This window comes from Trematomus bernacchii, unplaced genomic scaffold, assembly GCF_902827165.1.
Source record: "Trematomus bernacchii unplaced genomic scaffold, fTreBer1.1, whole genome shotgun sequence".
Taxonomy (NCBI): Eukaryota; Metazoa; Chordata; class Actinopteri; order Perciformes; family Nototheniidae; genus Trematomus; species Trematomus bernacchii.
The window spans coordinates 294,485-363,293 of record NW_022987636.1 but is presented as its reverse complement, the minus strand read 5'-3'; the positions used below and the strand labels follow the sequence as shown (position 1 = coordinate 363,293).

The window sequence follows — 68,809 nt, the reverse complement described above, 5'->3', positions numbered from 1 at the left end:
ATTTCATGGCTTCTGAGTTTCCACGTGGGGTTTTCCACCATCTTCTCTGACTTTTATTTTTGTCTTAAAAAAAGCTTTAAATTAAACATTGCATATGAACATATAGATAACACTCTGGATGATGCTGGGTCAGCAAAACTACCCCAACAAAGCACTTACTGCAATGTAAACAAAGTTAGTGTTTGTGTAAAGGTTATCATAATGACCAATCTGAACTCTGAAGACTGAAATTATATTGTGTGTGATGGAATCAGATACAAATAGATGCAACAAATTGTGAGCATTTGAGAAACAATATTTCTGTTGAATTCCTCACAACCAAGACAACCCCAAAGAGAAGCACTTATGAAGAAAAAAAAACATTAGTGTTTGCTTTAGGGTAATCTGAATGTGATTTCAATGACATGTTTAGTTATAGTCTGTAGCATTTGTCTCTTCAACCGCCCCAACAGGAAGCACTTGCTGAATTCATTTGCAAATCAATGCTCAAGTTGGGCCAATATCAAAGACTTTCAATTTCCTACAGTAAAGGCATCTTCCATCATGATTTTACCGTTTTCCAAGGGTTCCTTTCCAACATCTCCTTTGCTGTGCCTCAGTGGAAGTGTTGTTTCTTGCAAAGATGTACCCTTCTTAAGTACTGAATGCAGACATTTCCGGCCAACCCCGCCTCAGTTTTGATTGCTTTCAACAACCATTGTAAGTAAACACCCGCACTCTCAACCATCACCTGATATGAACGGACTGCTATCACCTAACAAGTGGTCAATCAGAGTTGTTGATGTTTCTCGTTGCAACTCTGGCAGCAGCAGCAATACTTAAACAATGCTAAGAAGCTCAGGCAATGACTATCCACTTCAGAAGGCACATTCAGCGTAAGCCTCCAAATCAAATCTTGAGATAATGTGTATCACTGCATGTCAATACTATGCAATCTACAGGTAACTTCTGTAGTAATATAGAACAGAATAATGACTCATTTTGAAGTTGGGAGGTGACTGCATTCTGTCCATACTCAAAGACAGACTATAGTTGAAATGTGCATATATTACTAAAGTTGAATACTAATGTACAACCAACACACTGGGAGAAATAAAGGTCAACAAAACTACCCCAACAAGGAGCACTTACTGCATTACACTCAAGTCAGTGCCTGGTTTGGGTAATTTGGGTGACAAATACATGCAATAAATGGTGAGCATTGAGAAACAATATTTCTGTTGAATTCCTCACAACCAAGACAACCCCAAAGAGAAGCACTTATGAAGACCAAAATCATTAGTGTCTTGCTTAGGGTAATCTGAATGTGATTTCAATGACATATAATTCTTCCTTTACAGTCTGTAGCATTTGTCATGTTCAACCGCCCCAAAGAGAAGCACTTATTGAATTCAGACTCAGCCCAATGCTCAAGTTGGTTCAATATCAAAGACTTGCAACTCTTCATGGCTTATGAGTTTCAAGTGGGGTTTTCCACCATCTTCTCTGACTTTAATTTTTGTCTTCTAATATATGACGTAAAATAAAGTGTGCATATGAACATATAGATAACACATTGGATGATGCTGGGTCAGCAAAACTACCCCACAAAAGCACTTACTGCAATGTAACAAAGTTAGTGTTTTTGTAAAGGTAATAATAAGGACCAAATCTGAACTCTTATGACATAAATTATATTGTATGTGATGGAATCAGATACAAATAGATTGAACAAATTGTGAGCATTTGAGAAACAATATTTCTGTTGAATTCCTCACAACCAAGACAACCCCAAAGAGAAGCACTTATGAAGATCAAAATCATTAGTGTCTTGCTTTAGGGTAATCTGAATGAGATTTCAATGACATATAATTCTTCCTTTACAGTCTGTAGCATTTGTCATGTTCAACCGCCCAACGAGAAGCACTTATTGAATTCAGACTCAATATCAAAGACTTGCAACTCTTCATGGCTTCTGAGTTTCCACGTGGGGTTTTCCACCATCTTCTCTGACTTTTCTTGTTGTCTTAAAAAAAAACTTAAAATTAAACATTGCATATGAACATATAGATAACATGCTGGATGATGCTGGGTCAGCAAAACTACCCCAACAAAAGCACTTACTGCAATGTAAACAAAGTTAGTGTTTTTGTAAAGGTTATCATAATGACCAAATCTGAACTCTGAAGACTGAAATTATATTGTGTGTGATGGAATCAGATACAAATAGATGCAACAAATTGTGAGCATTTGAGAAACAATATTTCTGTTGAATTCCTCACAACCAAGACAACCCCAAAGAGAAGCACTTATGAAGAAAACAATACATTAGTGTTTTGCTTTAGGGTAATCTGAATGTGATTTCAATGACATGTTTAGTTATAGTCTGTAGCATTTGTCTTCTTCAACCGCCCCAACAGGAAGCACTTGCTGAAGTCATTTGCAAATCAATGCTCAAGTTGGGCCAACATCAAAGACTTTCAATTTCCTACAGTCAAGGCATCTTCCATCATGATTTTACCGTTTTCCAAGGGGTTCCTTTCCAACATCTCCTTTGCTGTGCCTCAGGGAAGTGTTGTTTCTTGCAAAGATGTACCCTTCTTAAGTACTGAATGCAGACATTTCCGGCCAACCCCGCCTCAGTTTTGATTGCTTTCAACGACCATTGTAAGTAAACACCCGCACTCTCAACCATCACCTGATATGAACGGACTGCTATCACCTAACAAGTGTCAATCAGAGTTGTTGATGTTTCTCGTTGCAACTCTGCAGCAGACGCAATACTTAAACAATGCTAAGAAGCTCAGGCAATGACTATCCACTTCAGAAGGCACATTCAGCTTAAGTCTCCAAATCAAATCTTGAGATAATGTGTATCACTGCATGTCAATACTATGCAATCTACAGGTAACTTCTGTAGTAATATAGAACAGAATAATGACTCATTTTGAAGTTGGGAGGTGACTGCATTCTGTCCATACTCAAGACAGACTATAGTTGAAATGTGCATATATTACTAAAGTTGAATACTAATGTACAACCAACACACTGGGAGAAATAAAGGTCAACAAAACTACCCCAACAGAGTAGCACTTACTGCATTACACTCAAGTCAGTGCCTGTGTTTGGGTAATTTGGGTGACAAATACATGCAATAAATGGTGAGCATTTGAGAAACAATATTTCTGTTGAATTCCTCACAACCAAGACAACCCCAAAGAGAAGCACTTATGAAGACGAAAATCATTAGTGTCTTGCTTTAGGGTAATCTGAATGAGATTTCAATGACATATAATTCTTCCTTTACAGTCTGTAGCATTTGTCATGTTCAACCGCCCCAAAGAGAAGCACTTATTGAATTCAGACTCAGCCCAATGCTCAAGTTGGTTCAATATCAAAGACTTGCAACTTCATGGCTTATGAGTTTTCAAGTGGGGTTTTCCACCATCTTCTCTGACTTTAATTTTTGTCTTCTAATATATGACGTAAAAATAAAGTGTGCATATGAACATATAGATAACACATTGGATGATGCTGGGTCAGCAAAACTACCCCAACAAAAGCACTTACTGCAATGTAAACAAAGTTAGTGTTTTTTTGTAAAGGTAATAATAAGGACCAAATCTGAACTCTTATGACATAAATTATATTGTATGTGATGGAATCAGATACAAATAGATTGAACAAATTGTGAGCATTTGAGAAACAATTTCTGTTGAATTCCTCACAACCAAGACAACCCCAAAGAGAAGCACTTATGAAGATCAAAATCATTAGTGTCTTGCTTTAGGGTAATCTGAATGTGATTCAATGACATATAATTCTTCCTTTACAGTCTGTAGCATTTGTCATGTTCAACCGCCCCAACGAGAAGCACTTATTGAATTCAGACTCAATATCAAAGACTTGCAACTCTTCATGGCTTCTGAGTTTCCACGTGGGGTTTTTCCACCATCTTCTCTGACTTTTATTTTTGTCTTAAAAAAAACTTTAAATTAAACATTGCATATGAACATATAGATAACACACTGGATGATGCTGGATCAGCAAAACTACCCAGCAAAAGCACTTACTGCAATGTAAACAAAGTTAGTGTTTTTGTAAAGGTTATCATAATGACCAAATCTGAACTCTGAAGACTGAAATTATATTGTGTGTGATGGAATCAGATACAAATAGATGCAACAAATTGTGAGCATTTGAGAAACAATATTTCTGTTGAATTCCTCACAACCAAGACAACCCCAAAGAGAAGCACTTATGAAGAAAAAAAAATCATTAGTGTTTTGCTTTAGGGTAATCTGAATGTGATTTCAATGACATGTTTAGTATAGTCTGTAGCATTTGTCTTCTTCAACCGCCCCAACAGGAAGCACTTGCTGAATTCAAATGCTCAAAGTTGGGCCCAATATCAAAGACTTTCAATTTCCTACAGTCAAGGCATCTTCCATCATGATTTTACCGTTTTCCAAGGAGTTCCTTTCCAACATCTCCTTTGCTGTGCCTCAGTGGAAGTGTTGTTTCTTGCAAAGATGTACCCTTCTTAAGTACTGAATGCAGACATTTCCGGCCAATCCCGCCTCAGTTTTGATTGCTTTCAACGACCATTGTAAGTAAACACCCGCACTCTCAACCATCACCTGATATGAACGGACTGCTATCACCTAACAAGTGATCAATTAGAGTTGTTGATGTTTCTCGTTGCAACTGGCAGCAGCAGCAATACTTAAACAATGCTAAGAAGCTCAGGCAATGAATATCCACTTCAGAAGGTACATTCAGCTTAAGTGTCCAAATCAAATCTTGAGATAATGTGTATCACTGCATTTCAATACTATGCAATCTACAGGTAACTTCTGTAGTAATATAGTACAGAATAATGACTCATTTTGAAGTTGGGAGGTGACTGCATTCTGTCCATACTCAAAGACAGACTATAGTTGAAATGTGCATATCTTACTAAAGTTGAATACTAATGTACAACCAACACACTGGGAGAAATACAGGTCACAAAACTACCCCAACAAGTAGCACTTACTGCATTACACTCAAGTCAGTGCCTGTGTTTGGGTAATTTGGGTGACAAATACATGCAATAATGGTGAGCATTTGAGAAACAATATTTCTGTTGAATTCCTCACAACCAAGACACAACCCAAAGAGAAGCACTTATGAAGACGAAAATCATTAGTGTCTTGCTTTAGGGTAATCTGAATGTGATTTTCAATGACATATAATTCTTCCTTTACAGTCTGTAGCATTTGTCATGTTCAACCGCCCCAAAGAGAAGCACTTATTGAATTTAGACTCAGCCCAATGCTGAAGTTGGTTCAATATCAAAGACTTGCAAATCTTCATGGCTTCTGAGTTTCCACGTGGGGTTTTCCACCATCTTCTCTGACTTTTCTTTTTGTCTTCTAATATATGACGTAAAAATAAAGTGTGCATATGAACATATAGATAACACATTGGATGATGCAGGGTCAGCAAAACTACCCCAACAAAAGCACTTACTGCAATGTAAACAAAGTTAGTGTTTTTGTAAAGGTAATAATAAGGACCAAATCTGAACTCTGATGACATAAATTATATTGTATGTGATGGAATCAGATACAAATAGATTGAACAAATGGTGAGCATTTGAGAAACAATATTTCTGTTGAATTCCTCACAACCAAGACAACCCCAAAGAGAAGCACTTATGAAGACCAAAATCATTAGTGTCTTGCTTTAGGGTAATCTGAATGTGATTTCAATGACATATAATTCTTCCTTTACAGTCTGTAGCATTTGTCATGTTCAACCGCCCCAACGAGAAGCACTTATTGAATTCAGACTCAGACCAATGCTCACGTTGGTTCAATATCAAAGACTTGCATTTTTCTGGCTTCTGAGTTTCCACGTGGAGTTTTCCACCATCTTTCTCTGACTTTTCTTTTTGTCTTAAAAAAAACTTTAAATTAAACATTGCATATGAACATATAGATAACACTCTGGATCAGGGGTGGGCATTTTACGGCCCGCGGGCCACATCCGGCCCGTTGGCCGGCCCGTGTGAGGTTGATCATAAATTATAACATAATGAAAAAAAACAGCAACCTTTTCAAAATAAAAGCAACACAGCTGTATTGCTTGCATGGCGTAAATACTTTTCTAACTGTGTTGCTTTTATTTTGAAAAGGGCGCTGCTGTTTTTTTTATTTATTTACGTAAACGCGCATGCCGTGAACAGCTACGAGTGATGCTGGCCGGCTAGTCCACGAAATGTCCGCTAAGGGCAAAAAAAAGAAAGATCGATACTGAATGCCCGCGTTTTCAACAAGACATGGACCGCTAAGTATTTATTTACAGAAGTGAAAGGTAAAGCTGTGTGTTTAGTTTGTGGTGCGCAGGTCGCTGTGTTCAAGGAGTACAATTTGAGTCGCCACTATGCTACCAAACACGCAGATAAATACAAGAACCTGTCTGAGGAAGAGCGGGCAAAGGGGTCGGATGCTTTGCTAGCTAAGCTGCAAAGCCAACAACACATTTTCACAAAACATTCCACATCCAGAGATGCAGCTGTCAAGACTAGTTATGTCTTAAAAGTAAACCGTTTTCGGACGGAGAGTTCATTAAGGAGTGTTTTGTTGGACTCTGCCGCACTAATATGCCCGGAGAAAAAGGAGGCATTTGAGAAAGTGCCGCTCTCGCGACGCACTGTTACGAGGAGAATTGAGGACATCGCGGGAAATCTGGAGCTTCAGCTGCAGAACAGAGCGGTCAACTTTGACTTTTTTTCCTTGGCTTTGGATGAGAGCTGCGATGTACGTGACACTGCCCAGCTACTCATCTTCCTACGTGGGATAACTACAGACTTCAAAATCACGGAGGAGCTGGCAGCCATGCAGTCAATGAAAGGGACAACAACAGGGAGTGATTTGTTCACGGAGGTAAATGCATGTGGAAAAGTTGGGACTGAAATGGGACAAGCTGGCAGGCGTGACAACGGATGGTTGTCCAAATCTGACAGGGAAAAGATGTTGGACTATTGAAGAGAATGCAGGATAAAGTGACAGAAATGAACCCTGAGCAGAAATTGGTATTTTTGCATTGTATTATACATCAGGAAGTGTTGTGTAAGTCAGTGTTAAAAATTACCATGTTGTTGATGTTGTAACTAAAATAGTTAACTTCATCAGGGCAAGAGCATTGAATCACAGACAGTTTGTTGCACTTTTGGAGGAAAGTGAGACTGAACATCGTGACATACCCTACCATGCAGCTGTCAGGTGGCTCAGCCTCGGCAAAGTGCTGAAAAGAGTATGGGACCTGAGAGAAGAGATTCAAGACTTCTGTGTGAAGAAAGGAAACGACATCCCACAGCTTTCAGATGCAGACTGGATGGCAGACCTTGGTTTTGCTGTAGATGTGACTGCACTAATGAGTGAACTAAATGTCAAACTGCAAGGCAAGGGCCTTTTTGTGCATGACATGTACAGTGCAGTGAAGGCTTTCATGAGAAAGCTGCAGCTTCTCTCAAGCCAAATGGAGGACAACATTCTCACGCACTTGCCAACACTGAAGGAAGCCACACCATCAGCTGATCACCTCCAGAGGTACTCATCCATGTTAGAAGCACTGCATGGTGAGTTTTCAAGGCGATTTAAAGACTTCAAAACAGTTGAGAATAAAATGAACATGATCTTTTCCCCATTTACATGCCATGTGGATGATGCACCCAGTGATGTTCAGCTTGAACTCATTGACCTGCAGTCTGACACACTTCTGTCAGAGCACTTTAGGTCAGTCCTCACTGCCTGAGTTTTACGCTTCCCTGAAAGAGGAGAACTTTCCACACATCAGGAGACGTGCTCAGAAGATGATGGTCCTCTTTGGATCTACCTACATATGTGAACAGACATTCTCAGTGATGAAGTTCAAACAAATACAGATACAGATCCTCTATCACTGATGATCACCTCTCAGCTGTCCTTCGCAAATCCACCTCAGACATTGAAACCAGATTTCCGTGCACTTGTTCAAGCCCAAGACAGACTGGACTTTTCTCACTGAACAAGTAAAATGAACTGAAAAACAAAAATCAAAAGCACTCATTTCTTTTGTATAAAGGCTGATTCATTTCTTATCTTTAACATACTGGTAAAACACCTTTTCAGTATTGGTATATGAGCAGAAATTAAAGTTCACCTTATTTTTGATTCGGCCCCCCAACACAGCTCGAGTTTCTGAAGTGGCCCCTTGTAAAAAATAATTGCCCACCCCTGCTCTGGATGATGCTGGACATGTTTAGTTATAGTCTGTAGCATTTGTCCTCTTCAACAACCGCCCCAACAGGAAGCACTTGCTGAATTCATTTGCAAATCAATGCTCAGTTGGGCCAATATCAAAGACTTTCAATTTCCTACAGTAAAGGCATCTTCCCTCATGATTTTACCGTTTTCCAAGGGGGTTCCTTTCCAACATCTCCTTTGCTGTGCCTCAGTGGAAGTGTTGTTTCTTGCAAAGATGTACCCTTCTTAAGTACTGAATGCAGACATTTCCGGCAAAACCCCGCCTCAGTTTTGAATTGCTTTCAACGACCATTGTAAGTAAACACCCGCACTCCTCAACCATCACCTGATATGAACGGACTGCTATCACCTAACAAGTGGTCAATCAGAGTTGTTGATGTTTCTCGTTGCAACTCTGGCAGCAGCAGCATACTTAAACAATGCTAAGAAGCTCAGGCAATGAATATCCACTTCAGAAGGCACATTCAGCGTAAGCCTCCAAATCAAATCTTGAGATAATGTGTATCACTGCATGTCAATACTATGCAATCTACAGGTAACTTCTGTAGTAATATAGTACAGAATAATGACTCATTTTGAAGTTGGGAGGTGACTGCATTCTGTCCATACTCAAAGACATAGACTATAGTTGAAATGTGCATATCTTACTAAAGTTGAATACTAATGTACAACTAACACACTGGGAGAAATAAAGGTCAACAAAACTACCCCAACAAGTAGCACTTACTGCATTACCACAAGTCAGTGCCTGTGTTTGGGTAATTTGGGTGACAAATACATGCAATAAATGGTGAGCATTTGAGAAACAATATTTATGTTGAATTCCTCACAACCAAGACAACCCCAAAGAGAAGCACTTATGAAGACCAAAATCATTAGTGTCTTGCTTTAGGGTTAATCTGAATGTGATTTCAATGACATATAATTCTTCCTTTACAGTCTGTAGCATTTGTCATGGTCAACCGCCCCAACGAGAAGCACTTATTGAATTCAGACTCAGACCAATGCTCACGTTGGTTCAATATCAAAGACTTGCAACTTTTCATGGCTTCTGAGTTTCCACGTGGGGTTTTCCACCATCTTCTCTGACTTTTATTTTTGTCTTAAAAAAACTTTAAATTAAACATTGCATATGAAACATATAGATAACACGCTGGATGATGCTGGGTCAGCAAAACTACCCCAACAAAAGCACTTACTGCAATGTAAACAAAGTTAGTGTTTTGTAAAGGTTATCATAATGACCAAATCTGAACTCTTGAAGACTGAAATTATATTGTGTGTGATGGAATCAGATACAAATAGATGCAACAAATTGTGAGCATTTGAGAAACAATATTTCTGTTGAATTCCTCACAACCAAGACAACCCCAAAGAGAAGCACTTATGAAGAAAAAAAAAATCATTAGTGTTTTGCTTTAGGGTAATCTGAATGTGATTTCAATGACATGTTTAGTTATAGTCTGTAGCATTTGTCTTCTTCAAAACCGCCCCAACAGGAAGCACTTGCTGAATTCATTTGCAAATCAATGCTCAAGTTGGGCCAACATCAAAGACTTTCAATTTCCTACAGTAAAGGCATCTTCCATCATGATTTTACCGTTTCCAAGGAGTTCCTTTCCAACATCTCCTTTGCTGTGCCTCAGTGGAAGTGTTGTTTCTTGCAAAGATGTACCCTTCTTAAGTACTGAATGCCGACATTTCCGGCAAACCCCGCCTCAGTTTTGATTGCTTTCAACGACCATTGTAAGTAAACACCCGCACTCTCAACCATCACCTGATATGAACGGACTGCTATCACCTAACAAGTGGTCAATCAGAGTTGTTGATGTTTCTCGTTGCAACTCTGGCAGCAGCAGCAATACTTAAAACAATGCTAAGAAGCTCAGGCAATGAATATCCACTTCAGAAAGGCACATTCAGCTTAAGGGCCCCCGCTCACACGGGACCGTTTGCGTTTATGCACAGTATGCGTATTCAAAAAAGTCTTCCGTTCACATGCATTTGTTTCATTTAACGTGTCTGTTCAAACGAGGGCCGCTGGAAACGCTGTAGTACATATGCTGGGACTGTAAGTGGCGCTGTAACTTCCGCCAAAATACACCAAAAGCCGCGAAGAAGAGCAACTGAGCAGCCCCGCTGCAATGTTGCCATGGCTACCCTTCTGTTTAAGCCCCGAAAACTGAACTGAAACTGAAAGAAACTGAGAAGAAACCAATCTGTGGATATTGCATCCCGACCAAGAAACACGAAAGAAAACAACTCCGTGAGAGGACGGCTCAGAAAGAGAGATATTCTCTACAAAACACCGGGTGAGATCCTCCTTTGTCAATATAATGGATCAATGCATGAAATCTGACTCTGTTTATTTTGTTTAAGGAGTATATTGGGCGTTAACAATTCTGGTTTGTCTTTTATAATATTATTTCATTCAAGAACCCCTTGTGCGTTTAATTAACACAGCTATTTTTGATAGTTGATACAGCAGTGAGCAGGAGAGGTGGGGAGAGTCGGGGCTATCGTTATTTTTTCAGGAAATATTCGTATCGAGGTGATTACACGGACTCGGTTGACCCCCAGAGCGTTTCGTTTGCAAATCTATCCACCTTGGGACCCGTTTATTGTTTGTGGGGTCAGTTTCTATCGGCCTCGTGTATATAATAGGGCTATACGCACGCAAAACTATGCAGATACAAGCAGTTTTCCTCCTCGTGTAACGGCGCCTAAGTCTCCAAATCAAATCTTGAGATAATGTGTATCACTGCATGTCAATACTATGCAATCTACAGGTAACTTCTGTAGTAATATAGTACAGAATAATGACTCATTTGAAGTTGGGAGGTGACTGCATTCTGTCCATACTCAAAGACATAGACTATAGTTGAAATATGCATATCTTACTAAAGTTGAATACTAATGTACAACTATCACCTGGAGAAATAAGGTCAACAAAACTACCCCAACAAGTAGCACTTACTGCATTACACTCAAGTCAGTGCCTGTGTTTGGGTAATTTGGGTGACAAATACATGCAATAAATGGTGAGCATTTGAGAACAATAGTTTCTGTTGAATTCCTCACAACCAAGACAACCCCAAAGAGAAGCACTTATGAAGACCAAAATCATTAGTGTTTTGCTTTAGGGTAATCTGAATGTGATTTCAATGACATATAATTCTTCCTTTACAGTCTGTAGCATTTGTCATGTTCAACCGCCCCAACGAGAAGCACTTATTGAATTCAGACTCAGACCAATGCTCACGTTGGTTCAATATCAAAGACTTGCAACTTTTCATGGCTTCTGAGTTTCCACGTGGGGTTTTCCACCATCTTCTCTGACTTTTCTTTTTGTCTTAAAAAAAGCTTTAAATTAAACATTGCATATGAACATATAGATAACACTCTGGATGATGCTGGGTCAGCAAAACTACCCCAACAAAAGCACTTACTGCAATGTAAACAAAGTTAGTGTTTTTGTAAAGGTTATCATAATGACCAAATCTGAACTCTTGAAGACTGAAATTATATTGTGTGTGATGGAATCAGATACAAATAGATGCAACAAATTGTGAGCATTTGAGAAACAATATTTCTGTTGAATTCCTCACAACCAAGACAACCCCAAAGAGAAGCACTTATGAAGAAAAAAAAATCATTAGTGTTTTGCTTTAGGGTAATCTGAATGTGATTTCAATGACATGTTTAGTTATAGTCTGTAGCATTTGTCTTCTTCAACCGCCCCAACAGGAAAGCACTTGCTGAATTCATTTGCAAATCAATGCTCAAGTTGGGCCAACATCAAAGACTTTCAATTTCCTACAGTAAAGGCATCTTCCATCATGATTTTACCGTTTCCAAGGAGTTCCTTTCCAACATCTCCTTTGCTGTGCCTCAGTGGAAGTGTTGTTTCTTGCAAAGATGTACCCTTCTTAAGTACTGAATGCCGACATTTCCGGCAAAACCCCGCCTCAGTTTTGATTGCATTCAACGACCATTGTAAGTAAACACCCGCACTCTCAACCATCACCTGATATGAACGGACTGCTATCACCTAACAAGTGGTCAATCAGAGTTGTTGATGTTTCTCGTTGCAACTCTGGCAGCAGCAGCAATACTTAAACAATGCTAAGAAGCTCAGGCAATGTAATATCCACTTCAGAAGGCACATTCAGCTTAAGGCCCCCGCTCACTACGGGACCGTTTGCGTTTATGCACAGTATGCGTATTCAAAAAAGTCTTCCGTTCACATGCATTTGTTTCATTTAACGTGTCTGTTCAAACGAGGCCGCTGGAAACGCTGTAGTACATATGCTGGGACTGTAAGTGGCGCTGTAACTTCCGCCAAAATACACCAAAAGCCGCGAAGAAGAGCAACTGAGCAGCCCCGCTGCAATGTTGCCATGGCTACCCTTCTGTTTAAGCCCCGAAACTGAAACTGAAACTGAAAGAAACTGAAAGAAACCAATCTGTGGATATTGCATCCCGACCAAGAAACACGAAAGAAAACAACTCCGTGAGAGGACGGCTCAGAAAGAGAGATATTCTCTACAAACACCGGGTGAGGATCCTCCTTTGTCAATATAATGGATCAATGCATGAAATCTGACTCTGTTTATTTTGTTTAAGGAGTATATTGGGCGTTAACAATTCTGGTTTGTCTTTTATAATATTATTTCATTCAAGAACCCCTTGTGCGTTTAATTAACACAGCTATTTTTGATAGTTGCTACAGCAGTGAGCAGGAGAGGTGGGGAGAGGCGGGGCTATCGTTATTTTTTCAGGAAATATTCGTATCGAGGTGATTACACGGACTCGGTTGACCCCCCAGAGCGTTTCGTTTGCAAATCTATCCACCTTGGGACCCGTTATTGTTTGTGGGGTCAGTTTCTATCGGCCTCGTGTATATAATAGGGCTATACGCACGCAAACTATGCAGATACAAGCAGTTTTCTCCTCGTGTAAACGGCGCCTAAGTCTCCAAATCAAATCTTGAGATAATGTGTATCACTGCATGTCAATACTATGCAATCTACAGGTAACTTCTGTAGTAATATAGTACAGAATAATGACTCATTTTGAAGTTGGGAGGTGACTGCATTCTGTCCATACTCAAAGACATAGACTATAGTTGAAATATGCATATCTTACTAAAGTTGAATACTAATGTACAACTAACACACTGGGAGAAATAAAGGTCAACAAAACTACCCCAACAAGTAGCACTTACTGCATTACACTCAAGTCAGTGCCTGTGTTTGGGTAATTTGGGTGACAAATACATGCAATAAATGGTGAGCATTTGAGAAACAATATTTCTGTTGAATTCCTCACAACCAAGACAACCCCAAAGAGAAGCACTTATGAAGACCAAAATCATTAGTGTCTTGCTTTAGGGTAATCTGAATGTGATTTCAATGACATATAATTCTTCCTTTACAGTCTGTAGCATTTGTCATGTTCAACCGCCCCAACGAGAAGCACTTATTGAATTCAGACTCAATATCAAAGACTTGCAACTCTTCATGGCTTCTGAGTTTCCACGTGGGGTTTTCCACCATCTTCTCTGACTTTTATTGTTGTCTTAAAAAAAACTTAAAATTAAACATTGCATATGAACATATAGATAACACTCTGGATGATGCTGGGTCAGCAAAACTACCCCAACAAAAGCACTTACTGCAATGTAAACAAAGTTAGTGTTTTTGTAAAGGTTATCATAATGACCAAATCTGAACTCTGAAGACTGAAATTATATTGTGTGTGATGGAATCAGATACAAATAGATGCAACAAATTGTGAGCATTTGAGAAACAATATTTCTGTTGAATTCCTCACAACCAAGACAACCCCAAAGAGAAGCACTTATGAAGAAAAAAAAACATTAGTGTTTTGCTTTAGGGTAATCTGAATGTGAGTTCAATGACATGTTAGTTATAGTCTGTAGCATGTGTCCTCTTCAACCGCCCCAACAGGAAGCACTTGCTGAATTCATTTGCAAATCAATGCTCAAGTTGGGCCAATATCAAAGACTTTCAATTTCCTACAGTAAAGGCATCTTCCATCATGATTTACCGTTTTCCAAGGGGTTCCTTTCCAACATCTCCTTTGCTGTGTCTCAGTGGAAGTGTTGTTTCTTGCAAAGATGTACCCTTCTTAAGTACTGAATGCAGACATTTCCGGCCAACCCCGCCTCAGTTTTGATTGCTTTTCAACGACCATTGTAAGTAAAACACCCGCACTCTCAACCATCACCTGATATGAACGGACTGCTATCACCTAACAAGTGGTCAATCAGAGTTGTTGATGTTTCTCGTTGCAACTCTGGCAGCAGCAGCAATACTTAAACAATGCTAAGAAGCTCAGGCAATGACTATCCACTTCAGAAGGCACATTCAGCTTAAGCCTCCAAATCAAATGTTGAGATAATGTGTATCACTGCATGTCAATACTATGCAATCTACAGGTAACTTCTGTAGTAATATAGAACAGAATAATGACTCATTTTGAAGTTGGGAGGTGACTGCATTCTGTCCATACTCAAAGACAGACTATAGTTGAAATGTGCATATCTTACTAAAGTTGAATACTAATGTACAACCAACACACTGGGAGAAATAAAGGTCAACAAAACTACCCCAACAAGGAGCACTTACTGCATTACACTCAAGTCAGTGCCTGTGTTTGGGTAATTTGGGTGACAAATACATGCAATAAATGGTGAGCATTTGAGAAACAATATTTATGTTGAATTCCTCACAACCAAGACAACCCCAAAGAGAAGCACTTATGAAGACCAAAATCATTAGTGTCTTGCTTTAGGGTAATCTGAATGAGATTTCAATGACATATAATTCTTCCTTTACAGTCTGTAGCATTTGTCATGTTCAACCGCCCCAACGAGAAGCACTTATTGAATTCAGACTCAGCCCAATGCTCAAGTTGGTTCAATATCAAAGACTTGCAACTTTTCATGGCTTCTGAGTTTCCACGTGGGGTTTTCCACCATCTTCTCTGACTTTTCTTGTTGTCTTAAAAAAAAACTTAAATTAAACATTGCATATGAACATATAGATAACACGCTGGATGATGCTGGGTCAGCAAAACTACCCCAACAAAAGCACTTACTGCAATGTAAACAAAGTTAGTGTTTTTGTAAAGGTTATCATAATGACCAAATCTGAACTCTGAAGACTGAAATTATATTGTGTGTGATGGAATCAGATACAAATAGATGCAACAAATTGTGAGCATTTGAGAAACAATATTTCTGTTGAATTCCTCACAACCAAGACAACCCCAAAGAGAAGCACTTATGAAGAAAACAATACATTAGTGTTTTGCTTTAGGGTAATCTGAATGTGATTTCAATGACATGTTTAGTTATAGTCTGTAGCATTTGTCCTCTTCAACCGCCCCAACAGGAAGCACTTGCTGAATTCATTTGCAAATCAATGCTCAAGTTGGGCCAATATCAAAGACTTTCAATTTCCTACAGTAAAGGCATCTTCCATCATGATTTTACCGTTTTCCAAGGGGTTCCTTTCCAACATCTCCTTTGCTGTGCCTCAGTGGAAGTGTTGTTTCTTGCAAAGATGTACCCTTCTTAAGTACTGAATGCAGACATTTCCGGCCAACCCCGCCTCAGTTTTGATTGCTTTCAACGACCATTGTAAGTAAACACCCGCACTCTCAACCATCACCTGATATGAACGGACTGCTATCACCTAACAAGTGGTCAATCAGAGTTGTTGATGTTTCTCGTTGCAACTCTAGCAGCAGCAGCAATACTTAAACAATGCTAAGAAGCTCAGGCAATGAATATCCACTTCAGAAGGCACATTCAGCTTAAGTCTCCAAATCAAATCTTGAGGTAATGTGTATCACTGCATGTCAATACTATGCAATCTACAGGTAACTTCTGTAGTAATATAGTACAGAATAATGACTCATTTTGAAGTTGGGAGGTGACTGCATTCTGTCCATACTCAAAGACATAGACTATAGTTGAAATGTTACTTAAGTTGAATACTAATGTGCAACTAACACACTGGGAGAAATAAAGGTCAACAAAACTACCCCAACAAGTAGCACTTACTGCATTACACTCAAGTCAGTGCCTGTGTTTGGGTAATTTGGGTGACAAATACATGCAATAAATGGTGAGCATTTGAGAAACAATATTTCTGTTGAATTCCTCACAACCAAGACAACCCCAAAGAGAAGCACTTATGAAGACCAAAATCATTTGTGTCTTGCTTTAGGGTAATCTGAATGAGATTTCAAAGACATATCAATGTTGTATCCACGCGCAAACGTGTACTTAGCTTTTCAGCAGTTTCTGTCGTGTAGTGGTCATCACGTTCGCCTCACACGCGAAAGGTCCCCGGCTCAAAACCGGGCAGAAACACTCTTCTTTGATCCTGATCAACTTCAAATAACTCAACCAGGGTCAGTAGACGAGTGAATGTTGAAGCTTTGCAAGACAACTGTTGTTTGATGATTACTTTCCGCATCAATACACAGGCTGAACAATTTAAGCTTGTATGCACACCCTCCATAGCTCAGTTGGAAGATTGGAGGACTGTAGGTTGATCATCGCAGCAACGTTTGCATCGGCTACACTTTAGCACTTGAGATAACGGATGCATCGTCTTATGTAAATATGGCCTTGTGAACAGGGTTAAAATGGACTGAGAGAATCTGCTGATCCAAAGCATTTACAATTAGCAGAGGATGGTTTCGATCCATCGACCTCTGGGTTATGGGCCCAGCACGCTTCCGCTGCGCCACTCTGCTTGATGTTTAGAACTCCAAGGCTGGCAAAAATGTACTGTACTCATTGTCGGCCGTTTCAATTGACAAAGGCAGCGCATACCAGATCCAATCGTTCTTCTTTACCTTTGGCAATAGAGGCCCTTAAAAAATACAATTGCAGGAGTTTTGCCTTTTATGTTCATTGTGTCTGAGGCACTGATGATTGTCTGTTGAGTAAGCACGTACCTACTCAAAGTACGGTTGCACCGAGATTTGAACTCGGATCGCTGGATTCAGATTCCAAAGTGCTAACCATTACACCATGGAACCACACGGTATGTGGGCACAATGTCCGCACAATGTATAGTTTTATGTGGGAGTTGTTTTTAATGAAACGGCCGTGATATTCAGTAAGTAAAGAGTGTTCCCTGACCGGGAATCGAACCCGGGCCGTGGCGGTGAGAGCGCCGAATCCTAGCCACTAGACCACCAGGGAATGCTGTATTGTATGTGAAGCTTGTGAAAAGCAATGCATGGAATGTATGACAGCTGGCAGCTGGAGAGTAGTGAAAACAGCTCCAGTAGGGTTCAATATCTACCTCTTAACAGTAATGTAATGTAGTGTGGAGGTAAAGTGCAGAGTGAGCAAGTTACCACTCATCCCCTTGTTTCTTCACAAAGTTTCCGTGAGAGCCTGGCTTGTTTTAGTTTCTCGAGGAAGTAGAGTCTTTGCTGGGCCTTTTTAACCCGGTGTGATGTGTTGGAGGTCCTTGTAAGATGTTTTGACGATTGACTGCAGGAACTTGAAGTTTTCCACACATATGGTGGACTTCCTTCTTTGTTCTCCTGCAGTCAATTGTCAACTCCTTGGTTTTAGAGGTGTTAAGGACCAGGTTGTTGTCCTAACTCCACTCAGATTATTCCCTTGACTTCACTAGATAGACTTATTCTCAAGTCAGTCTTCATCTTCCACATTGCAACCACTATCCTGCTACAACTGAGATGTAGAAGCTGGCTTTTTTCAGGGTACTCAGCGAAAGGTTCCACCGAGATTTGAACTCGGATCGCTGGATTCAGAGTCCAGAGTGCTAACCATTACACCATGGAACCACATAAAATGTCCACACAGTATACAAAGAGATGGTATCTTTACACAGAGACTCAGACACGTAACTAACTCATCTTTCTACCGCTTCACCTTCAACTGCAAACTGCACCAGTATGCGCCAAGGTCATAGTTGGTTGAAACAAACAGAACAATATCCTTTGAAATGAGCAGAGAGGCAATGTTGTGCTCAACAGACCACACCTCTTCTATACCTGGCTGCGGCCCAAGATGTGTTGTTTTGGCTCCTCGAGTTACTCAAAGGGCTCTTCCCAAATCTTGACAATTTCCCCAGCCAGGGTCAGTAGACGAGTGAATGTTGAAGCTTTGCAAGACAACTGTTGTTTGATGATTACTTTCCGCATCAATACACAGGCTGAACAATTTAAGCTTGTATGCACACCTCCATAGCTCAGTTGGAAGATTGGAGGACTGTAGGTTTATCATCGCAGCAACGTTTGCATCGGCTACACTTTAGCACTTGAGATAACGGATGCATCGTCTTATGTAAATATGGCCTTGTGAACAGGGTTAAAATGGACTGAGAGAATCTGCTGATCCAAAGCATTTACAATTAGCAGAGGATGGTTTCGATCCATCGACCTCTGGGTTATGGGCCCAGCACGCTTCCGCTGCGCCACTCTGCTCGATGTTTAGAACTCCAAGGCTGGCAAAAATGTACTGTACTCATTGTCGGCCGATTTCAATTTCAACTTGACAAAGGCAGCGCATACCAGATCCAATCGTTCTTCTTTACCTTTGGCAATAGAGGCCCTTAAAAAATACAATTGCAGGAGTTTTGGCCTTTTATGTTCAATGTGTCTGAGGCACTGATGATTGTCTGTTGAGTAAGCACGTATCTACTCAAAGTACGGTTGCACCGAGATTTGAACTTGGATCGCTGGATTCAGATTCCAAAGTGCTAACCATTACACCATGGAACCACACGGTATGTGGGCACAATGTCCGCACAATGTCCGCACAATGTATAGTTTTATGTGGGAGTTGTTTTTAATGAAACGGCCGTGATATTCAGTAAGTAAAGAGTGTTCCCTGACCGGGAATCGAACCCGGGCCGCAGCGGTGAGAGCGCCGAATCCTAGCCACTAGACCACCAGGGAATGCTGTATCTGTATGTGAAGCTTGTGAAAAGCAATGCATGGAATGTATGACAGCTGGCAGCTGGAGAGTAGTGAAAACAGCTCCAGTAGGGTTCAATATCTACCTCTTAACAGTAATGTAATGTAGTGTGGAGGTAAAGGGCAGAGTGAGCAAGTTACCACTCATCCCCTTGTTTCTTCACAAAGTTTCCGTGGGAGCCTGGCTTGTTTTAGTTACTCGAGGAAGTAGAGTCTTTGCTGGTCCTTTTTACCCGGTGTGATGTGTTGGAGGTCCTTGTAAGATGTTTTGACATATTGACTTCAGGAAACTTGAAGTTTTCCACACATATGGTGGACTTCCTTCTTTGTTCTCCTGCAGTCAATCGTCAACTCCTTGGTTTTAGAGGTGTTAAGGACCAGGTTGTTGTCCTAACACCACTCAGATTATTCCCTTGACTTCACTAGATAGACTTATTCTCAAGTCAGTCGTCATCTTCCACATTGCAACCACTATCCTGCTACAACTGAGATGTAGAAGCTGGCTTTTTTCAGGGTACTCAGCGAAAGGTTCCACCGAGATTTGAACTCGGATTGCTGGATTCAGAGTCCAGAGTGCTAACCATTACACCATGGAACCACACAAAATGTCCACACAGTATACAAAGAGATGGTATCTTTACACAGAGACTCAGACACGTAACTAACTCATCTCTCTACCGCTTCACCTTCAACTGCAAACTGCACCAGTATGCGCCAAGGTCATAGTTGGTTGAAACAAACAGAACAATATCCTTTGAAATGAGCAGAGAGGCAATGTTGTGCTCAACAGACCACACCTCTCCTATATCTGGCTGCGGCCCAAGATGTGTTGTTTTGGCTCCTCGAGTTACTCAAAGGGCTCTTCCCAAATCTTGACCATTTCCCCAGCCAGGGTCAGTAGACGAGTGAATGTTGAAGCTTTGCAAGACAACTGTTGTTTGATGATTACTTTCCGCATCAATACACAGGCTGAACAATTTAAGCTTGTATGCACACCTCCATAGCTCAGTTGGAAGATTGGAGGACTGTAGGTTGATACACTTTAGCACTTGAGATAACGGATGCATCGTCTTATGTAAATATGTCCTTGTGAACAGGGTTAAAATGGACGGAGAGAATCTGCTGATCCAAAGCATTTACAATTAGCAGAGGATGGTTTTGATCCATCGACCTCTGGGTTATGGGCCCAGCACGCTTCCGCTGCGCCACTCTGCTTGATGTTTAGAACTCCAAGGCTGGCAAAAATGTACTGTACTCATTGTCGGCCGTTTCAATTGACAAAGGCAGCGCATACCAGATCCAATCGTTCTTCTTTACCTTTGGCAATAGAGGCCCTTAAAAAATACAATTGCAGGAGTTTTGCCTTTTATGTTCATTGTGTCTGAGGCACTGATGATTGTCTGTTGAGTAAGCACGTACCTACTCAAAGTACGGTTGCACCGAGATTTGAACTCGGATCGCTGGATTCAGATTCCAAAGTGCTAACCATTACACCATGGAACCACACGGTATGTGGGCACAATGTCCGCACAATGTCCGCACAATGTATAGTTTTATGTGGGAGTTGTTTTTAATGAAACGGCCGTGATATTCAGTAAGTAAAGAGTGTTCCCTGACAGGGAATCAAACCCGGGCCGCGGCGGTGAGAGCGCCGAATCCTAGCCACTAGACCACCAGGGAATGCTGTATCTGTATGTGAAGCTTGTGAAAAGGAATGCATGGAATGTATGACAGCTGGCAGCTGGAGAGTAGTGAAAACAGCTCCAGTAGGGTTCAATATCTACCTCTTAACAGGAATGTAATGTAGTGTGGAGGTAAAGGGCAGAGTGAGCAAGTTACAACTCATCCCCTTGTTTCTTCACAAAGTTTCCGTGGCCGGCTTGTTTTAGTTTCTCGAGGAAGTAGAGTCTTTGCTGGGCCTTTTTAACCCGGTGTGATGTGTTGGAGGTCCTTGTAAGATGTTTTGACATATTGACTTCAGGAAACTTGAAGTTTTCCACACATATGGTGGACTTCCTTCTTTGTTCTCCTGCAGTCAATCGTCAACTCCTTGGTTTTAGAGGTGTTAAGGACCAGGTTGTTGTCCTAACGCCACTCAGATTATTCCCTTGACTTCACTAGATAGACTTATTCTCAAGTCAGTCTTCATCTTCCACATTGCAACCACTATCCTGCTACAACTGAGATGTAGAAGCTGGCTTTTTTCAGGGTACTCAGCGAAAGGTTCCACCGAGATTTGAACTCCGATCGCTGGATTCAGAGTCCAGAGTGCTAACCATTACACCATGGAACCACACAAATGTCCACACAGTATACAAAGAGATGGTATCTTTACACAGAGACTCAGACACGTAACTAACTCATCTCTCTACCGCTTCACCTTCAACTGCAAACTGCACCAGTATGCGCCAAGGTCATAGTTGGTTGAAACAAACAGAACAATATCCTTTGAAATGAGCAGAGAGGCAATGTTGTGCTCAACAGACCACACCTCTCCTATACCTGGCTGCGGCCCAAGATGTGTTGTTTTGGCTCCTCGAGTTACTCAAAGGGCTCTTCCCAAATCTTGACAATTTCCCCAGCCAGGGTAAGTAGACGAGTGAATGTTGAAGCTTTGCAAGACAACTGTTGTTTGATGATTACTTTCCGCATCAATACACAGGCTGAACAATTTAAGCTTGAATGCACACCTCCATAGCTCAGTTGGAAGATTGGAGGACTGTAGGTTGATTATCGCAGCAACGTTTGCATCGGCTACACTTTAGCACTTGAGATAACGGATGCATCGTCTTATGTAAATATGGCCTTGTGAACAGGGTTAAAATGGACGGAGAGAATCTGCTGATCCAAAGCATTTACAATTAGCAGAGGATGGTTTTGATCCATCGACCTCTGGGTAAGCGAATTGTGCCCCCTATGTACAAGGTTAACATTGAAAGTGATGATGATATGTCCCAATGCGTCTCAATTTACATGTTACTCCAGCTGCCTATGAATTTACTCCACTCAAATGGCGCAAAACTCGCGTTCCATGGACAGACGTGTAATACACTCAAATTACAATAGATGGAGCTCTAGACTAATTTATAAAATTTGTAAAAATGTTGTTAACACTCTGGGTGTGTGAGACGAGTGAACCAACACGTAAAACCTCAGGAATTAAAACAGTTTAATCGAGTTTGAGCACTAATATACCCATGTTTTGAACACTTTAGCGGGGTAAACATGTTATCTTTTCACTCTGGGTGTGTGGGACAAGTGAAACCACACTTAAAACCTCCGGAATTAAAACATTATAATCGAGTTTGAGCACTAATGTACCCATGATTCAGACACTTATTCCTGGGTAAATGTGTTATCTTTTCACCCTGGTCCTGAATTAAAACAGTTCCCCCGACTTTAAACACTAATGTACACATGTTTTGCACACTTATTCCTGGGTAAATCTGTTATATTTTCCCCCTGGGTGTGTGTGAGACAAGTGAAACCACACTTATAACCTCCTGAATTAAAACATTTCCCACGACTTTAAACACTAATGTACCCATCTTTTGCACACTTATTCCTGGGTAAATCTGTTATCTTTTCACCCTGATCCTGAATTAAAACAGTTCCCCCGACTTTAAACACTAATGTACACATGTTTTGCACACTTATTCCTGGGTAAATCTGTTATCTTTTCCCCCCTGGGTGTGTGTATGTCTGCCTGTGAGTGTGATATCCTGCTTAAAGCAGTGATTCTGCTGTTTTTAGCTTCTTGTACATTTAACAAAATAAATATGATTAATATGTACATTTTCCCGTCTATACTGACACGTTTATGTCCATAACTCTGTATGTTTATTGCGTCCAATGTACACTGTCTAAAAACGATTATTATGACTGAATTAAAACAGTTTGACAGTATTTTAACACTCATGTAGCCATGTTTGCAGCCCTGTTCACTGGTTAAGAAGTGAATTACCCTCTCCTGTTGAATTAAAACATTTCCCACGACTCTGACCACTAATGTACCCATGATTCAGACACTTATTCCTGGGTAAATGTGTTATCTTTTCTCCCTGGTCCTGAATTAAAACAGTTCCCCCGACTTTAAACACTAATGTACACATGTTTTGCACACTTATTCCTGGGTAAATCTGTTATCTTTTCCCCCCTGGGTGTGTGCTACAAGTGAAACCACACTTAAAACCTCCTGAATTAAAAAATGTCCCACGACTCTGACCACTAATGTACCCATGATTCAGACACTTATTCCTGGGTAAATGTGTTATCTTTTCACCCTGGTCCTGAATTAAAACAGTTCCCCCGACTTTAAACACTAATGTCCACATGTTTTGCACACTTATTCCTGGGTAAATCTGTTTTCTTTTCACCCTGGTCCTGAATTAAAACAGTTCCCCCGACTTTAAACACTAATGTACACATGTTTTGCACACTTATTCCTGCGTAAATCTGTTATCTTTTCACCCTGGTCCTGAATTAAAACAGTTCCCCCGACTTTAAACACTAATGTACCCATATTTTGCACACTTATTCCTGGATTAATATTTTATCTTTTCCCCCTGGGTGTGTGTGGCACCATCTGGTGGAACATTAGTTAATTACACTAAAATCCAAAACTTTAATGTTTTTTATCTTAGCGAAATAATGGTTTAATGACCCCATTGTAATGATCATTTATGATTCTGCAGACGTTGTCTACACGTGTATCACAACGGCTTATTTTTAGAGTGATTTGGAAAACTCGGTTAGTACGATTTTTTTTGTCAATATGAGATGCACTGTTTTCATGTCCCATGTACATGTCTGTACATATGGCCTCACACACTACTAAGGTAGGGGTAGGATCCCTGGGGACAGGAGTGGTTCTGGCCTTGCTTGAGGGTAATCATAGCTGCCCTGGTGGGATCTTAGTGGGGCATGGTGTGGAAGAAGATGAGGATGATCTTGTCTCCATGGGTGTTGTCTGGGTGGTGGTCCAGTGGGGTGCCTTTCCGGTCTAAGGGGGTTTTGAGCCGGGCTGCTCCTTCTGCGGGGTGTGGATTGGTCTCTGTTGAGAGCGACGTCTTTCAGTGTCCGGGCGAAGATGGGGACTGTGTTTTTATACAGATGGACGTGGTCGTATAGACAGTTGATATCCAGGGTGGGGTGGTGGGCCAGGTGGACGTTGGGCCTCAGGATACAGTCTCTGGACATGTTGCTGTTGATCCTGTGGATGGTGTCGGGGTGGAGGTCTTTCCTTGGTAGCAGGGTTGACATGACCACTCTGCTGTTGGGGAAGGTGGTGGAGGCTTTCTCTATCACTTCTCTGAGCCGTGTATACCCATAGAAGACTTTCTATTGGCCAGAAGCCTTTTCAAAAGAACGACGGTTCGAAACCCACCTGACCCAAACAAAATTTCCCACATTCAGTTTCAAAATGTTGCTCATTATACACAAACACTACATTTATCTTTTCAAACGTTTAAAGTTAGAGTTGAAACTGATATTTGGAGTTAGAAATGAATTATTCTTTCCTTGCTGCTTCTTATAATAGTTATTTTAACCTTAATATATAGCAATCATAACAATAATACCACAAATAATGATATCTTAATATTAGTAATACTAATGTTTTATATCATATCTTTGTATTTTTACTTATAATTAATATTTTAAATATGTTGATTGTACAGATGTTTACATTGAGCATATGAGTGTGCTTCATTGTTTCATTTCTATCACTATTACTTCCTCTATCAAGTAAAGACAGCCACAGTGATGCATTCAAGATCATTTATTCAAAAACAGAAATATTAAAAATAGAACAACAAATATATAAAAAACACTGAAAACACAATACAGAGAGAACAATCATATCCTGAAAAAAGGATTGAACTATATTATATTCTTTGTACTATTTTGACTATATGATAGGTTATATTGCACCTTTATATTTATTATAATATTATAATTTAGTCTAAGATAGTGTATTGTTTTGTTATAGATGTAGATATAGATCCATTTATTTATTCTAGTATAGTATATAATATTCTAGTGCAACATTTAAATACATTACATGTTTAAGGCCCCAGCACAGACAAGGTTGGAGTGGAGGACCTACTGTATCGAAATCCCTGAAATGATTATTATTCTTTATTATGAATTGAGTTTTTTGAGGGCATTAACCAAAACTGTTTTGTTATCGGCAGGATTGTCAGGACTGGTGAAAAGGCTGATAGTTTAGGGGTCTCGCTTTTCTTGCAGGCAAAACGTCTTAGTTTGTATGTTAAGTTAGTATGCAACTTAGTAGACCCAGGAAGTGGCGTGCCTGTGTGTATGTGAGGGGAGGTTAGGGCTTCCTTTTGTCTGCAATCCATCTGTCCCTTTCAACATCATAGAAGTCCGACTGCTGGAACTCCCGCCATGTCATCTCCTTCTCCATGCCCTGTGCATTATATAAGGAGAAGACTCTGGAGGGGCAGTAGATGTACTTCCCTGGAACCCCTGGGAAGGATGCATGGGTATGAGGGCTGTTGGGACTCTGCTTCAGTGGTTGGTGACAAAACCTGCAGAGACGGCCTGTTGGCAGCTGCACAGCTGCCTTCCTCTTCCCTCTCTCCTCTGCAACCTTTCTCCACTCTGCCCCCCTCTGTCTGGCAGCCTCCAGCTCTCGCTCAAAAAACTGAGTTGCAGCAAAGTTCTCAAAAGACATCCTGGTGTCTTTGAGGCCTTCCTTCGCATAGGTCTTAAAGACCTTGGTGGAGCAGTAAAAGTATTTTACCGTTTTTGACTGGTAAAAAAAATGCACTGAAGAGCCATCCCCAAGATATCGGGATTTAGGCTGACCGCAGGCTAAACAGTTTCTCATCAGCGTCTTTTTCTGAGGCTGTTGTTGCTGCTGCGGCTGCTGTTGATTTGCCAGGACGTCTGCCACAATCTTCTCCACTGAAGCCCTGCTCAGTGAGTCCTCCTGTCTGGGAGCCACAGCTGGAGGGTTGAATATGGCAGGTGGCAGAGTTATGACAGGCACACTGATAGTTTGGCTGCCTGAGGTCAAACTATGCCACAGCTGCTGTGTCTCTAAGACCTTTTCTGGGGATGTGTTGAGGGAAGAGCTGGTATTTTTTAATTTTGCCAGATGTTTAACATATCGTGAGATATGTTGGACTGTGGTCGGGTGAAGGAGGCTGTTCCGGTCTGTGCATCCCCTCTGGACCATGGCAGCGTAGTCCGCATCCACCCGCTTCAGGACATCTTTGGCACCACGGTGGTTTACCAGAAGCTCGTCGATGGCAGCTTTCATGGGTTCTGTCCACCGACCATGGTCCAAGACTTGAATGAGGCCACCAGTTTTAATTGGTCCAGTGCGGGTGGCTCGAGGAGAGGAGGACTGAGGCAGCGGTGCTACCCCTGTCAAGTCTAAAAAAGAAATATATGTTAATTATATTGTTTTATGCCAGTGTGTTGCAAATCAATTAGCTCTTTTAGTCATTTCACTTCACAGCTAATGTAACTTTTGTGGGACAAATAAATGATTATCTTATATTCCTACCTCTTGTTCTATTATGCTTTTCAATGGCTTTTACATTTTGCATACACTTGCTTAATGATTGTTGTTAATAAACAATATTTCAACATGATGATATTACATATATTATGTGCACGCCTGTTTTTAACAGTGAGGTAGGTAGGTAATTAGAATGACCTGTATCTATCAAAGGCTCTGGTTTTTGTGTGGCAGAGGCTTGTGTGAAAGGCGGCAGGGACTTGGTCACAACATCAGAGGACTGCCGGGAACTGGAAGACAGAATTGGCACTGCCCCAACTGGATCAGCAGAGGATTCCTGAAATAGCACAAATATAGTGAATTAGTTAGTCAGCCAGTCTGTCAGTACTTGACAGTAAGTAGATATAAATATGAACTGGATTACCTGAGATTCTGTGCCCACTACAACAGTAGGGGCAGGGCAATGATGCTCTGTCTCCATGGCTACTGCCGCTGGGTTGTTTGGCTGTGCCCTGTTCTTGTCCCAGTTCAAAACAACAGGACGACAGCCTGGCTCCACGTACTGCAGTCCAAATCTCTCCCCCGTGTCCCTGTTGGAGAGCTGCAGTGCTGGGTATTTGGACCTTCCTGTGACTTTTACAGAGATGGTGTTAAGCTCTGAAATCAACCGGGGGTCAAACACGGCTGGCAGCTCCACATCTGGCTGTTTCAGGTCCACCAGCCTCTGGTAGTTCCAGCGCACAACTCCAGTCATAGCTTGGGCCTGGAATAGTTCACAGGACACCCGGTTGCCTGTCACCCATTGGGCTTGGTGTCCGTGGAAACCCTCCTGCTGAGAGGTGCCTCTCATAGGGATCCACACAGGCACGGCAGCTCCCTCGCCCTTGTTGTAATTCAGCTGCAGGGTGCCACCATACCTGTAGAGGATTCCCTCTCCCACTTCAGGGTCGCTCAGGCAGCCTCGGAGGATGTGGATGCGCTGGATCCTCCACACCTTTAACATTGAGTCTTTAAAAAGGAGCAAATCATTGGCATCCTTTGCCATGTAATAGTGATGGAGGACGTCTTCCACTCTTTGCAGCAGTTCCATTGGCTGTGGCACCTTTGTCCTGCAGTGCTCTCTTATGTGCTGCTTGGTGGGGTTAGCAGGAGAAATTCTGCAGAACGTGTACGCCTCCTTCCGCTTCTGGAGATCGCTGTGGTCCACCACAACGAATGCTGCAGAGAGGAACTGGCAGAAGGAGCTGTACAAAGAATGATGCTCGGAGACACACTCCCTGGTAAACCGCCGCATACAATGAAACAAGTCCAACTTGACAATAATGTCTTTGTTAAACTTGTTCCTTGATGCGCAAATGTTCTTGAGATTTCCAGAGGTGGCCTCTGCCAGGATAGCATCTGTGGTCCTCCAGCTGAGCCCCAGGTTGAAGGACCTTGAAGGCAGCGCAGCAGTCCCTAAAGCATTAAAAAGAAATGTCATTACAGCTATAAACCTTGTACAATATCTTCGTACAAAATTAGTGTAATAATTAACTGTAACTATTCATGTGTATTATATTTATGAAGAGTCAGATTACAGAATAAAATGCACAATTAAAAAACAACTAAAAAAAAAGAATCAACTGTTTTCAATTGAAACTTGTTGTTTATACCTGTCCACCCACTGGTAGCGTGCCTTCTCCACTCCAGCCACAGTGTAGCGTTGAGACAGACACTCATACAACGGGTTAAGGGACCTATCACACTCTGACTGCAGCATCACCCAGCTCAGGATCATCCAGTTCTCATTCATGATGGCATAGGAAGACATGGTGCCGGACGACAGCACAACCTTCCTAGCCACTCTCCGAGTGTGATCTGACCTCAGTGCCTGACCAAAGGTCCCCTGAAGCAGCAGAGTAAGGAGCTCCTCCTGCCGCTGATACTCACGGACCAGGCACTCCACCAGGTAGTGGGAAGAGACAGAAACTCCACACCAGCCATCACCATCCGAGTATCCACCAAATGGAGCCGGAGTATCTTCCTGTCTGAGGAACCCAGTGATGGTCCTTTGGCCGTAGACTCCTGCCTCAGCATCCCTGACATTCTGCACACACAGCAGGTAGGCCAGATGAGCTCTCTCATATTTCAGATTGAGCGCCTCCGTCAGCTGCTTGGACATGTCCTCTGGTGATCTGCCGCTGCGCCTCATCTCATCCAGGACAGATTTGCAGACTGCCTTTTTGTGAGTCAGGAAGGCCGGCACGATGTTGCTGAAACGCTGGGGTAGCTTCTCCAGCCACTGGGGCTTGTCAGCATGCCAGTACTTTTTGCAGACCTTGCAGGTGAGTCGCAAAGCCAAAATATAGTACTGGCCGCTTGTCCCAAGGATGACTCTTGGCCTTCCAATGCCAGAAGAAACGACCTGAGGGTTCGGACAACCATAGAGACAGGGCAAAACAAAGTTGTTTCTCACCCTCTCCATGATCGCGTACTCTGGCTTCCAAATGAAATATGGATGAAGCTGATAAAAATTGGGTGAAGGCAGGTCAGATATCGAGTCTATGAGCTCAGGCTGAGGCGGATAACGCCACAGGGACAACATGTTCATTAGATGTCTCACTGGACGTGAACCTGGCCACAGACCCAATGTTTCCAACTCAGTCTTCATCCAAATCTTCTGCTGGTGCGAGCAGTTCCAGTTGGCAACATCCTCATTATAGCCCGGGACAGAGGCTGCAGGCTGGTGTGGTGCTGCTAAGGGGACAGGAGGCACTGGGCAAGTCAGAGCTGTAAGACACAGTAAAACACCACAGTTACATCAGATAAAATTGAATAAAGCTCTATATAGATGACTGCTATAATACAGTGTCACAGATATCCATACCTTCATCAAGGACAGTGTCTCCCTGCGCTTCCACAGGGGCCATATTATGTGGTGATGAATCTGGGATGATGAGATACAAGCAGGCAAGTGACGTATACACATTATACATCGAAATTAAGAAGCAGCATTTAAGAAGTTGTGAATAAATGAAAACAGAGACGATGATATCATTACTTAACTTTACCTAAAACGTGAGCACTATACTGTATGACACCGTGACAATGTGATTTGTCAGAATGAAATTGAAGATTTTGTGAGATACACTGGTAGTATAAGAAGAACACATACTTTGTCTCAACACATTTGGCGCCTGCTCTTCTATCCCGAGCTTTGGGGCAATGGCGAGCAGCTGAGGAGGGACCGGCAGCGGTGCCTTCACTGTGGCTGAAGGATGAAAGGCAAACATGAGGGTATATATACATAATATGTATGAAAAAGATTCAAGATGGATCCAAGTGAGGAGTATAAAAACCCAATAACCTTTCAGAGGAGCAGGTCCATCGGGTCTGGACACAGTGGCAGTGGCAGTTGGATAAGTCCTGTGGGCTGTAGAAACAATCCTGTGTCATGTTCCTCAAGTGTTAAGTTGTTTCAAGCTTCACAATCTGTCTTTACCCGTTGTCTCTTTAACAGAATGAAAATACCCCGTTGTATTAACTTGTGAATCCCAAGTATTTGAAATAGAAAAACATAATGTCTCTATGTGTTTGGAAACAGGTAAAGCAGAGAAACAGCATACATATATAGCAAGCACATCTTTCATTCAAAGGTGTGGCATGATATCTTAGAGGGTAAGAAGCTAGGTTTCCTAAGCCAATATTTAAAATGCCAAATCCTTGTATGACAGTCTAAAAAAAGTATGCAAAAAAGGAAAAACACTTACCATCATTGCTGACATGTTAGTTGGAGAACAGAATAACACAAGCATCAGAACAGACCGGAACACGGCCAAAATAACAAACTAGTTGAGAATAGTAATGGCAGGGAAAATCTGTTGAACACAGAGTTATCCCTCCACACTGCTGGAGAGAAACCTGTTGGTGTAGACACAGCCGGGGCTCTGGAGACTGCTGCTGGTGGCCCTATAAAGCACAGGTGACAATGAACAAAGTTTTAACATGTACAGTAAGTTTGTATAATCACTGTATATCTAACTGGATCCACCTACTTCGTTCAGTGTAGAGTTTTGAAGGAGACAGATTCAACATCGCCCTCTCCAGTTCCTCGTCCTCCTCCATCACTAGGAGATTAAACAATAACATGAATTATGTCAATGTCATGTTCACCTTAAAGCAGTATTTGCATATTACTGTGAGCTGACCTGGAGTGCTGGATGTCAGAGTGGAGGTAGCTGATGCAATGCAGCCTTCAGCAGGTGGTGGACAGGGCTCAGCCCTCTGCTGCTTGAGGATGTACTGCTGAAGGTTGTACATCTTGCTGTTGGTGATGCACTTCACTCCTAAAACGAAGGCAGCATAACCATCAGCCCTGCTATCCCAGATCTGCTTCCAGGTGTCTCTGGCCCTGGCTCCAAAGCCGACAGTATGTTCCCCCTCTGACGCCACTGGTGGGGCAGGCTTCCTGGAGCACAGGTACTTCCTCAGATCCTTAATTTCCTGGAAGCTCCTGGCGTAGTCCAGAAACGACAGCAGGCTGTCCTTGCTAGGCCCTTGGGGGTTGAAGGTCCCACCTCTCTCCTCCTCGTCCACCTTGTCCATCAGGTAGAGGGTGTAGCCGACGTCATTCTCTAGGAGCCACCTGTACAGTTTCCCCTTATACTTTCCGAACTGTAGCACGTACTCCCCCATCACCTCGAGTCGGTCGGATACATCCCCTCCCCTCTGAAAGACCTCAGTGAGAGCATTTGTCCTCACATGCTCATGCTTCTGAGCGGCAGACTTGTCCTGAAGGGAAGGATTTTTTTTTAATTCTCATACCCTCCTCTGATGGACCCTTCCTGAAAGACACTCTCATCTTTCCTGGGAAGAATATGGTTTTCTTCATTATCTCCTGCACACAACAAAACACAATGCAAAGTCTATATATTAAGAAGTGCAAAAATCATCATACTGTTATATTAGCAGTTATTCATTTCATTCATTCACGTTAACCAGGATTTGTATAGGTAACACATTTATATTACATGATCAGACAGGCAGACAAACAAACAAACAGAGGGGCAGGTGGGCAGGAAGATGTGTTATGTATTGCCCTGTCAATGTGAGTGAACTCACTTTATTTCATGTTTACATTAATTGGGATTTGTAATGACTAGGTAGCAACTTCTCTATTACACGAACAGACAGACTGAAAAGCAGATGGGTAACATCGTTAGCCATAAAATAATAACAAAAGTACAATAGAAGACAGCAAAAAAAAAGTTTTAAGACTGAATACTGTAGTATTTACCCGATTAAGAACTGCAGCAATAATAATGCAGTATTTTGGATCAGTGTTAACAAGATACACCTGTAAAACACATTTGACAGCTCTTTTGCCATGTGTAATGAGTAATAAATCAGCTGCTGTTAACGCTGACATTTACTGTAAATACATGACGTTAGTCAGTGGCGGCCGGTCCATAGGGGCGCTAGGGGCGCCGCCCCACCTCTTCCCATATTAAAAAATAAAAATAAAAATAAAAAATATATTTTAAAAAATATATATATTTTTATTTTTATTTTTAATGAACAAGGTAAATATTATATAATTGGTATCAGTAAAATGTATAATCTACAATAAAATCTCGTTTAAAATTGTGTTACGATGTCTAAAGTTACTGATAAGTCACATGTTTCCTGCCTGGCCTTGCCCGTGTACCTTCTCTCGTCTGGGGCGCTAAGAGAGGAGCCCTCAACCAGTGCAGCAGCAGCCACTAGCAGCTGACTGTTGCTATCTGTAACGTGTAAACTATGCAGCGAAAACATAATTTCAGCCAATCAGCGTCGTCAAATATGACGGTCACGGGGCGCCAATGTCAGCGCCCCGTGCAGTCTGTGAGTAGTTTGGACAGTGACTCGTATCCGGTTGACGCAGTAGTTGATGAGGATGGCTTCGTGTGCAGGTGGAGTCTCCGGACCTCGGTCCCCGCCTAATTCTGTTCAAGAGCTAATCTCCAATCCTTTCGAAAGGAGAAGTTTGGCAGATAAATTGTTGCTTAAAGACCTTGGACCGGACCAACCCGATTTGAATATATCGCAGCAATCTCGTGAAAAAGACAAAACTTATACACGAGGCTTCGCAAGTAGCTGGTTCACAAAAAAGGCTTGGCTAGCTGGATGCAAACAGGTAAATGCTGTCTTTTGTTTCCCATGCTTGGATATCACTTTATATGTAGAGAGGAGGTTTCCCATGGTTGTTAGAAGTTTATTAATAAGTGGGCATTTATCACAGAAGTGATTGTTCTGTCTCCACGTTTGTTGCATTGTCTGTGATGTATTTTCCAACGGTTATAGCTCCTGTCCTGTCCCAGCAACACTACACGGTTTGCAGCTCCACCACATTTTTGGTTTATCTTCGGTGTCGCTTAAAATCTGCTTCCCATCGGACTAAAACCTCCACGTAATCTGAAGACAGATACTTGAAGTTATTTAAACCTTTTGCAAACTTTATGTTCTTTCTTGCTCTAGCCTTGCCAGTTACATTGTACATAACACATATATTATCATTATGCTAACTGGTTGTTCGTGTTAGACGATGTAGCTTTTTCATTTCTGAGTTATTGCTATATGTAAATAAGCCTGTTTGTAAATAATCCTCAGAGAAACAAAGAAAAAACACAATTTATGACATTTTGTGCTGTGGTTATTTTTTTTAAATTGCATTTATTCACAGTTCAGTTTGAAATGCTGTAGTGACTTGTATTGAACCACTTAAATATTTATAATTAATGCTACTGAAAAGATGCTATTAATTTTATATCCCACATGCAGTTCACTGTAAAGCTACTTGGTGGAGGTGTTGGTTCATAAAACATGAACAGTTTTAAGAAAGAAAAAAACAGACCAGTTCTGAGAACACAAATTCCTGGTAAAGTAGTAGATGTTCAGGTTGATAAATAATATTTTCCACACTGAAGATTATGGAGGTATTGATCAGTCTTCTCATATTTTTAAGCCTCGATTTCTCCTTTCCCCCCCCCCCTCTAACATCACCAGAAGTCATCATTTAAGGGGTCATTTCTCGAAAAAAATTTACGGGGGGAAACCCCCCGGACCCCCCGGGTAGGTCACTTTCGGTACGTCAAGAGCCCCACCAAAAAAAAAGACCACCGGCCGCCACTGACGTTAGTGTAACGTTAGCTAACAAAAGTTACAGTACCTTAGACACACAGAGTTAAAGACAAACAAACAACTAACAACTATTGCAAAAAACAGTGTAACAATATGATAAGTGTTAATTCAGTCTTAGAAAAATAAGCCCCACTTACGATTGATAAGTTTGACGTGATGTTAGAAGTCGAATTGTGTCGCGAATGTCGTCTCTATCTGGAAGACGCTGCTGCTGTTGCTCCGTCTCTCACTCTCTGTCACTGGAAACGGGGTCTCCTTACTTCTACCAAAAGGGCGCAACAGCGCCCCCAATTTCTCGCTTGTGGACAGAAATATATTACAGTCACAGTGTAAGAACTACCATAGAGAATGAATGGTAAAGTTAAGAGAGTTAGACCTTACTATACGCGCTCCCCCGCAGAAGGCAAACTGGGGTTCGATTCCCCGACGGGCAGAATTTTCAATAACAGCCAGCCTTTATTCACCAAAGGAGGCAAGCATCAATCAACTCATGAACGAGGATGCCACCAAGAAGCTAAGTACACGTTTGCGCGTAGATGCAACATTGATATTTAATTGTAAACCTTCAATACGACCGACCACATTATAACATCCATGAACGAGGATGCCACCAAGAGGCCCTTGGAAACACTTTCGGATAAGCGCGTACCTGAGCCATGGCAACTGAAATTTCGTTCGGTCATCATTATAACATCCATGACAAAGCTACCAAGAGCATGCTTCAAATCATTGAAGGAGAACTACAATCAATGACCACTGCAATGCGCTCAACGATTGCACTTTTGACAGACAAAATCAAGCAAGGAAAGAAATCCCTTTATATTTTCCATTTTGACCGGACAAACTATGAGCAGGAACGAAAAGAAAGTCCTTGGTTGCAGAATTGAAGTACCCTGAGCATAACTGCTATTAACAACCTTCAGTTGTTCACAGGACGACATGCCTCTTCGATTTGAATACACGGAGAGCCAAAGCCGTACAATTCAAAAGCCATGCTCAACAAACAATTGTCTTGCTCATCCAACAATTGTCTTGAAAAGACTCAACATTCAACTGCCATATTTCTGAAAGTGCTTTTTACTCTATCTAGATTCCCGATAACTCTTCTTGGTTGAGTTCTTTGAAGTTGATCAGGATCAAAGAAGAGTGTTTCTGCCCGGTTTTGAGCCGGGGACCTTTCGCGTGTGAGGCAAACGTGATGACCACTACACTGCAGAAACTGCTGGAAAGCTAAGTACACGTTTGCGCGTAGATGCAACATTGATATTTAATTGTAAACCTTCAATACGACCGACCACATGTTGATTTCTGAGACTCTGAGAGATTTTACACTGGATCCAGTCACAGCTGCAGCGTCATGGACTTTCGTGACAGCAACTGTATACTGAACCCAAATGCTATCCTGGATATGACCTGTAACCCCTCGAAGAGCGCCAACTAGGATTGACGTGCTAGGATTGCTGCTAGAGCATTCCTCATTAGTATAGTGGACAGTATCTCTGCTTGTCACGCAGAAGACTGGGGTTCGCTTCCCCGACGGGGAGAATTTTCAATAACAGCCAGCCTTTATTCACCAAAGGAGGCAAGCATCAATCAACTCATGAACGAGGATGCCACCAAGAGGCCCTTGGAAACACTTTCGGATAAGCGCGTACCTGAACCATGGGAACTGAAATTTCGTACGGTCATCATTATAACATCCATGACAAAGCTACCAAGAGCATGCTTCAAATCATTGAAGGAGAATTACAATCAATGACCACTGCAATGCGCTCAACGATTGCACTTTTGACAGACAAAATCAAGCAAGGAAAGAAATCCCTTTATATTTTCCATTTTGACCGGACAAACTATGAGCAGGAACGAAAAGAAAGTCCTTGGTTGCAGAATTGAAGAACCCTAAGCATAACTGCTATTAAGGACCCTCTTTATTCCTTTATTATTAAGCCTTGCGCTTCAGGACGACCTCCGTTGCATAGTCGTGATCGAACGATAGACGTCGCCCTTCCATCAGTATCTTCTTTTCCCAGGCCTTTTTCAGTACCATTTATTTGGTGGTAAACTCCAGAAGGTTCACCACTATGGACCTTGGTGGTGCATTCTTTTCCGGTTTGCGAGCCACAGCTTTGCTGAGGCCGAGACACGTTGGTTCTTCCCGCTTGCATCTCCCCTTCGCTCCTCCTCTCTGGGGGCTGTGACGTGGGGTTCCGCCCTCCTTTCTCCAATGTCCGATATCGCGCATAACAGAGGATTTAGACGTTGTGTATTTATTGCATAACTCCACGCCTTTTCTCCTCATGGACCCTTTTTATTTAATGCATTTTAACGGCTGTAATCGTTGCTAACATAAAACCGGAAGTTAAGCTCACTGTTGATATTCCAGAGACTTCTTCCGGTAAAGCTTTTCAAAATAAACTTTAGCAACAACGTTAGCCACAGACGAATGCTAACCGGAAATGTTTTCAGAATAAAACAGTTTTAAGCTTACTGTATGTTTAAACTAAATTACGTCATTCAACGTTGATTTTAATTTCTTACAACTTCTAGTTCTCTTTCCCCCTCTCATTCCAATAAAATTACATCGATTTGTATATTACTTGGCGAGTTAAGGGGGTTGGTTTCCAATCGCTATCGGGAGCTAAAAATTAAGCAGTGTCTTCTGAGAGACACATTTCTTTTTTCAGAGGTTTTGATAGGCTAAAACATCTAACTATAATCCTCAGCTATCGTTGAAGCTCGGTGATTGGATGTTTTAGCCGCAATGCACGTTGGGATATGGTGTTTATGCGATATGAAATCCGAAAACATTTTTAAAAAAATAAGAAAATAATACTTTATTCCGCGTGTGCTTGCTTTTCTCTTTGAAAGTCATCACATAACGGCATTGTAGTACACGGTTCGGCTGCATTGAATATTACACATCTGCCGTAGTTCTTTATTTAGAACTGATTAGAAGACTTCTGGACAAACTGGAAGAACTGCCACCGAAACTGAATACGTGACGTGGATCATAAATATATCAGCAATTAAACACCATCTTCAATTGCTCTTTACACAATACGTCTCCTTGCAGTATCAATACTAATTCGGCTGACTTTTATATTTGATCCAATTGGTAGATAGGCTATATTTACACCATAACGGACTTGTAGTTTTTAAAGATATTACTGATTTTCTTTGAATTAAAGAATGTAAATACTGAGTTGAGAGAATAGTCAGAGGTTTTGGGTGATGGGAGACACATCTATGGAATCAGAATTTCAATAGCTTACCATGAAATGACGGATATACCTTTCTGTCAGTGATGTTTTACAAATCAGATATTAATGTGTAGAACTACAATATGTGAAATAATATAGCAATATCCTGTAAATTTATGTGAAAACATGAATAAAACTACACATCTTCAGATGTTATACATACATAAGTGTCCTACACAAATAAATACAAAGTTATTATGGCATTGTATGCTGTGTGTTATTTGTAACATCTTCAGAAACTACCTTTCCAACTCCTCAGTTGCCTGTCTTTGACTGTTACAAGTGTATACAGGTGCATGATACAATGCCTAAGCCTCAAATAGTCCATATTTCGCTTGGTTATGATAATTACATGAGTCTTGAACTTGAAAAGTATTAGCAAAGTAATAGTTGTATTGTTGAGGTTGAGCCTCCAAGGGGTTCAGTGGAAAGTAACCCTGGGGCTGTGTGGAGGAAATGGCAAAATGTAAACTTGGTCGTAGGAGTAAACACAAAACATTGTTGGAGAGGTCTCAATCTGGAGAGTAACATCATGTCAGTTTGAAGATTATAAGCAGGTCGTGCTCTCAACTGTTAACCTTTGAACATTGGCTTCAGTGAAGTGTGTGTCATTCTGTTACAGAAGGGACTACATACATGGGACCAATTGTTATAAAACCACTTGACCTAAGCTATGTGAATATGCCTAACTGGCTAGAATCACCAAATTGGGGTGCTGTAAAATAGGGAGAAGAATGAAGTTAATTCATTTAACAGTTAGGCCCTGTGGAGCTATTACACATTTTTTGTGAGACTGGGTTGGGAGCGACATGGCTGGTCTCGGTTTCTTTCTCTGATAAATAAGATGAGAGGCTTTGTGTTGAACCTGATGAGTTCAGGAGGGTTTCTGAAGATCAAATCAAATAAAATCAAGTTTTATTTATATAGCACCTTTTTAAACGATTTTTGGTCGAGCCAAAGTGCTGTACATATAATAAAAATACCCTACAGTAAAGACACTTTACAGCAAATACAACAGCACAGTTTGTTCAGAATATCAGTATGAGAAAACGACACCCTCTGTCCTTAGACCCTCACATCGTACAAGGAAACACTTCCAGAGAAAAACCCACAGTTTAAAGGGAAAAATGGGAGAAACCTCAGGGAGAGCAACAGAGGAGGGATCCCTCTCCCAGGACGGATAGACGTGCAATAGATGCCGTGTGTAAATCGATGAGATAATACGTTTTACAGCGTAGGTAGGTAGACCGAATGTTAGGAAATGCATGTGTCTATAATAAGAAGATGAATCCACAAAGATGTCAACAACAATCCTGTACAAGCCATCAGGGAAGCAGTATGACGAGACCCAGGCAGGACCGCAGAGACAGGCCCAGCCACGACCCGAAGTCCACGACTTAATCCAGAACTCAGGATAGAGGATCCAGGGCACAGGACCACAGCAAGAGGATCAGCCTCGACTCCGGATCCCGGCGTAGATATAGACACAAAACAAGAACATTTGGGGGAGGCTGGGTTAATCGGAACATGAGAATACACAGACACAGACAGACAGAAGGAAGAACAAGCACTCCCTTAGGATAGGTTGAGGGAAAAGGGTAGCAAGTAAGAGAGTAAGAAACAGAGGTGGAGAGGCACACGCAGGGAGCAAAGTCCCCACTGGAGCCTTAGTTGAAATTTAGCAGAGGTAGGGAGGAAGCTGTGAATACGGTCATAACACTCCCCTGCCTGGATAAGCTTTTCTGCAAACCTGTTTCCCTCTAATAAAACCTCGAAAGGTCAGAGAGGGAAAAGGTTTTTGGATAAAGAGAGGATAGAAAGAATAGATTACAGGAGTAGAGAGTATGAGAAGTAGAGAGAGAAAAGATTTAGAAGAATGAGTAGTAGTAATAACCTTAGTTTTAAATATAAGATCCAAGTTTTTAGGATTTAAGTGAAAGAGCAAGCACCAAAATGTAGGTGAAGAGGCACAGCGTATCTACGTCAATGCACTCTTATTAGATTATTATATCAGCTATAAGCTTTATCAAAAAGGAAGGTCGTAAGCGTACTCTTAAAGGAGAGGTGTCATGCTTTTCCGGTTATTACCCGTCCCCTTGTGTGTTATGAAGGTTTTTATGCATGTAAACGGTCTGCAGAGTCAAAACCCTCAAAGTACACCCTGTAGCGAGTACAACTCTAACACAGAAAAGACCTCCCCAAAACGCCTCGTTGGAGATACGTCATTGTCCATTGTTTACTTCCTGTGTACTGTGACGTGTGAATGGCCAGGAACGAAATTGACCAATCCACGGACTTCCTCACGCACAGACAGCTCTGCTGATTTCTCCTCCCTGGCTGCAGGCTGATAACAGACAGTTGGGATCGCGGCCAAATTCTCTCTGCAGACCCATTCTCACAGCGTTTATCAACCTTTTTCTTATTCAATATCAAGCCACACTTATTGTTTTTACTTCGGCTGTGACTTTGTGTGTGCTCAGGATGAGTTTGGCTGTGTTTCGCTATGTATCCTAAACAAGGAAACAACACCTCCACGGAGCTCAGCGCGATTCACAACGTCCCGACCAATCAGAGCACACTGTGCTCACAGGGAGGGTGGGGGCTGGAGCTATTGGAGCTACAACGAGCCGTTAAAGGCAGAGAGTGAAATTCAGTGAATACACGTAGTTTACAGAGATGCTGTATGAGAAACCAATGTGAGTTTGGAAAGATGCTCAGTATAAATCTATTTTAGTATACCTCAACAATGGAATTATGATCAGTGGAAATGGCCATGATACCTCTCCTTTAAAACGGATAGGCTGTCGGCCGCCCGAACGCAAACTGGAAGCTGATTTCACAAAAGTGGAACTTGATAAGAAAAGGCTAGAAGGCCAGAGAGAAGAAGTGAGTTTTAAGTGTTGATTTAAAAAACCCTAGGGTCTGGGCCGACCTCACATGGAGGGGCAGAGTGTTCCAGAGCCTGGGGCCCGCTGCTGCGAATGCTCGGTGCCCTCGGGTTTTAAGCCTGGTCTTGGGCACTATCCCCTTACGCAAAGAAAATATATTTCCCCATATATTAACTGTCAATATATTGCATTATTTTGTTTTCTGATTTACTGGTTAATTGAAAAGATTTAATAAAGGAAATCTTGCTGTTGGCTACACCAAGTGATACTGATTAATAATCAACATGAAAAACATATTTATTCATATCTACAAAATATATTGAAAATATATTGTGTTAATATATTACAATATATATATTGAATAATATATTGTGATAATATATTGTAATATATGGGATAATACATCAGTAATTGCCGCTTTCCATATATTGAGTAATATATGTAAATATATATAATATATTGGTTGTGTATATATGTGAACATACATTTTACTATATATTAACATTTATATGGGGACATGTACTATATATATTCACAAATATATGGGGACATGTATGCTCTATATATTCAGATTTATATGGGGACATGTATGCAGAATATATTCACAATTATATGGGGACATGTACTATATATATATGCACAAATATATGGGGACATGTATGTACTATATATTCAGATTTATATGGGGACATGTATGTAGAATATATTCACAATTATATGGGGACATGTACTATATATATATTCACAAATATATGGGGACATGTATGCTCTATATATTCAGATTTATATGGGGACATGTATGCAGAATATATTCACAATTATATGGGGACATGTACTATATATATTCCCAATTATATGGGGATATGTATGCGCTATATATTCACAATTATATGGGGACATGTATGCACTATATATATATTCAGATTTATAAAAGACCATGTACGTACCATATATTCTGAACATGAGTGCAATATATGTTCACAATGAGGAGAAATGCATGTTCTGATAAAAAAAAATCTTTCATTTCATTTCAAACCTTTATTTATGCAGGTGAATCCCATTGAGATCATTGATCTCTTTTTCAAGGGTGACCTACTGCAAGTAGGTTCCACATGAATACATATAAACATAACAGAAAAACAAAAAAGGACATCATACAGCATATTTACAGTGACTACAGTTTACATAGCTAGTAACATTTACAGGTTCCAACAGTTTCCGATTGGATAGTATCTATCCTTGCTTTAAAAACATTTAGCGGAACCAAATTGCTCAGACTGTTCCAAGTTAGCGGAGCTGCGCATCTAAATGCTATCTTCCCTAAGACAGTCCTAGCAGTTGGCACATTTAATAAAACCACAGCATTCGATCTCAGGCAGTAGCCACTTACAATTCGCCGTGAGATCAGGGAGCAGATGTAGGAAGGAAGTTTCCCTAACATGGCTTTGTATATAAAAATGTACCAGTGACTGAGCCTCCGTACAGTTAGTGAAGGCAAACCTGCCCTTGCATACAGGGTACAGTGATGGGTTAATACTTTACAGTTTGTCACAAATCTCAGTGCACTGTGATAGGCGGCATCTAACTTGACCAGGCAATTGGCAGGTGCATTCATATAGATCAGATCACCATAGTCCAGTACAGGTAAAAAGGTCACAGTGACTAGCCTTTTCCTGGCCTCAAGTGAGAAACAGGACTTGTTCCTGGAAAAGAAACCTAGCCTAACCCTCAGTTTTTTAAGCAGGTTATTGACATGAAGTTTAAAAGTGAGACAATCATCAAGCCAGATACCAAGGTATTTGTAACAGGTAACCACTTCAAGTTTTATTCCTTGTGTAATTAAAATATCTAAAACAGGCTCTGGTGTCTTTTTAGCTTTTGAAAAGAGCATTACCTTGGTTTTATCAACATTTAAAAGAAGCTTAAGCGCTGAGTCTGAATAATGAGAAGCTTAATTTGTTTTTTTCTATCAATGTGTAACAGTTATCAAAATACTCATTAAAAGAAGGACAAGGAACGAATAAAAGAAAAGGCCTATAAACAACACATTATGTCATGACTCAAGAACATTTTTATGTAATAAAACCCACATTTTGTAATAATCTGCTGCATTCTGTAACAGCCTGAACGCAATATAAAATAAATGTCCCTGCATTTTGTAATAAATTATTACATTTTGCAATGGTTATTACAAAATGCGTGAGTTGCCCTTTTAAAAAACTGTAATATTCATTATGTAACCATAACCAAACTGTAAATATATCCCAAAATTGATGTTGATATACATGTTGGCTAATGAATATGGTAACACTTGATCTAGTTTTGGCCAATGAAAGATATTCTACTGAAGTATTTTTAAATTATGAGTAAGGATGATTCATGGTTGAATAAATAAATAAACAGTTGTAATGTTATTGTTTGCAACTCATTTTGTAATAACCACAGCAATATGTAATAATATATTTCAAAATGTGGCGACATGTATTACATATTTGCATTGAACTTGTTTACTACATAATGGGCAAATTATTACAAAAGGAGGTGTTATTACATAATGAAGGGAAAATGTATTACATTTTGTATAGGTATAGTTAATAAATGATGCATTGTTATTTCATACAGGGCCAAAAAGAGCAGTCTGTTATCCTATTTAACAATCTTGTTTTTTGTTTCACCTGGTGACAACTTTAAACATGAGCTGATCACTCATTAAAACAATGTCCGGAACAGGGCCAAAAAAACAGTCTTGTACCCTATTTGATCGTCAATCTTGTTTTTTTCGTGCCTTTACTCACAAATTCTTGTGTTAATGGATGTTCTTATATCTGATGTCTTGGTCCCTGGATGGTGGTTTACTACAGCATCTGTGGAACAGAACAATTACAAATAATTAGAAGTTCACAAAAGACAGCAGGAATTATAACAATATCCATAATATCTATATTAAAGCATGGGCTGGCTTGGTGAATAATGTGGGAATACAAATAGTGGAAGAATAGGCTTTGTACATTTTCGTCTGAGTGTGGCGCTACTGGTTGGTATATTTTATGGAATTTGGACCAAGCATCTGCATCTGTAACAGTTCTGTTTAAAACTTTTTTAAATGTAATTGCATTCATCTTTAAAGGTGGGGTAGGTAAGTTTGAGAAACCGGCTCGAGATACACTTTGTGTTATATTCCATGGAATGCTCTTAACATCCCGATAGCAATGAATATCTGAAGTGCTTTGACAAAAAATCCATAAAAAAATATCATCTGTGGAAGCCGTGGTACTGTAAAAAGCACATCCAATCATTTTAGCCGGCCCGGCTGAAATGACTGGATGGCCTACCTGCCTGTCAGCCTTCCATCTGTGCACAAACTTATCTCGTGCCCTCATTGGTCATGTGCGCGTTCGTGTGTGTTGGAGGAGGGGCTCTGTGAGGAAGTGGCAGATTTTTTCCGGCTGTGTATTTTCAAATTCTAGCGCACTCGAGCTGGTTTCTCCAAAATTACCTACCCCACCTTTAAAAGACTACTTTTATTGAATGAGAGTTTTACCTAGCACAATGAGCCTGGGGTGGTGGGAAGGGAGAACTGGGCCTCGGCATCGGCATCGGCAGGAGTGGTAGTCGCCTATGAGTATTAGAATTTAGATGAACAAAGGCATAGAAAAACCCTGAAATATGTACTGACACAAAGCTACAACCCTCGATTTTGTAAGTAGTAGTAGTAAATACATACGTATATACAATATACAACAATACGCATAATGCAATTAGCAGTACCAGTAATAAAATAACTGAATAAATAGTAGTAGAACCTTTATTTAGCCAGGAAAATCAATTAAGAACAAATTCTTATTACAATGATGACCTGACAGGAGGCAAAAGGCATCCTGAGGGGATGGGGTTTGGGAGGAAAAAAATAAAAAGACAGACTCCGGGCACTACAGAACCCAGGAGACAACACAATGACACAGAGCAGAGATGACAGGCATAGCAGTTAAACATATAAAATCTCTAAAACAATATTGCTGTGGTTCAATCTGTCATTAAAATAATATAGAACATTCATCCATTCAATCCTTCATGGCAAGGATAACTAAGCTGAATAGTGAATAAAGTGATATGTGAAAAGTAAAATGACAGTGAAATTAAATGACAGTGCGTTCCTTACCACTGCGATCTGGCTCCTCTGTCCTCGTATATTTTGGGTCTGATTCCTCACTACTGATGTCTGCCTCTGCATGGGCCCTCTCTCCTTATTTATTCTGTCTCAGTCACCACTGCTATCTGGCTCCTCTGTCCTCTTGACTTGTGGTTCTGCAGGCTTAGTTCGACCTATGAATTTCAACAATGCTCCTGTAAAATATATAGATATATAGTATTATGGGTCAACATTAAAATAACATACACTGGAGAGCAAAATGTGAAATGCCATTGACTGTAGGCTACATATTATCCACACAATTGTCAGCAGGGGCAATAACAACTAAAATGTGAACTAACTTGAATGCATTAGTCCACAACACATAGCCTAACGTAGAGTAGAGAATGAATGAATGGTTTCTGCAAAATACACAGAAATAGAAATAAGGTTCAAATTACAATAACTAACCAGACGATGGTTATTAATAATAAGCAACAGCAATACTAATTGTTGCTAAAACACATTAGACACGTTGCAAACACACGGCTAATAAAAGCTAAGTTAGCATCTCATCCACACACTATCATAGCTTAACTTAGCTAACTAGCTAGCATTAGCTCAATTCCTGAACAACATAGAAACTAAAAACGGGACATCAAGACTCATTAACACACTGACTGAGCAGGACACTATGCATACAATCTTATAACATTACCAACACTAAAGATCTGCATATATGCTCACATTCTTCACGAACGCATTCTCTCTGTGACGATGGTAATTATGCATGTGACGATGCGCAATAATGTCCTGAACGCACATGTGTAACCAGCTCGAAGACCCGTAGCTGAACTACTTTAGCTGTCCCTAAATGTGCCTGACTAAAACACGAACGATATAATGCAGATCAAGGAGAACAAGGGGAATTTACAAGACATAGACTAACTGTGGTTACATTACTTAACTAGCTCATCGTCGTCACCAGTCAGAAAATGTCCGTTAGCCGTGGGGCTAGTTTTCGCTATGTTAAACTCCATTGACTTATGCTAAAATGTTAGCGATCTAAAGGTCCGCTATTTTTGGCTGTTTTGGGTCGACTTCAGTTGACTGTAAAATCGAAAATCTTCGAAATTGAATGTTCACAAAGCTGCGGACCGGTTATACACTCATACACGAGGGAACTAACATAGCTAATTTAACTAACGTTAGCTAATGTAGCTGGTGTAGTGCCGAGAGACGGGACATACGGATTAAGCAACTAGACTACTTAGTGTACATGCAGAATTATTTCAATTTAAAATAGTTTTAAATGCTCACACACATACCTGACTCTGGTGCTGTATTTTCCTCTCGTTTCTTTTTAATTTTCCGTTTCGAAGCACCTGATGAATGCTTTCTCTTTGACACTCAGCGACAGAATCAACAGACAGAGGCAGCAACGCAGATTTGAATCTGCCAATCAGATCAATCTATTGCTGGAGAGGGGGGGGGGGGCTCCCCGAAATCAGCCGGAAGTGGCGCATTCGAATACTGTTTGGGCTGTCTGCCGTGGATGGGCTGCGTTCCACTCCAAATAGCCGGTCGGCCGTAATATATGCATAGATATATATGCGTGCATATATTCATATATATATGCGTGCATATATGCATATATATATATTTATATATATATATATATATATATGAATATATATATGCGTGCATATATGCATATATATATGCGTGCATATATGTGTGTGTCTATATATATTTATAAACTGTATATTATTTTCCATCATTCAATGGACAATTTGTACTTTTTTTATATGTAGGCTACCATCAAACATATGTTCATATATAAAGTGGGTAACTATACAAAACGAAGTGAGATAACTGTTTATGAATATCTGTTCAATTTTATGTAAACTCATGAAAGATAAATGAGTGTTTCAATAAAACTATTACATATAAATGTATAGTGCAGTTTTTGTTTTCATTGCAATATATTTTTTTTATATGTATCAATATATAGCCATACATGGTCCATGCATATATTGCAATATATTTAAAAATATAAGGACTACTTTCCCATATATGGAAATGTATGATCCAATATATTGTATTATATTTACCAATATATTACAATATATTTTTGTTTCATAAGGGTCAGCAGCAGCTGGTCAGCCGACCTTAAGGCTCTGGCTGGGGTGTAGCGCTGGAGGAGTTCGGCTATATAGGCCGGAGCCAGCCCATTTAGGGCTTTGGAAACAAATAAAAGGAGTTTAAAATCAATTCTGAACCGAACTGGAAGCCAGTGCAATAAGGCCAGAATTGGGGTGATGTGGTCACGCTTTTTATGGCCAGTGAGAAGACGTGCAGCTGCGTTCTGAACTAGCTGCAGGCGTCTAATTGATGCCTGGTCCATACCCACATACAGAGCGTTGCAGCAATCCAGTCTCGAGGTAACAAAGGCATTAATAACCCGTTCTAGGTCTTTAAAGGATAGAAACGACTTGGTCTTAGCCAATAGTTGTATTTTAAAAAAGCAGGTCTTGACTACGGTGCTGACCTGCTTATCAAATTTAAAAGCACTATTGAAGGTCACTCCAAGGTTCATGACAGAGGGGAGGACGCTTCCACTAATGGCGCGTTTCCACTACAGCGCGGAGCCCCGTTTAAGAGAGCTGTGACGTCAGCGGCCCGTCTTTGGTTGCGTTTCCACTTGGCCTAGTACCGGCTAGCGGGTCCTAATACACAGTTTTTCTGGCCCCATAAAATCGTGGTTCTAGGGCCAGGAACAACGAGGCTGAGTCGGGCTGAGTATGCTAAACTAGAGAGAGAATCGCTGGCAAGGGGGCTACAACTACAACAAGATGGACATATTTGACCGTGATTTAATTGTAATACACGTTTCAAAATGATGCCGAAGTAACAACATACTGATACCGGTTAGTAAAAACCATGAATTAATGCTTTGACAAGTCTGCAGACAGACGGCAGGCGAAAAACCTTTTAAAATGCGTGTTTTCTAAATGGAGATTGGCTAAGCTAACGCAGTATATGCTCCGACCGTCCACACTCACAACAACGGCCTATACAGACATAAATAAACCAGCGACTGTATTCGCCATGACACAGGCAGTCTGTGGTTTGTACTTGTTTAACTTTTGTCTAGTTTCTGAACAGATATGAGGAGCTGTGAGCTCTGAGGGCTAACAGCTAACGGCTGTGTTGTTTTTCTGGGGTTCTCATTGAAGATGACGTCACGGCTCCGCCTACACTGCGTTACTATAGATACTACCCCAGTTCCTAAACTGTAATGGAAATGCGCCATAAAGTGAGCCAGTCCTAACGAGGCCTAGCCATACCGAGCGAGGCCGAGCGAGGCCGTGTAGTGGAAATGCGCCATAAGGGAGCCCAGAACATCAACCGGGGAGGCTGGAGGCTGGGGTCCAAAAAAGATGACCTCAGTCTTGCTCTCGTTGAGGGTGAGGAGGTTTTGGCTCAGCCAGGATTTGATCTCTGTAAAGCAGTCCACACTGAAAAAAGGTTTTCGAGCTGTACTCCATCCAATTTATAATTGTCCTTTCATTCAATTCAACATTATTTGTTTTATTTCTTCAACTAATAATTTGTTTATCAATATATTTTTTTAATGTAAATATTTTTCATTCAGAGCTCAACTAAGAAATATCCGTTTTGACGAATATACAATCTTAAGGTTACGCATAGGCCCGCACATGCGCATTAAACAGAAAGCTATAAGACAGGACCGTCTTCAAACAACCCAGGCCGCCCAGGAAGAGAGCCTCAACACGACCGATCTTTTCCTGCATCGGAGAGACAGAGAGCAACCATTACATTGTGGTAAGTGAAAACAACAATTTAATTATGCTGCTGTATTTCGTAGCATACTGTTATTTCCATGCTATATATTTTGCCATTTCTCTGCAAACGTACTTGGTAACATTATTTGATGTCGACGTTGGTAAATGTTAAACTTAGTTTAGTTTAACGTTACACTTGCTAACATTACGTGATGTCCACGTTGGTAAGTCTTAAACTTAGTTTAAAGTTACACTTGCTAACATTACGTGATGTCCACGTTGGTAAGTCTTAAACTTAGTTTAACTTTATACTTGGTAACAATACGTGATGTAGACGTTGGTAAATGTTACATAAATTAACTCATTTTACCCGTGACTTATTTTACAGCGGTAAAGTTAATTGGCTAGTTATTAGCTAGCTAGCAAGCAGCTAGCATACCACCATGTTATTAGCTAGCTAGCAAGCAGCTAGCATACCACCATGTTATTAGCTAGCTAGCAAGCAGCTAGCATACCATGCGGGCCCGGTGGTTCTAATTCAACTTCAAGTTTTATTTTTGCATGCTATATATTTTGCCATTTCTCTGCAAACATACGTGGTCACATTAGATGTCGACGTTGGTAAATGTTAAACTTAGTTAAGTTTAACGTTACACTTGCTAACATTACGTGATGTCGTTGGTAAATGTTACATAAATTAACTCATTTTATCCGTGACTTTACAGCGGTATGTTAATTAGCCCGGCCCGCATGGTGGTATGCTATCTGCTTGCTCGCTAGCTAGCAGTTGGTTCAAAGACTCCTGCATATAATGTAATTATCTTAATAAGATGCTGTGTGGTGTGATTTCCAATATAATAAATGCTGAAAAATAAGTGCACAGTATGTTTTATTAATTTAATTTAGTGATACACTTGTTAGGATGGCGTGGAAGGGTAGGACCCAAATGCAGACTATCAAAAAGGTAACAGGTCTCGTAACAAAAAGCGAGCTTTATTTTAAAAGCTGATCAAAACAAGGCATGAAACAAATGGGTTGTACAAAAAACTGATCGTGACCCACATGGAGGGAGACAGGAGAGACAACCGTGACTGACATGGAGGAAGACAGGAAAAACCAACAATGAACCGACAGGGGAACACAGGAAGAGACAAGACTAAATACAGGGAGGGGTAATCACAAGACAAGACACAGCTGGGGTAAGAGAGGCAGAAACACAAGGGCAACAGGTGAACACAATCAGACACACCAGGGGAACTAATGACAGGAAGGCAAACACAGGAAGAAGGAACAGAGAAGACACAAGGAGGCAAACATTTCAAAACAAAAGGTGGAAAATGAAAACATAAATACAAAACCGTAACAGAACCCCCCCCTCAAGGGACGGATTCCAGACGTCCCAAGAAAACCCCCAAAAGTCAAAAAAATTCCAGCAGGGTGGGTGGAGGGGGTCTGGAGGACGGGTTTGGGCTGACAGCCCAGGGGCACAGCGGAGGACCCGGAAGGGGTCTCGGGCGGACGGCCCGGGGGCAAGGCAGAGATCAAGGAGGGGGTCTCGGGCGGACGGCCCGGGGGCAAGGCAGAGTTCAAAAAAGGGCGAAGACCACAGCGGGCGAACTCAGGGGGCCGGGCATGAGAGCAAAGGCAGCGGCTGAAAGCGTCAGGAGGCCGGGCTCGAGGGCGAAGGCCACAGCTGGGGAAATCAGGGGGCCGAGCTCGAGGGCGAAGGCCCCGGCACTCAGGGGGCCGGGCTCGAGGGCGAACAAGAAGGCGTCGACGGGACAGCTCCGGAGGCCGGGCAGGAAGGTGCTGACGGGACAACTCCGGAGGACGGGCAGGAAGGCGCTGACGGGACAGCTCCGGAGGCCGGGCAGGACCCGTTGTCGGCCAGACAGGAACCGGAGCCGACGGAACAGGCGTAGACGGGATCCTGGACATGACATGGACTGGTGTCAATGGGACCCCGGATGGAGCAAGGGCTGGTGTCGACTGGACCTCCAACGGAACAGGACACAGAGTTGGCAGGACCCCCGGTGGAACAGGTGTCGGCGGGACCTCCAACAGGACAGGACACAGAGTTGGCAGGACCCCCGGCGGGACAGGTGTCGGCGGGACCCCCAACAGAACAGAACATGGAGCTGGCAGGACCCCCGGCGGGACAGGTGTCGGCGGGACCCCCAACAGGACAGGACATGGTGTAGGCAGGAAATCTGGTGGAGCAGGTGTCGGCGGGACCCCCAACAGGACAGGATCTGGTGTTGGCAGGAAACCTGGCGGAGCAGTAGTCGGCGGGACCCCCAACGGGACAGGACATGGGGTTGGCAGGACCCACAGCTGAACCCCCAACGGCACATGACACAGGGTTGGCAAGACCCCCGGCAGAAGAGTAGTCGGCGGGACCCCCAATGGGACAGGACATGGAGTTGGCAAGACTCCCGGCAGGAGAGTAGTCGGTGGGACCTCCAACAGCACAGGACATAGGGTTGGCAGGACCCCCGGCAGAAGAGTAGTCGGCGGGACCCCCAACGGGACAGGACATAGGATTGGCAAGACCCCCGGCAGAAGAGTAGTCGGCGGGACCTCCAACGGCACAGGACATAGGGTTGGCAGGACCCCCGGCAGAAGAGTAGTCGGCGGGACCTCCAACGGCACAGGACATAGGGTTGGCAGGACCCCCGGCAGAAGAGTAGTCGGCGGGACCCCCAACGGGACAGGACATAGGATTGGCAAGACCCCCGGCAGAAGAGTAGTCGGCGGGACCCCCAATGGGACAGGACATGGAGTTGGCAAGACTCCCGGCAGGAGAGTAGTCGGTGGGACCTCCAACAGCACAGGACATAGGGTTGGCAGGACCCCCGGCAGAAGAGTAGTCGGCGGGACCCCCAACGGGACAGGACATAGGATTGGCAAGACCCCCGGCAGAAGAGTAGTCGGCGGGACCTCCAACGGCACAGGACATAGAGTTGGCAAGACCCCCGGCAGGAGAGTAGTCGGCGGGACCTCCAACAGCACAGGACATAGGGTTGGCAGGACCCCCGGCAGAAGAGTAGTCGGCGGGACCTCCAACATCACAGGACATGGGTAGGCGTCGGCCATAGAGCCAACAGGACACGGGGTGCTGGAGTCGGCCGGACCACCGACAGAACACGAGGGGCTGGAGTGGGCCGAACCACTGACAAAACACGGGGGGCCGGAGTCGGCCGGACCACCGACAGGACACGAGGTGCCGGAGTCGGCCGGACCGCCGACAGGACACGAGGTGCTGGAGTCGGCCGGACCACCGACAGGACACGAGGTGCTGGAGTCGGCCGGACCACCGACAGGAGACGGGGTGCTGGAGTCGGACGGACCACCGACAGGACACGAGGTGCCGGAGTCGGCCGGACCACCGACAGGACACGAGGTGCCGGAGTCGGCCGGACCGCCGACAGGACACGAGGTGCTGGAGTCGGCCGGACCGCCGACAGGACACGAGGTGCTGGAGTCGGCCGGACCGCCGACAGGACACGAGGTGCTGGAGTCGGCCGGACCGCCGACAGGACACGGGGGGCTGGCGTCGGCCGGGGAGCCAGTACTGGAGCCGAAACTGAAGTCGGGACCATGGCTGCTGGGACCGGAACAGGGGCCGGAACCATGGCTGCTGGGGCCGGAACCATGGCCGCTGGGGCCAGAACTGGGGCCGGAACCATGGCTGCTGGGGCCAGAACTGGGGCTGGAACCATGGCTGTATGGGCCGGTTCTGGAGCCGGAACCATGGCTGCTGGGCACGGAACCGGAACACGGAACCATGGCTGTGTGGGATGGTACTGGAGCACGGTACCATGACTGTGTGGACCGGCACTGGAACACGGAAACATGACTGTAAGGTCCGGTTCTGGAGCAGTGACTATGGCTGCTGGGCACGGAACAGAAGCCTGGACCCTGGCTGTGTGAGCCAGGTAATGGAGCACGGAAGCATGGCTGTGTGGGCCGGTACTGGTGCACGGATCCATGGCTGTGTGGGCCGGTACTGGACCACGAGCCGGCCTCCCGACCTTGCGTTTCTCCGAGGCCCCCTGGAAGCTCCGTGGACCTCCAAACGCCAGGCGGGATCCCAAAAAAGGGCCAGAGAATGGAGCTGGAACCACTGGAGCACGGGCTGGAATCTTGGTCTTGCGTCTCCTAGAGATTCTTTGGAGGATCTGTGGGCCTCCCCAGGCCTGGTCATACCCCAGGAAAGGGTTAGAGGCTTCGGACAAGTCCTCAGGACTACTTGTGAAAAGTTGTAGCCACTCAGGCAACATGCTCCTAAGCCAGGGCTGGCGAGCAACCTCCTGACGTGCCTCCTTCAACGCAGCCTCTCTACCACGTCTAGAAGAGGCGCCATTCCAGGTATAAAAAATGTACTCCAGAGAGTACCCAAGACATTCTGCCTGTAGAGCAAAACGATCCGAGTCTGCTGAGTCCAAAGCTGGTCGGTTCATTCTGTTAGGATGGCGTGGAAGGGTAGGACCCAAATGCAGACTATCAAAAAGGTAACAGGTCTCGTAACAAAAAGCGAGCTTTATTTTAAAAGCTGATCAAAACAAGGCATGAAACAAATGGGTTGTACAAAAAACTGACCGTGACCCACATGGAAGGAGACAGGAGAGACAACCGTGACTGACATGGAGGAAGACAGGAAAAACCAACAATGAACCGACAGGGGAACACAGGAAGAGACAAGACTAAATACAGGGAGGGGTAATCACAAGACAAGACACAGCTGGGGTAAGAGAGGCAGAAACACAAGGGCAACAGGTGAACACAATCAGACACACCAGGGGAACTAATGACAGGAAGGCAAACACAGGAAGAAGGAACAGAGAAGACACAAGGAGGCAAACATTTCAAAACAAAAGGTGGAAAATGAAAACATAAATACAAAACCGTAACAACACTTAGCAGTTACTCCTGAGTTTAATTTGTTTGGCACCCTGTAACAATCTGGGTTTCTCATTTTGCCCCCCAGGAAAAGTAATTGCCCACCCTGCTAATAATATTAACAACTAAGATGGGAGGTGAGAAGGGTCTGCTCTGATCTGAGCATCTCAAAATGATAAAGACAATGGCGCACCCAGCAATTTGTAATGTAATGTCAATTTGACAAACAAGATATGAAATTTCCAATCGAAAAACACTGCTAACCTTACTATAGGTGTGTACAATCGTAGATAAAAAATATAGCTAGATGACTTCATCCTAAACTAAGCCTTAAACAACTATATTGATTGCATTAAAGTTAAATCATATTCTGCCATTGATTTGAGCATTTCTATTGGTGATGTTTATGAAGACTATGAGTTAATCTCTCTTTTTTTCTCCCTCTTTCAGACTCCTCTCACTCTTATCTAGGATATTGGTTTCCTCGGGTGGAAACATCTATATCTTCAGCCACAGCCTTCTCATTGCTGCTGTTACGGTTGGACATACAGTAGAAACTTTGTTGGGATTTTTGCTTTTTTGGGGATTTCATTTTTCAATGGTGGGGGGGGGAGTTATTGGTTATTTGATGGATGTGGAGATGCAAGGACTGTGGCTATTCATGTACCAGAAGATCTGAACTGCTAAAACATTATAGACTAGATCATCAACATTATGGAAGGCACCGTTCTTATCCCTGCCTATATGAAAACTGCCCATTTTCATGTAAAACATGGAATGCACTACTGAAGCATCTTTGTACACAACACCCTTCTCAGCAATCCTCAAGAGCAGAGATCTCACATTTTAAGTGCCATCTTTGTGACGACAATCAACTTGCTACTGAAACAGACTTTTTTCACCACATGTATGTTGATTGTTCATATCAAACCAACATATATGGAAGTTTCCACACTCATAAATGGAGAAAACACAAAGTATGTACAGTTAGAGATTTAAAACCTGCACTCGAAGTTCAAGAGGTACACTAACTTTACTCATAGTATGTATGTATATGTGTGTGTGTAATCAAATGTACGTAAAGCTAAATCACATGCTTTTGCATGAGGCACATATCATTTGTCTGTCTTTGATATATATATATATCTATACTACCTATATTCCCTAGGTGAATGAAGAATTCCTCAGAGTAACCACAATACCCCTTGAAGCAAGGTTCATGCAGAAACTTGACGAGAAGTGCAGTGAACTAATTCAAGTCGTCACAAAGAAGGGTGGAGCTATCCGGGAGAAGACAAAGCTCCTGCCAATTGTGGAAACGGTATGTACAGATGTTTTTTACTTTACTGCTCACTTACATATATGCCTCAATAACAATAGATATATTTTTCAATACATAATCAATTATTCATAGCATTGGTCACTGATCCGACACAGCAACCTTTTAGCCGGAGGTTTCATAGACTTGGCACATTCATTCTTCATGTTCATGTTTTTCTACATATTTATAGGTGCAGACATCCATTTTGGCGTAATGGGAATTCTTGGCTGTTTTTTCATGGCCTTAATATGGTTGACACACTAATTGACTGATATTGTAATCATTATTTTATCGACTGATATGAAAAAGTGTCCAGCCCTAACTTCACGCCAAACTATGCTCTTTTTTCATGTCTCTACTGTCTAAATGCATCCTTACTCATTTATCACCCAAAGCTCATTTGCATTTATGACCATTCCCATGCATTCATTCCTACATACACTAGCTCTCAATCCCACATTAACAAACCGTGGCACACTCACACTGATTGAATGGACGAACTGAACAATTAACATTAATTATTGTGACTGTCTTCATGCAGGATACTGACACCACTACAAAGAGGGAGATTGTCAAATGTCTCATCCTCAACATGGGAGAATCGGTGGAGGACCTGATCAAAGAATTCCTGGTAAGGCAAGATTACTGTTGAGATGTTAAAATTCTAGCTAAGGCTGTCCACTTTATATGATGTGTGTTACATTTTACATAACATTTTAGTTATTTAGCAGGTGCTCTTATCCCGAGTGACTAACAACAAGTGTAATAGGAGTACAAGTGAAATTCAAATGTCACCAAAACAGCGAGTAACCAATAGGCAGTCCTAGTAGTGTTTAAAGACGTGCTCAGGCAATAGCTACAGACAAGAGCCAAAGCAATGCATCACGATACAATTCCTTCTTACAGCCAATTATGGCCTTCCAGGACGTCCACGATATGTCTTAACAGTTATTCATCTGGGGGGAAACCCGAGCTTTATTGATTTCAGATTCTTTTTTCCTAAATTATTTTCCAGGTGTCGGAGAAGGAAGAGGCTGGACAAATTCTTCAGCGGGAAACTATCGCAATCTTCGTCATCAGAGATGCACAAGCCGCAACCAAAGACATTGGCATCATACTTGAGGGACAAGAGGTTGTGAATAAGTTGGCGTCTGTTGCAAATGCTGTCGCCATTCTCCTGGGCTTCCTTTATGCTCTCAATCTGGAATATCCCAAGACATTAAAATTGACATTTGAATATATCCAGAAAGTCTTCATGGAGCTGGACCCGAAAGGCATGGCCACCAAGGTCAAGAAGCTCTATGACCAGCTCTACAATAGAGCTTAGTTCAGGTTTCCTACACGTCCAAGTTTTCCAGTCATGGAAAATGATAACAAGTCACAGAAAACGTATGTGACTGTCCTGGAGAATGAAAAGGTTACACACCTGTGTGTAACTAGTTATGGTTCGTCATTCTGAAGTAGAACTGTTAGAAAATATAAAAACTGTCCTAGCAATTACCCTGTGGCACTGATGGGCTCTACTCTGGCTGGTAGAGTACGCAACTGTTTTGCGTACGCATTTGATTTCAAAGGTCAATAATATGTTTGGCTGCCAGCTCTTCAAAGTTCCAAATCTGACCCTTGAGAACTAAGCTTACTGGCTAACTTAAGACTTGACTCACTTTTACACGATTTTTCAAAATGTGTAGAATGTCTTCATGTCTGGTCAGCTCAATGTTAACCTCACTTGAGGATTTTACATTTCAGCACGTTTGGGATTCCAAAGTTAATGTTATTGGAGTTGTACAATGTTAAGATAAATCAGGGTTAGGCTGTGATTTAAAGCACGCAAAACATAACTAATTTAAGGAAAAGGGCTTAAAAATACAGCTAAATTGTTTTACCCTTAAAGGTAATATTTATTAAAATGATAATTTAGGTATTTTTCTCACTGTAAACTGGTGGTCATATTTTTGCTTGCTTATATCACAGCATAAGTCTGAAAGATGTTTCATTTTCAAAAGGAACGGTCACTTTATAGTATGAACGTTTTTCATTTGTTTTCTTAAATGTTTTGATATGTGGGGCTGACAATCAGACCATTGAAACTTGACTGTTTTCTGGCAAGAATTATTTTTCATTTTTATGCCTTTAGGCATACAACCGAGGGGTGGTTTTTCTATGTATTATTTTAAATTGTTACATTTTATTTGAACAATGCAGATGCCCTGTAAATATGGTTGTTTTATAAGTAATAAACCCGTTATTAAATATCACAATGTGTAATGAGAATTATTGATGTAATCTATATTTTTTGGATTAGATTAAACATTCAGTTTATGTTCCTTAAATGAGAAAAATATAGTTTAACAAAATGTATACATTTTTGATTGGATAAAACAAATAATATTTAGTTAATTTTAACGAGAAAAAACTGTTTGATAAAATCTATATTTTTTTGTTTGGATTAAATATAGAATTTAAATTAATTGACTTCCTTCAACAAGACAAATATACTTTGTGCCAAGTCTTATATAATAGTTTCCATGGACATAAGAAATATTGTTTGAGGCAAGTTATTTATTTTTCATTGGCTCAAGCTATAGAGTATAGATGTGAACCATTACCCTAAATTTTTTTAATTGGTTGAACGAAATACTTTTACCAGTGCATCAGCTGCTGTAGTGAGTTGACATTTTGATTGAGAGGCAGATAGATCTGTACATCATCAGCGTAACAATGGAAGGGGATATTGTGTTTTGTGAGAATTGAACCTAGGGGCAGTATGTACAGTAGAAAAAGGATGGGGCCCAGAATCGAGCCTTGGGGAACCCCACAGGTAAGAGGGGCTTTGGCAGAGGAGAAGGTACCCAACTGCACTGAGAAGCTACGGTCAGTCAGGTAAGACCTGAACCATGCAAGGGCAGAGCCTGTGATGCCAGCGGACTGTTCAAGCCGTGACAACAGGATGCTATGGTCCACAGTGTCAAAGGCAGCTGTCAGGTCTAACAGCACCAAGACAGCTGGGCTACCTGAGTCGGCGGCTAGGAGCAGATCATTAAAAACTCTTAAAAGGGCTGTTTCAGTGCTGTGCATGGGTTTGAAGCCAGACTGAAACTTTTCGTGGATGCCATGCGTGGTTAAGAACGACTGTAGCTGGACATAGACTACTCGCTCCAGGGCTTTAGATAAAAAAGGTAGCTGGGAGATGGGCCTAAAATTTGCGAGAATGGAGGGATCGAGATTTTTCTTTTTAAGTAGTGGCTTGACCACGGCATGTTTGAAGGCAGCTGGGACACGCCCTGAGCTAAGAGAGGTGTTTACAAGCAATAAAACAGTCGCTCCAACTGATTCAAAAACATCTCTGAGAAGGCGAGAGGGAATGCTGTCTGAGGTGCAGTTTGTCGGCCGCAGGTGCTTGACCACATCCGAGAGAGAAGAGAGGGATACAGGCTCAAAGTGGTCGAGGACAGCAGGGCACAGAAAAGGAGCAGAATCTGGGGTAGCATTAGTGTGGGCTAGCCTAAGCGCAGATACTTTTTCAATAAAAAAGTTAAGAAATGTATCACAGAGAGTAGTCGATGGCACAATTGGAGAAGCATCACAGGGATTAATGATCGAGTTGAGGACATTAAAAAGAACCTGAGGTTTATGGCTGTTTTTGGAGATTAACAGAGAAATATGCTCTGTTTTGGCTGCTTTGACTGCCGTCTGGTAGTCGGAAAGGCAAGCACGAAAGATTTCTAAGGAGACATGGAGTTTATCCTTTTTCCATTTTCTCTCTGCACGCCTGCAAGCCAACCCTGTCTCCTAAAAATTACGTTCCCACAGAACTAAACTGCATTCTCAATTACGTTTAGCTAGAAACGTATTTTCTCCCACGTTACGTTTGTTATGAACATATCTCAAATACGTTTATTTTCTACATATCATCTAGAAACATATTTTCTCCCATGTTACGTTTTTTATGAACGTATCTCAAATACGTTTATTTTCTACATATCTTCTAGAAACATATTTTCTCCCACGTTACGTTTGTTATGAACGTATCTCAAATACGTTTATTTTCTACATATCTTCTAGAAACATATTTTCTCCCACGTTACGTTTGTTATGAACGTATCTTAAATACGTTTATTTTCTACATATCTTCGCCATTTATTGTCTTGCTTATAATAATGATAATAGTAATTTATAAATATCATTTTAGAGCACACTTTGAAATCGACGATCAGGCTCGATATCCTATGGTTAAATTAAAATCAGTAGGCGAGGCTGTAATTTCGCCAGCTGCGAGGCAGAAAATAATAGTTTTAACATGCCAAAAAGCTGCTGTGTCGTTTATTGCACCTCAAACACCTCAAACTTCCTCAGGACAGAAGAGCTCTGTGGCTTCAGGCTTGATCGCCGTTCAAATGACAGCGTTGGTTTCCCCAAAAGTGGGCGGAGCGGTAAAGTGACGTGGATTTTATTCTCATCTATTATTCAAAACCATTCTATTTATTCTAACGTAAATTACATGCCAGTGTTTTATCTTTTTATTTAGCGATTTGTTTCTGTTAACTGGGAATGTTTTCACATTGAACCGGAAGTACGTCACTTCACTTTGTCTTCTTCGTCCCTTTTACGTTCCAGACAATGCATGGCTCAGCGTAACAGACTGAACAGCGACCCCAGGTGTGTCTACATTGGAATTACATCTTAATTACTGAAGGAAAAATACCTTTACCTAGTGTTTGTTAACTGGGTTTTTAATGCAGTTGGCTTTTCTTAATGGTTACAATATTGCTATGAGTTATATCTGAAGCAAATTATGTTTCTGAAGATGTGTAGTCAATTCCACCCTTCAATGTACTATAAATGTGAACTCTCATTCAGAGATGGGGTCGTTACTAAAAAAAAGTAATATATTACATATTACATATTACTTTAAAAAAAAGTAATATATTACACTACTTCGTTACTCTCTACATAAAGTAACTCGTTACTTTACTCGTTACTTTACTCGTTACTTTACTCGTTACTTTACTCGCAGGGCCGGCCCGCCCCTCCCTACAGGCAGATCACGCAGACTGCTAAAGTTTCAAATGTTCTCTTTAGTTCAGTTTCCATTGTCGCATAAGACTGATCCAGATAGCTCTGACTATGGCTGTCCTCTGTCTCCTGCTATCTGTATTTTGCGCAGTATATCTCTGAACGATGCGATGGTGATTCCACTGTGCAAATGGGCAACATTTTCTCTACTATGAAGGATGCTACAAGCCTGTCCATCTCTGCTTTGGTTACCGGTAATTTTTGCTGCTTCGGAGTCGGCGGCGGCGCACTCACAACATCCTCACTCTGGGTTCGGGGGTCCTTAGCTATTAGCTTCACCTTAGCATGTGTTCTTTGCAGGTGTTTGTTGAGGTTTGACGTGGTGTTTACAGCAGTGGATAACAGCTTCTGGCCTGGACACAGTTTGCACCTCACCGTCACATTCCTGTCTATTCTTCGAACGAACTCAAAATAATGGGCATACCTCCACCCAGTGGCGGCCGGTCCATAGGGGCGCTAGGGGCGCCGCCCCACCTCTTCCCATATTAAAAAATAAAAATAAAAATAAAAAATATATTTTAAATTTTTTTTTTTTTTTATTTTTTTTTTTAATGAACAAGGTAAATATTATATAATTGGTATCAGTAAAATGTATAATCTACAATAAAATCTCGTTTAAAATTGTGTTACGATGTCTAAAGTTACTGATAAGTCACATGTTTCCTGCCTGGCCTTGCCCGTGTACCTTCTCTCGTCTGGGCGCTAAGAGAGGAGCCCTCAACCAGTGCAGCAGCAGCCACTAGCAGCTGACTGTTGCTATCTGTAACGTGTAAACTATGCCGCGAAAACATAATTTCAGCCAATCAGCGTCGTCAAATATGATGGTCACAGGGCTCCTACGTGAGCGCCCGGTGCAGTCTGTGAGTTGTTTGGACTCGTATCCAAGTAGACAAAACAGGAAGCTGTCATACACTCTGGAAGCTACAGCAAAACTCAGTTTTTGACATAAAAATGGAATTATGGATCATCAATCATTTTTCAAAGTGACAGACACATTGGATTAACCTATGGATTAACCTTCAGCTGCGTTTTTCTCGTTTTTGATCAGAATTGTTATTCTGCAAAAGGTGAGCATATCTCCATGTTTTGCTACCTAAAGCTACGTCGTGTGATGTCTGTATTTGCTTCCCCTGTCGCGAGTTCTGATCGCTCAGTGATGATACTTATATTTCTAGAATATGTGGAATCTCAGCTTGTAAGCTTGTTTGTGCATATCCGATAAGTATATCGATTGATTTATACCTAGAGTGCGTTAGCATTTTTTCGCTCAGGGCTCATTTAGACGCTTCTTGTGAGACTTGTGTTTTGTTTCGGTAAACATGGTTCATATCATCAGTTAGATGCGTTTCCTCTGAGTAGGACACATGAATAGTTTATTACATTTTAAGAAGCCCTGAGACACAGTTTCGTGAGAAAAAAAACAGGGGGAAAAAGCCCCTTAACAGGTTAAATGGGAATTAAATCAGTGTTCCCAAAGCCCCGGTGTTCTGCAGTTTGTGTGGGCCTACTGTACTGTTGCACAGTTTATGCTGTAGAAACTATGTCCAGGACAAGGTGTTTGGAAGTTTTGGAAGATTCATAGCTAACCACACTGAAGTTATGGAGGTATTGATCAGTCTTCTCATATTTTTAAGCCTCAAATTGTCCTTCTCCCACCCCCCCCCCCCCCCCCCCACCCCTCCCCCCCCTCTCCCCCTCTAACATCACCAGAAGTCATGATTTAAGTGGTCTTTTCTCAAAAAAAATTACCGGGGGAGCATCCCCCCGGACCCCTCTAGTATTGTTTGATCACCATTTCCACAGCCCCACCTAAAATATTTTCCACCAGCCGCCATTGCCTCCACCCCTCGAAAGTTATCGCTGACTCAGCCATGTTTATGCAGCACTGCACGTGGAGATGTGGACGCGCAAGTCGCGCAGATTACGTACATATAAACCTGCGGCGGAAACCCCTCTTGTCTGTCAGTGTGATTATGACTGATTTTATAAAAGTAACGAAGTAACGCGTGTCGGGGCAATGTTAGTAACTGTAGATTACTGAATTATAAAAGTAACGCGCTACACTACTCCGTTACCGACAAAAGTAATATTATTACCCAACTCTGCTCTCATTACAGGAACAATACCGGAAACAGACGTAGGAAAGATCCTCAGCTCGCTGATTGGATGTTTTAGCCGCAATGCACGTTGGGATATGGTGTTTATGCGATGTGAAATCCGAAAACATTTAAAAAAAATAATAATAATACTTTATTCCGAGTGTTCTTGCTTTTCTCTTTGGAGGTCATCACATAACGGCATTGTAATACACGGTTCGGCTGCATTAAATATTACACATCTGCTGTAGTTCTTTATTTATAGAGCCCTGATGAGAAGACTTCTGGACAAACAGGAAGAACTGCCGCCAAAACTGAATACGTGACGTGGATCATAAATATATCAACAATTAAACAACATCTTACATTTCTTTTCACAAAATACGTCTCCTTGCAGTATCAATACTAATTCGGCTGACTTTTATATTTGATCCAATTGGTAGATAGGTTATATTTACACCATAACGGTGCACAGCTGATAGAAAAGGACTTGTAGTTTTTAAAGATATTACTGATTTTCTTTGAATATAAGAATGTAAATACTGAGTTGAGAGAATAGTCAGGGGATTTGGGTGATGGGAGACACATCTATGGAATCACAATTTCAATAGCTTACCATCAAATGACGGATATACCTTTCTGTCTGTGATGTTTTACAAATCAGATATTAATGTGTAGAAGTAAAACATGAGAAATAATATAGCAATATCCTGTAAAATTATGTAAAAACATGAATAAAACTACACATCTTCAGATGTTATACATACATAAGTGTCCTACACTAATAATACAAAGTTATTATTAGTATGCTGTGTGTACCTTGTGTGCACCGCCTAGTGGTTAAAGCACGTTATTTAATTATTTTTGTTGAATAATGTTATTTTTGTTGAATAATGTTATTTGATGAAAAAAATATTAAGAGTACATACTTTCATAGGGGGAAAGTAGAAGGTCAATGATAGAAATATAGAATATAAAAAATCAAGAAGATACTGTAAGTGATCTCTACAATAAAACAGTTTAGTGCCGGATGTACAAAGATATTAATAGGAGGATGTAGAAAACAGACAAACTAATTAACCTTTATTAACACATTAAAGAATACTTTAGGTTAAGGTCTTCTTTCAAATAAGAAAAAAGCTTTGGGGGTATCTATCTACAGATAAATATTAAGCCTGACAAAGTACTTAACGTCTAATATATTGCTTTCCTGCAATGTTAACTGTGTTGAAGCACTTATTTTAACTGATATTATACACATTAATTATACTCTTATGTATGTAGATAGTATAAGAAATGTGCAGAATTTGACAGTTTAATGGTGGAGGTATACACACATATTGATATATGTCTTGTAATGCACTGTTGAGGAACCTGTGACCCAAGTTTTTCATTAATTGCATAACTTCAACTTTATGTCAATAAACCTTAGAAAATCTTGAAAGGGATGTGCAAAATAGCCATTATATACAGTTTTTAATTAACTATTAGTAGAGAATAACGAGTAATGAATATACTTTATTGAGATCTGCAGATAAATGTTTAGTCTTCTCAAGCACCAACTAATATCTCGCCTGATTGTTGGCACTTGACAATCACCTTTCCCTGAATTTTACTCAGGTGTAACTAAAGTCTGCTTTAAGAGTTGTTTATATTTCACATCATTAATCAGAATCTGCAAAGTAACTAAAATAAATGTAGTGGAGTAAAAATACCAGGTTAACCTCTGAATTGTAGTGGAGTAGAATTACAAAGTAACAATGAGCTGGCATGTGGGTATATATTAATGCTTCCCATTATGGACACAAGCGATTTTCACCCATTTATTAATTACATGTTTTACATTTGTACACACCAATGTGTTTCCTATCCCCTAAACCTCCAGGCTGTACACAGTTTAATACTGTCAACTTCTAATTTTGGGAAAAACGAAAACGTCTTTTAAAACTACAATTCCCAGTAGAGACGTGCCATAGAACATGTTGCGAAACACAATAGCCAGCATGTGTAGTTCTGGGGGGGCGTTCAAGTCCAGTTTTGGAAAGTCTGCCGTGGTTTCGTTCCATTTCAAAGAGCTGTTTGGCGCTCGGCGTAACCTTGGCGCACTGCCACTCCAACATCCAATCCCAGAGCTTGAAGATTAATCACGGGGTTTGTCAACGGGACTGTAGTCCCAAACGATAGCTGGGGATTATGGGTAGTGTAGTGTCTTCGGCCATTCTAAACTCTGATTTTTTTTTCGGATATCATATCGCATTAACACCATATCCCGACGTGCATTGCGGCTAAAACATCCAATCAGCGAGCTGAGGATCTTTCTTACGTGTCTTTACAGCCCCGCCCACTTTTGGGGAAACCAGCTGTCATTTGAACGGCGATCAAGCCTGAAGCCACAGAGCTCTAAACGGTCCTTTCTTCTTAGAGGAAGTACAGAAACACGTAACTCTGGATTTGTTTTAATGTTTCAGGAGCAATAAACGACACAGCAGCTTTTTGGCATGTTAAAACTATTATTTTCTGCCTCGCAGCTGGCGAAATTACAGCCTCGCCTACTGATTTTAATTTAACCATAGGATATCGAGCCCGATCGTCGATTTCAAATGTGTGCTCTAAAATGATATTTATAAATGACTATTATCATTATTATAACCAAGACAATAAATGGCAAAGATATGTAGAAAATAAACGTATTTAAGATACGATCATAACAAACGTAACGTGGGAGAAAATATGTTTCTAGAAGATATGTAGAAAATAAACGTATTTGAGATACGTTCATAACAAACGTAACGTGTGGGAGAAAATATGTTTCTAGAAGATATGTAGAAAATAAACGTATTTGAGATACGTTCATAACAAACGTAACGTGGGAGAAAATACGTTTCTAGCTAAACGTAATTGAGAATGCAGTTTAGTTCTGTGGGAACGTAATTTGTAGGAGACAGGGTTGTGCAAGCGCGTCTAAGAGCGCGAGTACAATCATTGAGCCACGGCTCTGAGAGAACTTTGGTGCGTCTAAGCGTAAAAGGAGAAACGGAATCCAGTATTAGTGTACATGTCGAGTCAAACATGGAGATAGGCTCATCCACACTAAGAGCACAGTTCACCTCTAATTTACAGATCGGAGAAGTATTAAAAACATCTGAAAACTGTGAGGCAGTCAAGGGGTTAATTGAACGCAGACGACGCGCAGGAGCACATAATTCGACTCCCTGGTCTGAGATACGCGTTGCTGCACAGATTTCATCCACAGAGACAGACAGTCCAAACGATAATACTAAATCTAAGGTGTGTCCTTTATCGTGTGTTGGGCCAGCCACTGACTGAATAAGACCGAAAGAATCGAGGAGATTTAAAAAGTCCCTAACCAGAGGTTTGGACTCGCAGCACACATGGACATTAAAGTCTCCGCAAATCAAAACACGATCATATTTCACCATGATCCCGGACAGAAAGTCAGAAAAGTCAGTAATGAAATCCTTATTGCACTTTGGCGGACGATACACGACTGCGCAGAGCACAGGCGAGGCCGGGTTCAGTTCAAAAAGTTGCAACTCAAAGCTAGCATAGCTAGTTACAGGGTGAAGCAATCAGCATTGGAGACTAGCTCTAAACACTGATGCTATGCCCCCACCACAGCCGGTGGCACGGGGGGAGCTGAAGAAAGTACAGTCGGGAGGAAGAAGTTCAGAAAACGGTGTATACTCGCCAGCGTCAGGAACATCAAATCCAGATCACGAGAGGTGAAGAAGTCATTTAACAGGAACGTCTTGTTTGCTATTGACCTAGCGTTTAGCAAAGCCATGCAAAGTTTTCTCTCCGGGCTGGCCGAAGGTGTAGTGCGTCTTAGCGGACGAAGATGTGCGTGTTGAACGCCGCGCGGGCCGGGAGCAGTCAGTCGGGCAGGAGGAGCTGCCAGCGGGCAGAAGCCGTCAGGTGTGCTTTTTGATGGACAAGCAATGATGGACAAGCGATTTGATGTGACAAATAAGGTACACACAGCATACAATGCCGTAATAACTTTTTATTTATTTTGGCAATTTTAACCATTCATGGCTGTCATTGCCACGAATGTGCAAAAGTTGGCGGCAAAAACAGTGATCCCTTTGGGCAACATAATGTGTGCCATGACAATTAGTGTAGGACACTTGTGCATGTATAACATCTGAAAATGTGTAGTTTTATTCATGTTTTCACATAATTTTACAGGATATTGCTATATTATTTCACATATTTTAGTTCTACACAATAATATCTAATTTGTAAAACATCACAGACAATCACCGAGCTTCAACCATAGCTGAGGATTATGGGTAATTAGATGTTTTCGCCTATCAAAATCTCTGAAAAAAGAAATGTGTTTCTCAGAATCTAAAGGGAAAAAACCTATGGGAAAAACACAAAAGCATTGTACACTATTTAAACCAATTAAAGGTGGGGTAGGTAATTTTGGAGAAACCAGCTCGAGTGCGCTAGAATTTGAAAATACACAACCGGAAAAAATCTGCCACTTCCTTACAGAGCCCCTCCTCCAACACACACGAACGCGCACATGACCAATGAGGGCACGAGATAAGTTTGTGCACAGATGGAAGGCTGACAGGCAGGTAGGCCATCCAGTTATTTTAGCCGGGCCGGCTAAAATGATTGGTCGTGCTTTTTACAGTACCACGGCTTCCACAGACGATATTTTTGTATGGATTTTTTGTCAAAGCACTTAAGATATTCATTGCTATCGGGATGTTAAGAGCATTCCATGGAATATAACAAAAAGTGTATCTCGAGCCGGTTTCTCAAACTTACCTACCCCACCTTTAATGTTGTGTAATTAACAAGGATAAACTGATGTTTTTTAGTGGATGAGTACTGCAGATATCACTGTGAAATCATTTGACAGTCAGGGGAATACTTTCGGTTTTACTATCAAAACTTCGAGACCGGAAATACTGTTTTCACCCTGTGAGGGTTGACGCTAACTTTACATGGACGCTGTGGGGAAAGACGTGGTATATTAACATTCTCCTGACGAGACCTCAAATCATCTTCGTAATATCTATCAAACTAAAGATCCTACACATCCACTGGACGTAGATTCTAAAAGTACAATATACACTTCTCGCTAGAAATCTAATCAAAAAGCATTTTAATGGCCAAACTATCCTGTCTGTAGCAGTCTGTAGTCCCCACATGCTTCAAACACTCCACGATCGTTCCTGTCCCGAAAAAGACAATAATCACCTGCCCCAACGACTACCGCCCAGTAGCACTCACCTCCATCATAATGAAGTGCTTTGAGCGGTTAGTCAAATCATTCATCACCTCCTCCCTCCCTGAATCTCTGGACCCCCTGCAGTTTGCCTACAGAGCAAACAGGTCCACAGACGACGCCATAGCCCTCACCCTCCACACTGCCCTCTCACACCTGGACCCGAAGAACAGGAACACATATGTGAGAATGCTGTTCATTGACTACAGTTCAGCATTCAATACCATTGTGCCCTCCAAGCTGGCCATCAAGCTCAGAGACCTCGGGCTCAACAGCGCCCTCTGTGACTGGATCCTGAACTTCTTGACGGGCAGACCCCAGGCAGTGCAGGTGGGAAACATCACATCCTCCACCCTGATTCTCAACACCGGTGCCCCTCAAGGCTGCGTGCTCAGCCCTCTCCTCTACTCCCTGTTCACTCACGACTGCGTGGCCACACACAGCTCCAACACCATCGTGAAGTTTGCTGATGACACGACCGTCATCGGCCAGATCACAGACGATGACGAGACGGCGTACAGAGAGGAGGTCGAAAACCTGACATCTTGGTGCCAGGATAACAACCTCCATCTCAACATCAGCAAAACAAAAGAGCTGATTGTGGATTACAGGAAGCAGCAGGGAGAGGGACACGCCCCCATCGCCATCAATGGGACTACGGTGGAGAGAGTCAGCAGCTTCAGGTTCCTTGGGGTCCACATCACCGAGGACCTGACATGGTCTCTTCACACCACCACCATCACCAAGAAAGCTCGACAGCGGCTCTTCTTCCTCCGCAGGTTGAGGAGGTTCAAAATGGATTCCAGGATACTCTGCAACTTCTACAGGTGCACGATAGAGAGTATCCTCACTGGCAGCATGACGGCCTGGTACGGCAGCTGCACCGACCTCGATCGTAAGGCTTTACAGAGGGTGGTGAAAACTGCACAGCACATCACCAGGACGGAGCTGCCATCCATGGAGGACCTTTACTCCCAGCGGCTCAGGAAGAAATCACTACGGATTATCAAAGACCCCCATCACCCCAGCCACAAACTGTTCTTTCTGTTGCCGTCTGGCAGACGTTACCGCAGCATCCTGGCAAGGACAAGAAGATTCGGAGACAGTTGCTTCCCGCGGGCAGTGAGACTGTTAAAAAATTGAACTGTTGAAACAACTTCAAAACATTCTTCAGCTACTCAATAATATGTATCTAATATCTAATATATATATATCATTCCAATAACTTGTATATAGACTCGTACTGCACTATTCCACATCATCACTTTATTTTATAACTATTTTTCTTTTTGTATTGCTCTTGCTCTTATTGTTATTATGTTATTATGTTGCATTGTTGGAGAAGCCTGTGACATAAGATTTTCAACTACATAATTACTCTGTAGCTATGTCAGATTGACAATAAAGAACCTTGAACCTTGAACCTTGAATCCTACAATTTTGAATTTTCCAGAGAGGGTTATTTGTGAATAACGACCCTCCGGAGCGTTTGCAGTCAACGGGAGCATCAGCCCATATGCCGCAAATTGTTGTTTCTTACACGACCACTAGAGGTGCTAAACTTTGAAACGTGACTATAGGTCGTAATAAGCTGTTGAACAATCAACCTATTTGGTCGTTTTTTGGTATTAGGTTAGCTGAAAGCAATAATATGAAGTTGAAGCTAATATTTTTTATTTCAACTTAATATTATGGCTTCAACTAACCTAATACAGTTATGTGAAATCTGTTGACATAATGAATTTAAATAAAGTCAACGTTTCATTTTTTTAGTTTATGCTTTGACAATCACAGATGGTTGTTGTATTATTAGCAGGGGTGGAGGAAGAACTCACACTTTAAATAAAAGTAGTAATACTGCAGTGTAAAATACTCATGTAAAAGTAAAAGTACTGTTTGAAATGTTATCTTAAAGGGGACCTATCATGCAAAATGCACTTTTGTACGTCTTTTATACATGAATATGTGTCCCCGGTGTTCCAGGGAACTCACCAAGTGTCAGAAAACACAACCCTCTCTATTTTCCTCCATACCCAAATCTCTAAAAAAGGGGCTGCAACGGATCTGATAAAAACTGATCCAGATTTGAACACTGTCCTGACGTCAGGACGTGGTGCTACGGCTATTGGTCCAAATCCACC

The 68,809-nt window shown here is 41.7% G+C and overlaps 2 protein-coding genes and 12 non-coding genes across 14 annotated transcripts; 1 reads left to right on the top strand and 13 right to left on the bottom strand.

Annotated features, from left to right (window-relative positions):
• The first annotated feature begins 16,607 nt into the window (after positions 1–16,607).
• On the top strand, positions 16,608–16,680 carry trnav-cac. The gene has a single exon. It is a non-coding gene; the product is annotated as a tRNA-Val (tRNA).
• Positions 16,681–16,997: 317 nt separating this feature from the next.
• On the bottom strand, positions 16,998–17,069 carry trnam-cau. Its single transcript has one exon. It is a non-coding gene; the product is annotated as a tRNA-Met (tRNA).
• A 216-nt stretch (positions 17,070–17,285) lies between these two features.
• Positions 17,286–17,357, bottom strand: trnaq-cug. Its single transcript has one exon. It is a non-coding gene; the product is annotated as a tRNA-Gln (tRNA).
• Positions 17,358–17,451: 94 nt separating this feature from the next.
• trnae-cuc lies at positions 17,452–17,523 on the bottom strand. Its single transcript has one exon. It is a non-coding gene; the product is annotated as a tRNA-Glu (tRNA).
• A 542-nt stretch (positions 17,524–18,065) lies between these two features.
• Positions 18,066–18,137, bottom strand: trnaq-cug. Its single transcript has one exon. It is a non-coding gene; the product is annotated as a tRNA-Gln (tRNA).
• A 570-nt stretch (positions 18,138–18,707) lies between these two features.
• trnam-cau lies at positions 18,708–18,779 on the bottom strand. The gene has a single exon. It is a non-coding gene; the product is annotated as a tRNA-Met (tRNA).
• A 402-nt stretch (positions 18,780–19,181) lies between these two features.
• On the bottom strand, positions 19,182–19,253 carry trnae-cuc. The gene has a single exon. It is a non-coding gene; the product is annotated as a tRNA-Glu (tRNA).
• Positions 19,254–19,797: 544 nt separating this feature from the next.
• trnaq-cug lies at positions 19,798–19,869 on the bottom strand. Its single transcript has one exon. It is a non-coding gene; the product is annotated as a tRNA-Gln (tRNA).
• Positions 19,870–20,702: 833 nt separating this feature from the next.
• trnaq-cug lies at positions 20,703–20,774 on the bottom strand. The gene has a single exon. It is a non-coding gene; the product is annotated as a tRNA-Gln (tRNA).
• Positions 20,775–20,879: 105 nt separating this feature from the next.
• Positions 20,880–20,951, bottom strand: trnae-cuc. Its single transcript has one exon. It is a non-coding gene; the product is annotated as a tRNA-Glu (tRNA).
• A 541-nt stretch (positions 20,952–21,492) lies between these two features.
• Positions 21,493–21,564, bottom strand: trnaq-cug. The gene has a single exon. It is a non-coding gene; the product is annotated as a tRNA-Gln (tRNA).
• Positions 21,565–25,605: 4,041 nt separating this feature from the next.
• On the bottom strand, positions 25,606–28,531 carry LOC117484705. Its single transcript, XM_034133131.1, has 4 exons — positions 28,416–28,531; positions 27,188–28,218; positions 26,962–27,100; positions 25,606–26,675 (listed from the first exon to the last, which is right to left on the bottom strand). The coding sequence occupies exons 1-4, from the start codon at positions 28,480–28,482 to the stop codon at positions 25,606–25,608; spliced, it is 2,307 nt and encodes a 768-aa protein (XP_033989022.1). The 5' UTR covers positions 28,483–28,531.
• Positions 28,532–30,193: 1,662 nt separating this feature from the next.
• On the bottom strand, positions 30,194–34,202 carry LOC117484707. The gene is made up of 4 exons (XM_034133134.1): positions 34,059–34,202; positions 30,951–31,639; positions 30,798–30,869; positions 30,194–30,711 (listed from the first exon to the last, which is right to left on the bottom strand). Exons 2-4 carry the CDS (start codon positions 31,435–31,437, stop codon positions 30,557–30,559), a joined length of 714 nt encoding a protein of 237 aa, XP_033989025.1. The 5' UTR covers positions 31,438–31,639; positions 34,059–34,202; the 3' UTR covers positions 30,194–30,556.
• Positions 34,203–35,068: 866 nt separating this feature from the next.
• On the bottom strand, positions 35,069–35,141 carry trnav-cac. Its single transcript has one exon. It is a non-coding gene; the product is annotated as a tRNA-Val (tRNA).
• Positions 35,142–68,809: the final 33,668 nt, after the last annotated feature.

Excerpts from the sequence above, each read along its gene's own strand:
- LOC117484707 (XM_034133134.1), bottom strand. The coding sequence starts at position 31,437 with ATGGGGGAGTACGTGCTACAGTTCGGAAAGTATAAGGGGAAACTGTAC. Across the intron at positions 30,870-30,950 it reads TCTGACATCCAGCACTCCAG|TGATGGAGGAGGACGAGGAA; the intron begins GTCAGCTCACAG and ends TTAATCTCCTAG. Across the intron at positions 30,712-30,797 it reads AAAACTCTACACTGAACGAA|GGCCACCAGCAGCAGTCTCC; the intron begins GTAGGTGGATCC and ends TGTGCTTTATAG.
- LOC117484705 (XM_034133131.1), bottom strand. The coding sequence starts at position 28,482 with ATGAGTGTCTGTCTCAACGCTACACTGTGGCTGGAGTGGAGAAGGCAC. Across the intron at positions 28,219-28,415 it reads CGCTACCAGTGGGTGGACAG|GGACTGCTGCGCTGCCTTCA; the intron begins GTATAAACAACA and ends TTAATGCTTTAG. Across the intron at positions 26,676-26,961 it reads AGAGCCTTTGATAGATACAG|ACTTGACAGGGGTAGCACCG; the intron begins GTCATTCTAATT and ends TTTCTTTTTTAG.